Genomic DNA, 72,089 nt, shown 5'->3' with positions numbered 1-72,089 from the left:
TAAAGCTGAAACATATCACTTCCGGTAGGCCTGCAGCAAATGATAAATCCGAACCTGCGGTTGAACTGTTGGTTAGGTTAAATTTCCATACATTCGTTATGTTATCCATGATCATTTCTGGTTGTTGGCACGTGTCGTTTCAAATCTAAAATAATAAAAAAAAGTGTGAGGTAAAATACAGATTGACTTAGACTAGGAAAGGTGTCAAGGTTTTATAGGTTTTGGCATTTTGTTGTATGTCAACATTTTTTTAATGTGTTTCGGTGTAACAGTTGTGCAGATTGTAGTAATGAATAATCCCAGTATTGTACACAAACCGACTAGAGCTCTATTAATATAACCATCATATTCTTTTACCAACAATCAAAGTAAGATCAGGATCAAAGACATGGGTGCACCGAGATACACCAGACATGGGATATGGGATACACGAATTTCATATTATGTCTGGATAGATGATGGGAATTGCGATGGTAAAAATGTTTTGTCGTTTGAATGGGACTATAAACAGGGGCCTTGTGTCTGAAGACCTCTCCAGTTACCATCAAATAAGAGCAAGCTAATGCCGCTGCCTAGGCTAAATTTATCTCATCGCACACTTCATGGAATTGCCCATTCTTCATAACCCATACAGGTTCAGAGAAGAAAAACGTAAAACTCCATTTCATTTCAACATGGTAATTGGTAACGCAAACGCATTGGCATTTAAATCAATTGGTTAATAAATTGAAGTTGTAAATGTTATCAAGACACCAGCTGCAACCTATATAGAATAATGCATAATCTAAACAAATCAACTTGAATGCAATAATATTTCATTTTCGACATCAGAACAGCATTATAAATTTCTTAAACTTTTAACATGCATTGATTTTCAACTCATAATTTAAAATGTCTTATTTCATGTTGACAACTGCTTGTGGCAGACAGGTCATTCTAAAGAAAGCGAGTTTTTGTCACTCTTAGCTCTAATAATCAATTCTATCCCACTCAAGTCGTGTTGAATTAGTAGTGGTATTTTGCATTGCGCTGCCTACAGTATATGGTTTCTATTTCTTTTTTTTTTTCACTTTAACGAAGATTGTAACAGTAGTGCAAAAAGGGAGCAAATATAAATTTTGACTTGAGAAAAAAAACAATTGCATTTCTCGGAGTCTTTGGAATATCTGATTGTATAAAAACCCACAGACTGTTATAATGGTTGTTTTTGGTATATTTTTATACACTTAAATGCTTCTTAAATTGAGAAAATGTTCATGAATGAAGCATGCCTTACCTTAAAAACAGAATGATATCACACAACAATTTGGTTAAAGCCGATATAAAACGTTAATGGTAAAAACGACAGACAGTCAGTGAAATTTCAATTTATGAACACTATAGTATAAACGCTTATAATATGATAAGTTATACTATAGTATATTATCCGATTTATAAAATATATACATCCAAATACAATAGTCCTTGGAATAAAAATGAGATTCAAAAGATAGAAACAAAACAGTAATTTTCCTTCGTAGAGTTCATCAATATATTGAATTTAATGATAATTTTTTAGAACACTGAAGTGGGACCAAAGTAATCAAATGATTTCACAAGTATCACTTAAAATGGAACTTTTCTCACAAAAATACAACATTGTTAAATTATTTTCCAATAATCATTCCTTTTATTGAATATCTACTGTTAGTTACTCTGTATATCGTTTTAACTTAAATATACTCTTGCTTTTATTGTTTGTATAAATCAATGAGATGTGAATTCAGAAAAATAAAACATAAGCATCAAGAGATTCCTATGGTTCTGAGAGTCTATGTATCTACTAATCAGCAGTAAACCTCAGTTCAGATAACTATCACCTATATCTATCAAACAGAAGTGTGCCTCAATTGAGATAACTATCACTTACATCCACTAAGCAGCAGTAAACCTCAATTCAGATAACTATCACCTGTATCTATCAAACAGCAGTATACCTCAGTTGAAATAATTGTTACCTATATCTAAACTGCAATAAACCTCAGTTCAGATAACTATCACCTAAACCTACTAAAAAGAAATATAACACATATCAAATAACCGTCACCTGTATATCTACTGAATAGCAGTTTACCTCAATTTGGATAACCATCACCTATGTATGTATTATCTACAGAATAGCGGTGTACCTCAGCTTTATAAATCTGAACGTTACTGAACATTACCCCTAAAAATAGTATTTCATTACCCTAAGGGCTTTACTAGACAAACTATAAGAAATGGAAACAAATAGGCACAATGCTCCCAGATTAGCATAAGTTATTACTTTTTTTTATTTCAAGTGTATAGTATTACTAAAATATCGTTGAACCAAATGGCACAACTTAACTTACCTGTATTTCATCAACACTAAACACAGAATCTGTGAAATTCGCCAATAGTGTCGACACTACAACACATACAATCATGGTAGGAAATACATAAATCTGAGGTGCTTAACCAAATTTTTCTTATCAAAAAGAGAATCGCAAAATATTGAGGTTTATATGCGTGCAAGAGCAGTATATTAAGAAACTCATTATTATTTCTGGTATGTATTAGAATTTTTAGAAAGAAACCTTACCTTTTGCAAAGTGGTATTCATTTGTAAGTCCACGATGAAATGATAATCAACATTAATAGTTGTGAATATATTTTCTGTTAACCATCAAGATTTTAGGATAAAATTGCCAAGTCTTTAAAAAAGATAACAGCACTTCAAATTAGAGTAAACCCAGTCACAATTTATAAAAGTATTAAAAAAATATAAACTTCCGCCAATTATTAAACAACTTAGTAAGAAATCTATTAAATGAATGATTTCTTCTCGGCTATAACACATACAGAATCGGAATCAAGGATCACAAAAAATAGTATCAAGTCAATATGCTTCTGTCTTAAAATGTCCGACCACATGGCAAGCTGTTAATAAGTCCTAAAGAGTTGCCATCGTAAATCGTTCAGTCCATATTGATTTCGATAGGAAACTGTTGACATAAAGGTTGTGCGTCTATTGTGATAATATGAACATATGATGTCCGAAGTGGTTCACAGTTTACATTGTTAAGAAATCGGTGTGTTCTTAATTGAATGGAAGCATATCGATTTCAAATATTCTTACTCTTATTTTCATCGGCTATTTACTATATTATACAAAGCTGCTGTCTGTATATATTTCTCATGAATCAAATTTTTTGACAAGTTAAGAAAGTAAAATTAAAATTTGCTAGGACACCCACGGAGAAGTAAAATAACTTAGATATGAAATAAAAAGTCCTATGTATTCAATACGGTTTCAGATACCGCGTACAATATTATAAATTTTCAAACTGTTATCACACTGTATGCATTCTCTCCATGGGTCTTTGTATCATTACGAACTAATAAAGTATATGATTCATTTCTGTTACATATAACTGGAATTAAACTTGAAAAGTTCGATGTTATTCCAAAAAGGTTTCTAAATATAAGGGTAGACCACTCCGCTGGCCTTAAACATGCCCTCGTATCTAACTGCCCAGCGTCATATTGTCAATCAGTCGAAGAAGAGAAGAATATTAAATTTTCATTTCATTTCTTTTAATATTCACCCAGTTCTAATTGATCTCTGTGAACTTAATCCGCTTTTGGCGTTGATCAGATAAGTTCAAAGACAATTTAGCATATCATAAATCTTACGCTCCTAAAACGATTAGCACTATCTATTTCGCAATGTTGAAAGATCAAAAAGAAGTCAAACATCTTCTAAATTACCATATAATGAAATCTGATCGACAGCCATTGTCTTCAGCAATGGTGAAACTTTGCCAGAAATGCTTTTTTTTTTCAGTTTCCAACTGTCGATGGATCTTTAACGATCACAATCTGTAAAAACAGGAATTATAATTGATATCATTTTTCCATGTCAGCCCATCCGACCGGCATCACTGACAGGTGAGTATACATGGTTGAAATGTTGAATGTATAAACGACAACAGGCGTATATTACGCCTATTACTGTTTGTAGTTATAACTGTTTGAAACAGTTGTTTCCCTTTATCTGAACACAAAAATTTCACACTGGTGACAAGTAACACTATGGTATCTTTTTTACTGTATATAAATACACCAAATACTAACGATGCGCACAACGAAACCCGAAATCCTAAAATAACATAATGGCGAAACATTGACAGAATCTAATGAATATTTCTCTTGGGAATTAAATCATTCGTTAGTGAGTAAGTATTTCATAATTTAAAAAGTTCAAGGGAGGTAACTGATGAAAATAGTTTGTTCAAGGAAGGAAATGTTTACAAAGGTTATTTAATGTCCAGAAGTTTTTCTCTAATACCTGCAACAGTGAGGAAGCATTTTATAATGAAAAGTGACATAAAGTGTCCACAAGAGTAAGCATTACTACATGGTGCACAATACTACAAGAAAATATGGAGGCAAAACAAAAGACTAGGGTTAACTAAAATTTTAGAAACATCTGATGGCAACTCGACAATATGATAAGTCATAGCCTATGACAATGGTTTAACGCGGTCCTTAAATATTAACTTCTGCGACAATAATAGAAACAGATGTTATAGTTTTCGATTAGGTCATGAATTAGGTTTTATGAATTTTACAGGGATTCAGTTGTAAAGTAATGAAACCAGGTTAGTCCACTGATGAATATACTATATAATATATATAATCTTATGCTCATTCTCGGAGGTGGTATTCCTTTGAGATATACGGAGTCGATCTGAAACGCTTTGTCAAGTTTGCTCTGCGTCATTAAGAATTCCGCCTGGAAAGCCCACCACAACCCGAATCCCTATGATCAAAATAAAAAATGTTGCCCGGTTTATTATTTTTTCTGAAGTGCGGTAAAAAAAAACTGCTAATGCCCTGTAGACTGGTGATCTTAAATCTCACCTGGTTGTTGATGCAGACAGGATTCTTGATCGTTCTTTTTTATTCGGGTCGTGAAATCTTGGATTTCTTTAAACTCTGTAATCCATCAATTGTCCAGGAGCTCTTTCTCCCACTGCGATGAAGGATTCTTGCTACAATTCCATTCCGTTTATTGAACATGTAAGTGTCTTGTACTTTTTAACGATTCCACTAAAAACAATCATTTATTTGAAGGTTATATTATTTGTTTTAGATATCATTGAAATATGATTATCGGTTAATCGAAAACAAAACTGCCAATTTGTATTGACTGAACGTTTGAAAATATGAAATATTTCTCTTCAAAACAATACGCCTGCGAAAAGATAAGATAGCTAACAAACAGAGTAATTTGTCCTGTTATTGATTAACAATTAAACACTCACTATTAATAGACCATAGATCAAGTTATAGTTTTCAATTTTTTTCCTGTATAACTTTGTCAGTTTCTATACCAATATCTCAAAGTTTTAAATCATTCGTTGTTTGTGAGTGTCGAGTCTCTTAAAGGTACGAATTTTTCTCTCAAAAAATGTTGCTATACAAATCTTGTACATTACAATGTATGAAACATTTATAATGTTGTTAATGTTTAGAAGATAAGATTTTAACATCCATTAAATTTAAAAAGGTAGTAAAATAGTCAATAAAATATTCGTTTTTAACGTGTACAATAACAATTTAAGTTCTTAAAGTGATACTACGTCTTAGAATGAACATAAAATTTAATTCTCAAGAATGGACAATGTGAGTATATATTCACCAGTGAACTTACCTGGAGTCATAAAGTTACAATAGAATCCCTATAAAATCTAGAAAATTGGAAAATTCATAAAACTAAGTAATTATTGAAAAACGCTTAATCATAATATTAAGCGTTTTTCAATAGTTAACTGCAATTTTTTGATTTATCGGATTATATAAAGATCCTGTTATGTTATATATGACACCAGGTATATCTACTCATGAATATATGCTCTTATTGGTCAAGTTTAAAAATTTAAAATTTTATGTTTATTCTAAGGAACATTCCGCTTTTTTTGTAGGTCGAAATTGTTTTGCTCAAATTTGTGAAAACTTTACACCACAATCTAGAGAAATGTGTCTTTTAACGTATTTGAAAGTTTTAACTAAAAGAAATTAGATATAAATTTTTAAACGCCAAAATATTTATAATCATTACGTAAGGTTTTTAGGTTTTTAAGTTTGTTCTGCATTTTGGAAGCTGTTAGAAAACTACTGTACGGATTTGAGAAAAATATCCATATAATTGTATTGTGAAATATGTATTCTACAGGTTTTAAATAATAATATCGAGTCATATTAAAGCCAAAAATAGGTCAAATTAATTAACAATTAGTACTTTCCGTTTTTGATTAACCCTTTTAAAATAAATACAGTTTTATCAAGAAGATACATAAATAAATAGCATACTTTAGAATTTCAGGTGTAATTTGGACTAATAGAATTCGTGACAATTCGTTAATGACTGCACTTATATGATCAAAACGTTTTCTAACTTAAGCCACAAAACCCTTAGTAATGGGTCCAAGGTCACTTAAAGCTCCGTTTTTACATTCTACATCAATTCATATATTATGATGATTAAAATCGATGATTCATTCACTACACCAAACTTCAATGTGCTGATTGAGCTTAGACTTCACGACCACACCATTTTGGGAATGGACAGACCCGGGTAGATCGTTATTTTTAAATTCCCTTCAAGAGGTCTTGAGAATTCCAGTCGTTTGACTATTTCCTTCTAATATTATACGCATTTGTGTTTATTAAGAATTCACCTTGTAATGTGTCTATCAGATACTAAATCTGCACCAGGAGTTACTGCCCCCTTTCTCGAGAACGCGTTCAATTTTTAGCTCGTGAACACTTAAGAAGACACAATTCCTGACGAATTTTGTCAAAACTTGGTGTGAGTGTTTGTTATCACCCAAGTATGAACCTTATCGAAAATCAGAAAAAAAAAAAAAAATTTGGTAAGAGTTACGGCCCCTGTTCTTGAGAACGGGTTCAATTTTTAGCTTGTGAACACTCAAGAAGGCACAATTCTTGACGAATTTTGACAAAAACTTGGTGTGAGTGTTTGTTATCACCCAAGTATGAACCTTATCGAAAATAAATAAAAATAAAAATAAAAAAATATTTAGTAGGAGTTACTGCCCGTTCTTGAGAACGCGTTCAGTTTTTAGCTTGTGAACACTCAAGAAGGCACAATTTTTGACGAATTTTGACTAAACTTGGTGTGAGAGTTCGTTATCACCCAAGGATGGACCCTATCGAAAATCAGAAAAATCGAAAAATATTTAGTATCAGTTATTGCCCCTGTTTTAGAGAATGTGTTCAATTTTTAGCTCGTACACATTCTATAGGACTGAATTCTTGACAGATTTTGATGAAACTTGGTGAAAATGTTTATTATCACCCATGGATGAACCTTATCGAAAATCCAAAATATCAAAATATGTTTCATAGGAGTTATTGACCTCGTTTTGTAAAATGCGTTCAAATTTTAGCTTTTAAACACTAAAAGGCATGATTCTTGTCGGATTTTGACAAAGCATGGTTTTATTATACAGTACTGCGCTGAAGGTTAAATATTTGCCTTCTAGAGTTTTTACGAGCTAAAAATTGAACACGTTTTCAAGAACAAGGGCAATAACAGAATCGCCCTATAGAGTTCGAAAGAAGTGTATGACTGAAGGTTGAATTTTTCATACTGGTGATTGTTACTGTACTGCCAAATATTTCAATTCAAAATCAAAGCTGCCAGTGGGCGTATATTACCTTGCCTGACAAGCTAACTTAATCCTAACTTTCTTTTCACGAGTATGATATTTAATTTTGTTTCAAAGGGACTGATACTATTTTGGGGGGATGATTTGAATATATGTAAATAGTCTTCTGAAGTACTAGAAATGTAAGAAAATCGCATACTTCCTTCACAATTATCTCAAACTAGAAATTGTACTCAATTTTTCTACAATGTCGTTTCTATATATCAAATTTTAACATTCAAACGCGGATATTAGACACACATGGATTTGAAGGCTCAAATTTCGACGGTATGCCTTAGCTAAAAACTAAAAAAAAACTAAGGTTAGATTGGCTAAAATAAATGCGCTCTGTCCCTTTATTGTATTATTACTTTTTATCACAGCAACAGCTTACTGTACTGCTAAATAGTTTTATTCAAAATCATATATTATATTACCTTGCCTGGCAAGCTATCTTTGTATTTTTGCGTGTTAGCAATAAAAATGTGCAAGAAATTAAATGACAATGTTATCTTCCAGTGTTGAATGTTGTTTATCAGCAACTCTTCTACAACTAGACTTCGTGATAATTCTTTGATTTATTTTAGTCATACGTGCGTCTATTCACGTCCACCCTCCACAAAAGCTTTCCAATACCCATAGCATAACGGAATATGTCTACCCATTTGTACATATATCCAAATAATCTAGAATAGATCAATGCCGATCAAAGATCAAAGATCACTAAGTCTCAACGGAAATCTAAGTTGTTATGTTGTTTCTTTTTCACGTTAATTGAACTTAAATACCTTCTCTAATCATCACAAAAGTTTTTCTCGTTTATAGTATTTCGCCTATAATCGCATAATCACTATTGATGTGAAATAATAATTCATGAATGTATGCAATTATGATACACGTATCAATAACTTTATTTTATTAAAAGCGAACAAAATTCTACCAACTATGACACTTTGTCTGTCACTAGATTACATATTAAATGATATAAACAGCATAATATTGTATAAAGCGTGTTTTCAGAATATGTATTTGTAACAATGTTAAAGGGATTGTAAAGGAAGGCATTGGACCATTCCAATATTCAATCAGTGGGATGAAAGTATGAACGAGAACGATGAATGTACACATGTAGTTTTAACTGAGAATTACACCAACGAACAAAATTTTGAGTATATGCCAAGTAGGAATCCCAGTTAGTAAGCAAGTGGCGAACTCGCGCTTAGCTACCAAAGCGAGATTTAAATCGTCATAAGAAGTGGAACGCAACCCATATTCTTAATTAAGGTGGTACGAAGGTTAAGAATTTATTAACTAATGGTTGGATACAGGCTTAACATCGTTTAGTACAAAAATTACTATCCTCGATTCTAGTGAAATATCTATTTGATCAATTATGTTGAAGGTGAATTATTATTATTATTTAATATACTTATAAACATTTTGTAGACCATTGACAATAATGTATATATGGGTCATCATTGCTTACAAGCGAAAGATCAGCTTATTTGATACCGATTTTCTTGAAATATGATGACGTTTAGTGAATATACGCAATTTAAAAGTTTCTTTTAATGCTTGATCTTCTCCCTCGTGCTATATTCTGCCATGTGTAACTACACCTTGCCAGAGGACTTAAACATACAGGAATGGACTCTTGAAAGCTGTAGTAATATCTTTAAATGGAGCCAGTCGTCATACGTTTCTCATTTTCTACTTTCAAGTAAATTGTAGACCAAGATAGAAATTGTTCTCGGTCAACGGCATCAACCCTGCTTTCTATGTCCTACTGTCGTGATTTGGGAGTCATTAATGTTTAGTTTTGAGTCCAACAGGTTTACTATTTTCGGGGCTTTCGATCGCTTTTTCATGGGTTTTTATTAAAAAACGAGCATCAATATTTTTTAGATTAGGTTGTTAGGGTTACACAGCTCGGTGCCACCGCGACACCAGTAAATTCTATACCATGCTCTTGTAAATTATTAGAAATTATTTAAAAAGATTATTCTTCTTCAGCGAATACCTGTGATAAACAATCATTAAGTATCTAGACTTGACAAACAAATAGTAAGTGAGTGTGTAGACTGTCTCCGACTGTAATCGACAAGTCTCCGTGGAATATCAGAATTGGCTACGTTTCTTTAGAGGAGTCAATGGAGATTATATCAATATTGTTAATATTATGGTGATTACAGTGTTAGTTCTAATCGATTACCTTCCGACACATTCACTGTTCCAAGTGTCTGATAATATCGTCAGATTGGCACTTGTTAATAGATAACTATCAGTATATAAGTGATAAATTTGACAGAATTTAAGTCAACTGTCCCGTTTTTTGAATTTTATATAAGCTGATTTGTTGACTATAATAATATACCTCGCTTCCTCGTCTTAAGAATGACAATTTTGAAATGTAAACAATTCATAACCTTTCTTAACTAAACTATCTTGTAGGTGTTAAATTCTTCCAGTATTTATCTTTACTATGAAAAAAAATGGTGCAAAATGAAAATTTATGCTTTCTAGATTTTGTTTCGTCCGTTTAGTTTAGAATAAACATCTAATCCAGCCTCTGATAGCTATCTTTGTCGGCTGAAGTACAACTGTCAAATTAATGAGTTTTGAAAGTGTAAAGAGTTTCAAAAACGGTTTACTGACTGACATTTACGTATCAACATTGTAATTCATAAGCACAGGTGAACACAAAATCAATAGGGTAGACATTAACTAATGTAATAGCTGTACTGGAGCATTCAAGATGGAAATGAATGATAAGGTGGGGGCTTGTAACTGAACTCCGATTGCGCGTTCTGAGTCTATACGTTTTGTTATTCAACATAATCTTGATCGAATGATGACTTCTCTTTGCAAATACCAATCATTCCAAAGTAAGTCGAAGAGCTCCTGGTTACAGAAATATGAGACACACATTGACATGAATTGATTCAGTTAGAATTGACTGTTTAACAGAAACGCTTTAGAAACGAAGAGTCGCAGATGTTGTTTCTGCTCTCATTCTTCCAATTATTCCATCAATATTTCCATCAAAACTGATGTAACAATTAACATTAATGTAGACATTTTCTTCTGCAATGTGCTAAATAGAATAAAAATCTCTAAAGGGTTTTATGAAAGAAGGGTGAGTTGATCTATATCCGTGAGAATACATTTAATTATCTCAATATAGACATTTATTTTAACAGTCTTATTTCTGAATATAACTAGGTCGGAATAGCAGAAGTACATTTTCCCATGGATACAGTTGTTAATATATCCATCAATGTCATTCATGATATTTTTAACCCAGTTATAGACTGTTATACTGTCTATCTTCCTAGTGATGCCATGATTAAGTAAATTATCATGTTCAAGATAATGCACATTATGTATCTTTATTAACACTCAAAACCCACTAGTTCAATTTAATTTAGACGTATTGTCACTAGAAATGGATTGGCTATTTTGTTTGATAAAGTGCTAAAAACATTGCAAATACCCTTCCGCTTTTAGTTTGAACCTGAGAAAGTATTCAAAAGAATGAGTCATTAATATTTCAGTTGCATCCGTCTTCTGTAAGGTTGTCATGTAACACTCACAACTCCCTCCTATTGGGCAAGGTCAATGGGTCTCCTGTTCTATAATGCTGTCATCTCAACTTTTCTCTAATCTAAGGAGGTTATCTATTACATGCTGTTTTACGTTATTCAACATGAACTATTTTGTCTGTAAGTTTACTTTGTTTTCGCGACTGTTTTAAAAGTTCTAGACTAATATCTTGAATTATAGACAATCATCTGTTCCGCGAGTCATATGTTAATCGTATCATTTGAATTGAATGATCCATTTGAAAGCGGGGCACTCGGTGAGTTTAACGCTCTAAAGCTCTGAACAGTTGTTCGCGAACATTTTATTGGAGGGGAGGTTCCCGAGATGGTACAGACATCTAGTCGTTCATTCTCTGTGAACTATCAAATAATTAGTTGTTAGCTGATTGTTTCTCAAAGCATGTAACATTGCACTGTCCGTCCTCATTGACCCAGTCCATAGACAAAAGTAGGACGTAAATTACTTAATTCATTTCCTTTCCTACAAATACTATATAATATAATGATTACTGTTTAACAATGGAGAGGTTCTGGAGAGGTTCTGGTTCTGAAGCACCTTTTCTTCTATGAATTGAATATTGTATATAATTATCAATCTGAAATTGTTTTATATTCAATGCCGTGTCTTGTAAATGCTGACATTTCGTTTGTCATTGATTTCTGTTAAGAAATAATGTACATTTATTGTAAGAAATGTAAGATATATAAACAGAATAATTGCCCAATGTTGCCAGTGATATCGTTCGCGTAGAGAAATTCGTTTTGTAACATGAGACATTGATAAGAAACTAAATACATAATAAAATGTTGAAAATGTATATTTTCTTTAAATCGGGAAAATTTGAACAATTATTTATAGTGGCTTAATCCTTTGAATGATCCATTTTTTTGTAATATAATCCTAGGCACAAAGGACTTAAAATCAGACGTATATTCTTCTCGTTTCGGGACACCTTTGCTTATTGCAAAGATTGATGTATCTGGTGAAATAGCAAAATAGGGGTGCAGGAATATTTCAAGGGGTTGAGAGATCGGGCGAAGGCAGAAGTCCGATTATAAAAAAAGAACAAAAAGTGCGTTTTAAATAATCACCAATACTTTATTTAAAAGGATTCGAGTATTTTCGAAAGAAGGGTGACTTTAAAGTTCGGAATGTGCCGTTTGATTAGACCAATTAACAACAGTATCATTCGAGTTGGATATTTTTAATTACCGTAACGAGACCAATGACCAAAGTTCGGGGATAAAGCCACGAAAGGACGAGGCACGGTGTTCGATGCGGGATACAATGAAAATTTGCTTCTACTATTTTCTACTAATAATGAGAGTTCATTTGTCTAAATTACTAATGTCTACAATGGTATTGGACCTGCAAAAAGACTAGTGTTTTTGTAAATCTACTTTGACCAGTTTGAACAGCATCATTAAACACCTGCTAGTTATATTTATTGCGTTTATTATTGTCAGTTAATGTCAAGGTTTTAATAAATCAAAACCGTAAAACCGTTACACAAACATAAGTTTTTCTGGCGAATAAATTTGATGACCACTTAACTTACGATTGGCTGTAATCCATTAACAATGTTTGTTTTCTTATTGCCGTAAAAAATATTTCTCAGGTCATGTCCAATTTTTAGACACAGCAAGCACATTATAAACTATTACATCTCAACTTTAAACATTATGAACGTTGAAAGTCAATTAGGCCAGTATTCCATTAAAAATGCAACATGCAACATTCAGGAACAACTTTTTTGAAATACAAGGATGAAACTTGTTTCTTGCCTCTATGATGAAATGGTATGTTACTTTATACTGCAGTGAAATTTGATTTTTTTTTTTCACAAAAAGAGATCACCTTCGTTTTTTTCTAACGTAAATGAGAATTTTTTTCTCACGATGTCTGCATTTGTCAATTTTATCAAGACTAAGCAAGAATGGCATACTGTACCACATTAGGACTCGAAATATACAAACATAAGTTATTCTGGCTAATAAATTTCATGATAACTTAAGATTGGCTGTTTACGTTACGTTATTTAATTTTGTTCATATTATTATTAAATCCAAGTATGTTGGCAATAGGCCGAGTGCTGAATCAGAAGTGCAGGAGTTTCCAGTTACTACCTCTTAGGGTGGTCAAAAATTGAAATTTTTCACCTGGCTCAAACGAGTCTCTGTTCATTAGTGGACTTACCTGGTGTCCTAAGAATCCCTCTATGATCCAATAAATCATAAAACTAAGTTATAATTCATTAAACTAAGTAATTTTGAAACAAACTTAGAAGCATCTTTCAATATTTTTTTTAGTTACATGGATTATATCGTCCTATATAGAGATTATTTTCTTTAGTCATGGCACCAGACAAATCCAACTGATGAATATATGCACTTGTTGACCGAGTTTCAGATTTTAAATTTTATGTCCATTCTAAGAGGTAGTATTCCTAAAAAATTCAAGGAAAATCATAATATGTATGAATAGATTGGCCCTCAAATTTTAGAAGAATATGTTGTAAGCTGTTGCTGTGATAAACAGTAATAATACAATAAAGGGACAGATGCGCATTATTTTAGCCAATCTAACCTTAGTCTCAGAAACGGGACTTTTTTTTAGCTAAGGCATACCGTCCAAAATTGAGCCTTCAAATCCTTGTGTGTCCAGAATTGTCCTCGTTTGAATGTTAAAATTTGATATATAGAAACGACATTGTAGAAAAATTGAGTACAATTTCTAGTTTGAGATATATGTGAAGGAAGTATGCGATTTTCTTACATTTCTAGTACTTCAGAAAACTATTTGCATATTGTCAAATCATCTCCCAAAAATGGCATCCGTCCATTTGAATCATAATTAAATATTATACTCGTGAAAAGAAAGTTTATCATTAGGATTAAGATAGCTTGTCAGACAAGTTAATATACGCCAAATGGCAGCTTTGATTTTCAATTAAAATATTTGGCAGTATAGTAACAATCACCACTATGAAATAGTCAACCTTCAATCATACACTTCTTTTGAACTTTTTAGGGCGATACTGAATAATAAAACCAAGTTTTGCTAAAATCCGATAAGAACTGTGCCTTCTAGAGTGTTTAAGCTAGAAATTGAACAAGTTTCTAAGAACAAAAAATACTAAATATTTTTCGATTCGTCTGATTTTCAATAAGGTTCATCCTTGGCTGATAACAACCACTCGCACCAAGTTTTGTCTAAATCTGTCAAGAATTGTGCTTTATAAAGTGTTTACGAGCTAAAAATTGAACGTATTTTCAAGAACTAAGGCAATAAATCATACTAAATATTTTTCGATTCTTCTCATTTTCAATAGGATTCATCCTTGGGTGAATACGAACACTCAGACCAAGTTTTGTCAAAATCCGTCAAGAATTGTGTCTTGTAGAGTGTTTACGAGCAATTGTGGACGGACTGACCGACCGACCGACAGACATGAGTTACAGAAATATACCCCTCCATCTCATGTGGGCGTATAAAAATTTATGGGAACTGAAGGACTAAGACATATAGTCATAAAAATTGGTATATACGTCCTGTATAGCTTGATAACAATATCCATATGGAACTTTGCTATAGATGTCTAGCAGGGCCCCTCTCGAGATTGTTTAATGTCCTACATTGTTCATCTATTTACCCGAACGAATGGAAACATGCCAACGTCGTCCCTACCAACAAGAAAGGGCACATCTTCTTATTCTCGAACTACGGGCCTATCTCCTTGCTAAATGCACTTTAAAAAGTATCAACTGGAAAACTTGCAACGTGACGCCCTGCAGACTATTGCCGGACTTGTTTAAGGTAACATACTCGCCAGTTTATTAGTAATATTAATAAGGACTATGATTTATCAATTAATGTACTTGTACTTACATTTGTGTATATCTGAATTTTCGCTCAGTGAGGCAGATTCAAATAAGCATTATGTTTTTGTTCGGTATGGCTTATATATAGTTTTTACATAGTACCATTTATCTAAATTTGATAACAGAAAAAAGGGAAATTAAGAAAAGAAATTACGTATTGTTCTTAAATGTGTTATTTTCCATGTAAAAACCATACGAAGTATAAAATATATCATGATTTTTCACCTTCAGTCCGTTCCAAAAAGATGAAACGAGTATCTTGTGTTCCTGTAAACTAATAAATTTGTATAAGAAGATCTATGGTAATGCTTATGTCTCGGGAGAAATAATTAGTATCAAGTCCACGTTCTAATTTAATGATGAATACGACAGCTGTTAGCTTCTTCCACTCTCAGAAGATCTTTTTATCAAACAAATTATTCCTGTCAACCTTGATTCCCCTTATACCAGAACTAATTGCTGAGTCTACATTCATCTTCGTGGCTGGTACTAAGTACATTAACTAAACTTTTTCCATGAATTATTACTAATTATTTGTCATAAAATGTATTTTTTCATCCCTTTAGTTATAAACCGGATTATGATTGAAATAAATTCAGTACTATGGCAGTTATAGTTAGTGTTCATCGTGTGTTATTTAGTAACTACTATATAAACTCGGTAATCGCCTAGAAGGTGAAAATTTGTCTTTTCAATATTATTGACAACATGTGTATGTATTACAAACACGTCTCCACATTCAGACAGACGGTCAAAGCAATTAGCCTCTGAATGGTAACACATCACATCCGGTTTTGAATGTGACGTTGATCTAATTTAGAAAGTTACTGTAGCTTTAAGACAGACCGATAGTATAGTCATTTGGATTCTAATTTCATTGAAGTTAAACTTAGATAAGGCAAATTGAAGAAGATAATTTTTTAGAGCATTGTATAAATCCTTTAGCTGAATTGATTGGGGTTTTATTGTAAAGGATTTTTATGTCTGAAACACAATATCCGGAGGTTATTTATATCTAGGTCGTTGTATTATTCGTTTCCTCGCGTGGGCATCGAATAACAATGGTAAGAACATTCCTTGATCCAGAAAATTTAAACGTTGTTGGCCAATTCAAAATTAAGTAAGCTGATGGAAGTGCGTTAATTACCCACAATGCAATTAATGCTAGCAATGTCCTTTGGCGGAACGTAACTCTTGCAGACGAAGGAGCAGTAAAATATTTGTGTCTTCTAAAAATTATATTTATTACGGAATTGGCAAACGAGGCCTATAACATCGGTCTCACAACATATCTAATGATACGAATATATCTCAATAAATATCATTATAAATATCATGTTTCATATTGTTCTATGATCGACTTGAAAAGTTTTCTCATTCCTTAGGCGTAGGAGGTCCTTCATACTAAGGATTGGACATTATTGCGACATTATGTTCCGACATAAACAAATGACGTTCGACTAAACGCAATACCAGATTGAGAAAATTAATAGTCGTCTTTCTTTCGCCTTCTATTTTGACTTAGAGCAAAACCTGTTTAAATTATCATTCTTTTGACAATTGATAGTGATAGGTTATCAAAACTCATTCAAGATGTTTAGAACTTGCAAGAACTAGTATATGGTGTTCACCTTTCACATGATGCTTACCCATTTCATTTTATTCCGAAACAGACAAATGGCGACCGATTTCAAAAGGCTAAACTCTCTGACGTCGTGATCACCTATCACATCGTGTTTCCCTATCACATGGTGCTCATCTATTTATTACATCATGTTCGCCTATCACTTCATGTTACCCTAACATATGATGCTCATCAATTCATTATTATTACATTATGTTCTCCTATCCCATCATGTTCCCTAACAAATGATGCTCACCAATTATATCATGTTTCCCTATCACATGGTGCTGATCTATTAATTACATCATGTTATCTTATCACATCATGTTCCGCTAACACATGATGCTCATTCATTACATGTACATCATGTGCTCCTATCACATTGTCTTCCCCTATCAGATGGTGTTCACCCATCACACCCTGTCCCCTCTCACCTGGTTCTCACCCATTACACCGTGTTCCCCCCTCACCTGGTGCTCACCCATCACACCGTGTCCCCCTATCACATGGTGCTCACCACCACACCGTGTTCCCCTATCACATGGTGCTCACCCATCAAACCGTGTCCCCCTATCAGATTGTGCTCATCCATCACACCGTGTCCCCCTATCAGATGCTCATCTATTAATTATGTCTTGTTCTCCAATCACTCCGTGTATCCCTATCACATGGCGCTCTTCTATCACATCGTGTCCCCCCATCACATAGTGCTCACCCATGGCACTGTGTCCCCCTATCAGATGTTGCTCACCCATCACACCGTGTTCCCCTATCACATGCTCATCTATTTATTATATCATGTTCTCCAATCACATCACGTCTGAGCTCATTCTTTATTTTCTGATTGATGATATTCATGGCATTGAACAAACGGACTAGTCTGGATTCGATGATGAATCGTCGTTCTCATATAAGTATAGATAACATTTGATTTCTCTAGGGCTTTTACATAATGCCTTTTAACTTTTTCAATGAACAGATTGATTTCACGGCATTTCATTCAATGTTTCTATAAACGTAACGATCTTATCATCATGGCTATTGAATGGCACATTTTCATTATCTTGTCCATGGGAGTTAGTTGTCTTTTAATAACTTTTTTGTTCGAAATTATTTCCGTATAGTTTTAATCTGTCATGTCGAATTCTTCTAATTGAAGCTATATTAAAAGTGTTATTAAAATCTGCGTCCTTACAAATGACTAGACATCGTTAAGCTTTCTGCTGCCAATGAGAACGAGTTCTATTTCCACTGTATTGCATTGTCATAGGTTTGTTAAAATACGGAACAATTCTCCAACGCTTTCCGGCTTTTAACCTTTAAGCACAAACCAAACAGCCAATTCTCTCCATTCTTGCTGGCTCCCTATTGGGCTAGTGTAGACGGAAAACGCAATGTTATTTAGGAGAAAATATTGCCAGAACAGAAATATTCGAATCTGGTACGGGACCTTTAGCAAACGGATCCTCAGAACCAATCGAAAGACGCTTTATCCATGCTTTTCCCAATGACCTACTTCACTTAAGTGAGTTGAGGGATTTGAAAAATTGAAGTAGACTTCTGTCCCGAATGATTCCCGAACAAGCATCTAAACTGACGAGACACCTCAGTTCCTAAATTATATTTTAAATGAAATAAATTGCTAGATGTGTCGCAACGTTTGATAAAAATGTTCCATCATCATTAAGATTTTAAAAATTTAATACACGGAATTTGAGGCACATAAGGCTTATGACTGGGTACTGTGGGAGTAATTTCCTTTCGTTTATCTATATTACAAACAAATTACACTGCAATTGACTTTAATTTCATAAAATTTAATTCTTGATTCAAACTTTGAGATTGAAGTTATATTGCTCTAATGGGATTAAAATATTTATACACTTTGTGCACTTTGCTAGACTGAAACAGCCTCGATAAAATTTGGATCTTGGTACACAAGGTAAGATGAGCCTTGATCAAACTTAAGGCAAAGCAGAAGATTACAACATAAAACAGTATCAGTATCATACGGACTAAAGTAATTGAAAGGAAATAAACCTTATTCTAAACCCACTGGAATAGTTGTCTTAGAGAATGATCATACTATCCATCTTGCAAATTTAACCTCATTTCCTCAGAGATAACGATCATCAGATACGTATGGTTGCGAATTTGAATAGCGGTCATAAGTCTCTAATGCAGCTCTCATGCAACCGAGTTGTGAGTTGCGTTTGGAACTCATGACCATTTCCATTATTCGCAACCATACACAACTATCGTGTGAAAAGACTTTAAGATCGGTGTCGTTTCCTGAAAATTGAGCAGTGCGAGTAGCTTTTATTGTGAAGGAAAGTAACAACTACGATATGGTCCAAGATATAATTAATCTAAATAACTATAATTCTGATGTTATATGCTGTATTAAGTGTTTTGTAAGGCCATCATCGTCTCTAAGGTTTTACATAATAAAGGAAGATATATTTCCTTGTTGGTTTGACGTATGATGTTTTGAATTTCTTTTTAATGAAGTCTTTATATAATCCTAAAATCTCAGGACTAAAAACATTCAATAAGCATTTTTATAACGGACACCAACACCGTACTGCGATCTGACAGCGACTGAAAATGGAAAAAATACAACTTCTACAACTATAGCTATCAACTTGCGACATATGCGACGATATTGCATTCTCAAGGCGCGTTTCTAATTAGGGCTAGGTACACATCATTTTATTGGGTTTATAGTTACGGCGCTTGTCTAAAGACATTTTTAATTCCATTTCGATTAACATGTTCTGGGCCAATTTTTACGTTTACAAGCAGGAGAATGGCGGCAAGGGTCGTCCGATATACGTGCTAGTATCAAAGTGGAAATATGAAAACGCGTGATTGACTCCTCAGTAATTAAATTACTCTGCTGACTGTACACATTCATTTTACTGTCACCTCGGTTGTCACACATGACACCTCTTAATCGATTAATGGCTAACTAATACACCATGTATATTTATGTCAGTAATTTCACATGTTTCCAATCAAATTAGTATTTGTGGTGAGTCGATGAAATGACCGGGAGTGTTAGGTCTATAATGAAATAAAATAGAGCTATTGAAGACGCACATGTGAAACGTTTTGTCAGAACATGAGCATAAGCTTCCTCTTTTCAATTTTCAACTACATACAATGTATAAAAGACGGGGCTTGTTTCATTGCCCCTTCTGAACGACGCCACCAATGCAATAAAGATGGTCTATTAACGTTAAGAAGAGTCTTGAACGACTAGACTAACGAAATCAGTGAACTTGCGAACTTGTGAATGGTGGAGTATCAAGAAAACACGAGTCGTCATTTTAACTTTCAAACGCGCGTCATTCTGTACACACAACATGGTGTTGACCGTCTCTGTCTTTGTTCTTTATTTTCTTCCGATGGCACATGCATCCTAAACAAATATGTTTGTTAGTGTAAAACTGCAAGCGACAACCCATTTCAGATTTTATTTGGTCACTTGTACATCTATTACTATGTAGACATTTATATCGACTCAACAGTTTTAAATGTAGTCGATTTGTTATCAAATAAAACGGCTGTGGTTATTAGAATCATTCCAGTGGAAGCTATTGAAAGCCTGTCCTGCTGTCTACTATCAAACTTATGTGGTTTATGGCTACTTATGTTCAGTGAAAATACACATTACTATAATACTGTAATCTTGTCTTTCAGAGAAGATGGAATAATGTGAAGGAGTAAATAGATTATTGGATTGGAAGGAGATCACATGATACTAGGAGAATGAGAAAAACTAAACTTGTCATTTACTACAGGATACTGGTGTAAAACTCTCACTTGATATCTGTGTTTGAAGTGTTATGTTATATTTTATTGTTGCGAGTATCATACGACTTTTTAAAATCTTACCATCGTAGTCCTTAATTAATTTCTTCAAGCAGTGAATTCGGTTTTGTGATAATAATTTCATAGAAGTACATATTTTCTTTATAACTCAAGAACGTGACAGATAAGTTTTAATTGGCTAATTGTCTTGAGACTCTTAGCCTCGTCATGGTGGCAGAAAACAATCACGGCCAAGTATTAGCTTCCTATTTAAATTTCAATGTAACAATAGAAACGAATATCACATCTAGTGAAATACCTGGTCCAATGGTCTCCACGGTGTATATCGTTGTTTTCTCAACATTGTTTTGTATCGTGGGTTTTGTAGGAATAATCGGTAATCTAATGGTGATTTATATCATTCTCTCTGATAGAAAAATGCGGAAATCAGTGACGAACATGTTAATTTTGAATTTAGCTCTAGCAGATTCTATTATCATGTTATTCGGTGTTCCAGAGATAGTTTTATTCATGCTAAATAAGGGATGGTTATTAGGTTTGGTCATGTGTAAATTACAGAGAACGCTGCTTGTCTGTGGATTATATTCATCAGTACTAACATTAGTTGCTGTTTGTGTTGAAAGGTAAGAACTTTTTCGCTCTATGAATATAGTGCCATGTAACTCATTATTAGTTTTGGCATGTTTTAATCTTATTATAACATTTTTCTTGACTATATTTTGCGACATCCAAAATGAACCTGAACGTAAAGACTTATATAATTCTGTACCGTTATCAGCATAATTTTTCTTCGAATTATTCGGTGGTAATACATAATAATACATATCTAGCATCGGCCAAATCTATATGGACCTTTTCAGCTAAATTAAAGTCGGACGTTGTTGAAAGTTTAGTCTTGACTTTAATAAGGTTGCAGACAATCTTTGAAATAAATAAACTATTATGAAGCAAATTTCGCCGCTCTGGAAGCTTAAGTAAATTAGCACATTGTGTACATCCTTATACACACAAAATGTAAGTTTCTATTGTGACTATTTCTTTGGAACTATATGAACTAGGAAAACTATTTTGTTCTTAATGATGTGGGCTCAAATAATGTTTACCAAACACTTATCAATAATCATTCAACACGAAAAACATTGACCAAGTACTAAACTTGTGAGTTCTTTTGAAACGGAGTACAGACATGTAAAGACATGTAAACGCTAATTTAATAATAGAGCCTAGAGTTTGACAAAGGTTAACGGATTTTATCCAGGAAATAAATAATTAAGGATACAGGATGTTTATGGTAACCTGTGGAGCCGAGGATCAATTTTTGTACTAAAAAGAAATAAATATTATTTAGTATTTTAAAATGTGTTTATCGTAATAACTAAAATTTTCGAGGTATGCATCTGTTCGTTAAACCCAAGAAGAGCATATTTGTACATTAAACCTTTTCAAAGCTTTAAGTGATTGCCCTTCCTATATTAATAGCCAAACACAAAATAACCAATAAGGACCAATGGCAGCGCCAGTCTGCCGTGACTTGGGTGCAATTATGGGGCAGACTGACTTAATAAGGGACAATTGTCAAGGGGAGATTCAAAATACAAAAGCTTTGTGGAAGCGCCATGCATGCAAGCCTCCCAAGGAGGGTTTAAGAGGGTTTCCAAGAAAATTTTGCAATATCAGAATGAATTCGGTGCGTTACTGAAAATATTTTGGGTTAAAAACGTATAGAAAAAATTTGTAAATTTTGGGGGTTGGGGGTTGGGGGTTGGGGGTACAAACCATTTGGAGTGTCCCGATCATGAAGTATGTATAAAGTATTGTTTTAAAGAAAACGATTAATAATAGATTATGCAGTTATCTTCGTGCAGATTCTGAGACCATTAGCTCAAAATAGACTGTGACCTACCTCTTCAACTTCAAACTTTGATGATGGGAAAGATGATTTTATATTAATTTACTGCAGCTAGTTTGAGTCGCCTGTCAAAATCATTCGTTAATATAAAACTTTCAGCATACTTGACAATCGAAAATTATACAGGTTTTCTAGCTTTCTTCTGTATCAGGAATAATTCAAGGCTTTGCACCATTCAAATTTTCCGTCAGATGTCTGTTGTTCCTGCAATTATAAAAATGTTGAACCGAATATGACGTTACTGTCGCAAAAGCTGCTAAAAATATCGAAAGAACTGTGTGATATTTTCTAAATCGCAGTTTTAGTGGAATAAGATCAAAATATATCTGAAAATTGGAATGATGCAAATCTATACTTTTCGTGTTCCCGATACAGGTAACACGAAAACCTCTTAACAATCCCAATAACCTCGGTCGGAAAGTGGGCAAGCTCTACCCTTCGTCTATTACAAATTTGCAAACTGGTTACGCTAAAGCTAACCCACAAATGTTTTCTATAGTCAGTATTTCAAATCGTTAAATGTACTGTCAAATGGCTAATCGAAAACTAAGATCGCGAAATGAACCATTCGTTTGTTTTCCAACGAGAAATCAATTTGATTTACTAAATTAGTTGAAATAGTTAATGTAAAAACCATGAATATCACTTTTAATCTCATTTAGAACATGTTTATGAGTTTTTCGGCGAAATTTCTAATGGAAATTGAGAAATGAACTGTTGTAGGCCATAGATAACGATTGGACGTATCGATGAAAAAATAGACTATTTTCTCTCATATATATAAACATAAATTATTTCAAGAACAGTAAACAATGTGACTAGGCAAAACTGATTTTATTATTACAGTAGACGGCCTACAGCCCACATTACATAATACATACGTGAAAACATATATAGACATACACATGGTCGAAGTTAGACTTACAAACACAGTAAATAAATAAATAATCTCCTTTCAGCCCTAATAGGTATTCCTTTCCATCTGCCTACTTCAATTGCTAATTTTACCTAAATCTACTTAAAACACGTCTCGGTTTAATGCAAGGCATATTACAAAGATAATCTTCCATGTTTAAGAAATATTTATTCATTCTATAGAAGTAGAGTTTTTCATTAGACATAATATTTTCATACCAGGTTTGTTTCCATATATCACACAACCTTAATTTAACATTACATAAGAAATTAGAAGGGTTATCTACCCCTTGATTAATCCAAGCAAAACTTAAACCCATGTTATCTAAGTTCTTGATTTGTGTTGCCCAGGTTTCCCTACCTGCTAAATGTAGTGTGTACAACATATTATAACATGCTTTGGGATACAATAACTTTGGTTTTAGACATATTGACCTTCATACCATATCCATAACAAAATTCCCCTATAATATCTATCTGCTTTTGGAGTCGACCAACTCTATCGGCTACTGAGGCTTTATCATCTGCGTATAGGAGAGAGGTAATATTACTAACACTTCCATTAACATAAACATACATACTACTTCCATTGGCTAACATTTCCAGTAATTCATTTAAGAACAAAGTGAATAATAGAGGACTTATCATACATCCTTGCTATGATTTTTTCATAAAATATAAGAGAACAGGTTAATTAATGTTGCTCGCACTCGCGCTTTTGTATTTATTTCATCAAGCCACGACCGCCAATGGATAATTTGTAAATAAAAAACGCAAGGAAACTCGACTTCTCGCCCTCGAGAAAGTGAGGAAAAAGGGGAGAAAAAAGGCGAGGAAAACTTCGAGAAAGCGAGATTAAAAACTAACATAGGAAAAAGGCTCGCTTTCTCGCTTTTTCCTGGCTTTTTCCTTTCAACTTCTCGTGAGCGAGAAGTCGAGAGTAATATGGCCGCAGTAGGCCTCCATAGAAACCGCCAAAGAGGCTAGCTTAGAACAGTACTTGAAACGTGACTTATATATGTTTGAAATGTTAACGTCCAATCTCTTTATGATCTGTGTCATACTTCCAAATAGGCCTAATCAACTAGAACACTTCATAAGAAGAGATTTACAAACACAATTGCACGGTACACTAAGATACCGGGCACTCACTAAAGTACTCGTAGCTCTGGCGCCCACACCGAGTGCCACAAATCTCACCCATTCCTCCACCGCCCCCCCCCCCCCCCCCTTTTTCCAAATGGGAACGACAGATATGTACTCTGTGTCTGTGGGAAGCCCATCCAGCCAATGCCCTACAGATTGTTATCGATTTTGTTATTGTAGAATTTCTATAAATCGCTCCATTCAAGGATAAATTCTATTTAAAGTATTAAAAATCACAATATTGTCTAGTAGGCTTCTTTGTCCCAGAAAACACACTAATGCCAATTGATTTTTTTTGTTTTGTTATCTTTTTTGACACATTTACTTATGAACACATACATGATCATCATGCGTTAGGTTTCTTTAATAAACAATCTACCATTGACCATTGTGTGTTAGGTAGGTTTCCTTGTAAACGATACTTTAGAAATTGTTAGTTTTCTATTGAAAACCTTATTCATCCTTGGGACTTAAATAGATTTCTTTTCAAACCCAAATTTGCACATTAGTTAGTTATTCTTCTTTTGAAAACCATACTTGATCATTGTGAATTAGTTATTCTTCTTTTGAAAACCATACTCGATCATTGTGAATTAGTAAGGTTTTGTTTGAAAACTATACTTGATCATTGTGTGTTAGTTATTCTTCTTTTGAAAACTATACTTGATCATTGTGTGTTAGTTAGGTTCCTCTTGGAAACCATACTTGATCATTGTGAATTAGTTAGGATTCTTTTGAAAACCATACTTGATCATTGTGAATTAGTTATGTTTTGTTTGAAAACTATACTTGATCATTGTGAATTAGTTAGGTTTCTTTTGAAAACCATACTTGATCATTGTGAATTAGTTATGTTTTGTTTGAAAACTATACTTGATCATTGTGAATTAGTTATGTTTTGTTTGAAAACTATACTTGATCATTGTGAATTAGTTAGGTTTCTTTTGAAAACCATACTTGATCATTGTGAATTAGTTATGTTTTGTTTGAAAACTATACTTGATCATTGTGTTTAGTTAGGTTCCTCTTGGAAACCATACTTGATCATTGTGAATTAGTTAGGTTTCTTTTGAAAACCATACTTGATCATTGTGAATTAGTTATGTTTTGTTTGAAAACTATACTTGATCATTGTGAATTAGTTAGGTTTCTTTTGAAAACCATACTTGATCATTGTGAATTAGTTATGTTTTGTTTGAAAACTATACTTGATCATTGTGAATTATTTAAGTTTTGTTTGAAAACTATACTTGATCATTGTGTGTTAGTTAGGTTCCTCTTGGAAACCATACTTGATCATTGTGAATTAGTTAGGATTCTTTTGAAAACCATACTTGATCATTGTGAATTAGTTATGTTTTGTTTGAAAACTATACTTGATCATTGTGAATTAGTTAGGATTCTTTTGAAAACCATACTTGATCATTGTGAATTAGTTATGTTTTGTTTGAAAACTATACTTGATCATTGTGAATTAGTTAGGATTCTTTTGAAAACCATACTTGATCATTGTGAATTAGTTATGTTTTGTTTGAAAACTATACTTGATCATTGTGAATTAGTTATGTTTTGTTTGAAAACTATACTTGATCATTGTGAATTAGTTAGGTTTCTTTTGAAAACCATACTTGATCATTGTGAATTAGTTATGTTTTGTTTGAAAACCATACTTGATCATTGTGAATTAGTTAATGTTTTTTGTGTTGATAAGGTTTCTTTTTAAACCATACTTGGTCATTGCGATCATGGGGTATCTTTAAGGCTCTTCCTGATATAACACCCACAGTTAACCCATTGTCCGTTTTTTTACTATAAATAACTTTTCGTTTGTTTCCAACGAGAAATCAATTTACCTTTCTAAATTAGTTGAAATAGCTTCTGTAAAAATCATGACTATCAATTATAAGCTCATTTAAAAAGGTTTATGAGTTTTTCGTCTAAATTTCTAATGGCAATTGAAATGGTCACATAAAAATGTCTGGGAAAAGTTAGTCATATTTGTTGGTAGTAATTTACCATAAAACAATTTCTAAAGTTCCTTTATATCTCAAAGTGATATTGTTCCTTGACGAAAACTTTTAGCTTGGTAAAACTTACAGAGAGAAACGATCGCTGTTAAGTTTTCAAACCCCCGACTAAAATAGTTCAATTCAATTACCCGCATCAAATCTTAGATCTAACAATTAGACTGAAAAATTATTTTCTTTGAAACTGTTTGATTACAGTTTTTTTTTAGCGTGGGGTTATTGGAAATCCGATTGTTAAATATAGCCTTCGTTCCACAATGTTCACAATGGATACACCGAGCAAATTTTGTTATAAATGCATCTAAGTATGACTACAAAAGATGGATTTTTTCTTTATTTATCTCAGTCTTGTTAATTAGTCCTCTGAGTATTAATTAAAGTTAAGTCCGACCATAATTTTTTGTGGTATGATTTACAATTTAAAATTTTGTCTTTCGAAAGAGGGAATAATTGAGGTTTGCCTTTGCTAAAATCAAGATTTCTACGTAAATTGTTTGTTCGACAAATAATTAAGTCAAATATAAATTGAAAATAAAAGTCATATTTCACAGTCGTTTCGATTCTTTCAAAAAGAAACAGAACTATCAATACTGGGCTCAGACTAAGTCAATAGAAAGAAATAATTAATCAGTCTTAAAATCTGAAAATGATCATTAAAAAAGGTCACAAGTTCCAACACAATGAAAACGTATAAATATTTTGAAATCTATGTGGGATTTGATAATGAATATATATTTACATTGTAAACGTATTCACACGTTAAGAAAACTCTCAAGAGAAACATCATTAGACTCTGCATAATTATTGAATCAAGTTCGTGGTACAAATATTGTCCAGAGGTTCACCATCTGTGAACGTTAGGTGTAGGATATTCATGGCTGCCAACATATACAGGTCTGTATCACATCACTGAGGCCTGGAAATTAAAATAAATTCAAGTCGATAAAATGGACTGTTAATAAAATTAATGGCTAGACGTGGTCATTTTGTTTCATTAATGATACATAATGTCTTTTTAATAGCTATGCTGTACTTCATTATATAACGCGTTCCTTAAGCCACCCTGACACTTGCCGAAACAATATTTAAAACATTAGATAACTACAACAACAATGTGCAAACAATACGAAACTTATGAAAAAAAAGTGTCATTGCGTGTCAAAGTGTGCCAACGCGGACATGGTTTGATCGTGCATTGCGTATACATTGCGTTTCTTTTGTGTGTACAGTGCGCAAAAAGGCCACAACCGCTGCAAAGCACCGAAAAGACACGCCTTGCCAATTGTGCAACATCAAATGTCAGGGTGGGAAAATTATTTTCAAATTAGTAAAATATTATACAACTCTTAAATTCCCTTAAAACTAGGCAATATATATTTCACTTTTTTTGAATTACAGGAACCATAGGCATCGGACGAATAATTGGAATGTTCCAAATAGAAGTCAAAGACTAGAAAACCTCTTTACAATCCCTTTAACATTTGTTTTGCTATACTTTGGTAAAACATACCGTTGGATAAAAAATATATAATTGAATAAACATCACACTTAAGGCTAGCGCACACGAGAGCTCCCAGCTGAGCAAAATTTCATTCGTGTCTCCCAGCTCAGCTCTTAGCTTTCGTCGGTTTCCCCCGCACACGCTAAGCTTAGAGCTTTCGTAAACGGGGTGTCGAGTCATAGACGTCTTAAAATAACTAGATCACGTGACATTCTCACGTGAATTAAACAAAATGTCGGACGTCGACAACCCGTCGAATGATTTAGAATATGAAGAAATTTTACTTCTTCTTTTGTTGTTGCGTCGTCGCCGACGAAGAAGCTCTCGTAAGCTACGGATATTCCGGCCATACGTCCACAAACTCGCATTCACCGATGGGCGCAGCCATTTTTGTTTAATCGCGTGCTAGCGCATGCGCCCCAGTTCAAAGTTGAAAGCTAAGAGCTTTCGAGTGCGCACACGGTAAGGTATTTTTCATTCGAGGAAAAAATTACCAAAAGCGACAGATAATTTCCTTAACGCCTCGAATGAAAAAAACCTTACGTAAACTCCGCTCACACGACAGCTACGAGCTGAGCTGAGAGGCACGAATGAAATTTTGCTCAGCTGGGAGCTCTCGTGTGCGCTAGCCTATACTTGGATCTGTACGTGTTAATTCCCGATGCATTCAAAAATATCCAGAATATTAACGCCAAAGTTGTGAATAACTTAATTAAAATTCATAAGATTATTCCAAATAATTACCATTTTATTCTGCCTAACATGGTTATGTTAAAAGTAATTATATTCACCTATTTCCTCTTTCCACCATTTTGCATCTTTACAATTAACATGGGAATTGTATATTATTTTCGCATGGAGAAATATTTCAGAATTTATGAAATATCGTGTTTCAAATCTGACACCTAATGTGTAATTTGGAGACCAGCAAGATCCCGAGGACTATGATTGTCCGGCCACCTTGACCGCCTATACTGACATGCGAAAATTTGTTGCCTACAACAAACATGATTGTACCATTTGTAGGACCATTCTAGGTTTTATCTACTCATTTGACGATTTTAATTTCATAGAACTAGTTTTCTCTACAAAACATCGTAGATTCAAGTGGGATATCCCATTTAGATTAACAAACTTTTGCCATCAACAAGTAAACCCACTTGAACCTACAGATCTGCAAGATTGATGTCCAAGCTCAGAAACGCATTAGTTTTCTGGTGTCTCGTGAAAATAAAAATTATGCCCATGATTATATAGCACTATTCAGCCGATCGTCATTTTTCTAGTAATGTTATTTTTAGGGCTGCATAAAATATTTTCTTGACCTGCATCATAAGAATTCTAATTAATATGGTGACACGTTGATGTTATTTTATTTCTGGTCCCAATTAAAAGTGATGATAAAGAGTCACGTCAATCAAATAGAAAGTAATTGGAAATTTTGCTACATTAAATTTAATAGGTTAGTAGAATGTGTTTACAAAGTTAATCCATAGCTCTTTACTGCTAATTCGGCATCAGAGAGAATTGAAATAAAAAAAAACACAAAAGCGGGTTTATAGCACAAAGTTCATGATTAGTTCACAATTTTGCCTGCATGAAAAAACAAAATACTTCATAATCTGTTTGAGCGCAATTTAAAAAGCATATTAATGAGTCAATTTAAAAAAAGGTTTTGTTTTTTAGGGAAGAATTTGTGCAAAAAGACAAACTCTGAAGAATTAGAATCTGTTCATTTTAAATATTGTTAGTCATGGCTTTACTTATCTTTATTAGCCTTTTTCTGGCAGAAAATTTCATTTCATTTTATGATATTAAAACTTATCAATCATTCCTTGGGACAGATATTTATTTTTACGATGAATATCTTCCTATCACATTCAGGTGAAGAATCAAACAATTGTTGGAGATGATTTAACATTGTGTTTGTTAAGCGAAGGGAGTCAATCGAATATTGACCAGATTGATCGTTCTATGGTGTACTTGTTAATGTCGAAGTATACCTTCTGTCTGCAGTAACAGAACATCGCTAAAAAGTGTGTGGTACAGATGAAGCAAATTGTTTTTCTGTCAGTTCATCGTGATATTTATAAGAGGCTGGTAGACCCATGCTTTCGAGAAAAGGTGCATTAGTTAAACACAATATAAAACAATCGAGTTCACTTTGAATGTTATCTCAGGAGAAGAAATTAGCATCTACTTATATTTATTTGAAGTCTATGTTAGATGAGCAGTAAAGTAGGACGTAATACTTATTTCATCAAACATAAACTTAGCCGACAAGAAATGATAAACACCATCCATTCGGGGCAAAAAAAAGTAAAAAGAAAACGGAAACTTGGTAAACGACGGTATTACTAGAACAGCGAAATATATTTAATACTCTCTCCCCGAAAACATTGTTATTTAATGATTGTCCAATACAGCTGAAACAGTGTCGATAAGCTAGTTTAATTCCGTTTCACATTACATGATGTTTGCTTAAGCTCTAGAAGTCATGTTATGTCGGTCAACGATTTCAGACAAAATGATTTAACGGTTGTCCACAAGGCTCAGTATATTATAAAAAAAAAACCTGCAATGTGTTCGCCAATTTTCTTTCAATTCTCAGATTGACTTGCTATCCGCTGTTTAATAATTTTTTCTTAACCTGTGCTGTAATGAAGGCACCATAGAACAAGGGCAGCTATGATTGCTTAATCATTGCTCTCAGGTCAATTTCAAAATTTGTGCCAAATAGTCCAGTGTCATTAAAAAATTGACCAGCATCGCAATAATAATATATGATTTAATGGAAGGCTAAACCAGTTGAACGGGATCTCATCTACAAGATAAATTAATCCGATTTCATATCAGACAAGGCTGATTCCATGAATATCAGAAATCATCCAAGCCTTTGATCTGTGGAATAGAAAATAAGAAATAGGTAGTCAATTAAAATTGGTATTATATCGTTAGACATTTCAATGAATTTTTGATCTGAGCAATCTGGTAAGTTAGTAGATGATTATTAGATTACTGTCAGAATATTGACAGTATTTTTGTCATATTTAAACTTATCCCGATCAGACTCTGTTTTATCTGTTTTTTTCTTAGATCGAATTTGCTTCCATGGCTCAGGGTGCTGCCTTCAAACTGTCTCCTAATAAACCAATACAACTATCGCTTCTTTTGTCACTTTATAGAATGAAATTATCAATAATTACTGCAGTTAAAGAAGCACGTAAGCGGAAGCGGTTAACTGAACCTGGTTTAATACGTTTTTATACGCCCATATGGACATGTCAAGTTTGAAATTGGTCATAATCGGATGAACTGTGATTGCCCTTGATTTAGTAAAAACTTGTCAAATTCGGCTTGCAGGCACGATAGAGACTACAGTTTTTATCCAATCTTGATGAAACTAGATATGCATGATGAGATCTCGGTCAAGTTAGAAATTGGTAATAATCGGATGAACAGTTTCAGAGTTATTGCCCTTGTGGGTACAAGAATGAGACATTGATCATGTTTTAATTTGATGATAATTTGATGAACTATCTCAGGGTTTTGCCTTGACTTATAGATGATTTTAAGTCATTATTAAGCAACTAAAGATTTTGTTTTCATTTCTGACAGCTGGCAAGCTATCTTATCAATTATTATTACCTTTGTGAGCAAGCAAAAAGCAAGATATCCCTTCCGGATCAGTAGCACGGACCCTTTTTTATGCTTGCATCTGGGACTAATGAACAATGTCATAGCCACCAACTCACCATTTACTTCTACAAACACACGAAATAGCTGAATAACAGATTAGTTTAGGTCAAAATATGTTTTTGTAATGGATTTGCCATAATAAAAATGCAATAGACATGTAGACAATATCATAAAAGTCTAAATGTCTCTCATTATAGCTATTAAGTTCCGTTGTCTTTTACATTTCCTTAGAAATATGTTTTTCATGATCACATTGTATTATTGAGTTAAGGGCAATAATTTACCCTCGTTAATATTTAATGCAAAATACAGGCTAATAAAGGGGCACATTCAGATGGTATGAAAACTAAATAAAACATTCCGTTTTAGCTAACATGTTCCTTGAGCAACGGTGCAATAAATATCCACATCGTCGTACGCCGAGATCGGTGTGACGGGTTGGTATTCTCTAACGATGAAAGGCATCAGTATGTTACCATGCAGATTAAAATATGCGTCTGTCAAAATATGTTTTCAATAAGTAGTGTACTTTCTGTAAGGTGGTGAAATAGCCAAGACAATAAAATGGTACATATTAGTAAGTAACACAATTTAACAACAAGCTTGACTTGACTCTAGTTTGATTTAGTTGTAAATCTGTCTTGTTTTCTGTGTAGCATATCCTAAGGCTCGTATACTCTTAATGTGAGTTCCAATTATTTTGTTATTACACCCGAGGGCTACATGTGAAAGGTTTTGATTGAATTTTAAAATGATCACCAAGATCGCTTATATGCATTATATGTGTATTATCCTATATTAAACAATGTAGAAACGTAAACACAGTAAAATGATCAGAATTATGTAATTCTAACTAATTATAGAGAAATGATTGAGCACTCAAGTGAGTAAGCTATTACCGGTAATCGTTTATTCGTGGGCAAGAAAATATAATGAAACGAAATAATTGTGTATGTATAATAATAACATATTTCATAAAATCTAGTCATATATATATTGTGTAGGTGTTCTTTTAATTTTTTTTTTAAATTTCATTCACTGAAAAAAGTATGGTTTTTCCACATTTAAAATGCGCAATTAGATTTTTCTGTGACATTTAAAGAAATCTTCTTACCATTCTATCAATTTACAAGTACATGTCAATGAATGGCGACGTTATTTTGAACTATATACCTAATTATCGTACATGAAGACAGAAAGGCGAGTTACAAATTGTCATATGACAAAAATGGCTAATTATTACTGCTTGGAATAAGAAAATAGGAAATTGGTGCTGGAGGAATATTGGATTTGATGAAATCCTTGCATTTTCAATCACGAAGTAGATTAGGAATGTAGTAATTTTGTCTTACTGATATTATGGTCTGTTCTCAACGTGTCTACAGACGAAATCAACTACTTTATTGTGAGAAGTCGAACGATAATTAGATTTTAACAATATAACGAATTTACATTTTTACATTATAAGTTATTGCTTCCTTGTCATCACCACTTATTTCCATTTAATGCGATATAGCCTACATGGTATGTCCATCTTTGAAATTACCTATACTGAGTTACTGAAACTTAAATATTAAAAATTAGCTGTGTTAAAGCTTAAGCGATCCCTCCGCACCCATCTGAAGAAAAAATGTCTCACATACTTATATAAATATATATATATTGATTGATATTTTTGTGTTATAATGCACTACATCAATTATTTCACAATTTTTAATTTTTGCAGTTTTGTTTTGCGAAGCAAATTAAATTAAGCCTTACGCTTCTTTCTGTATCGTTTTGTAGCCTATAATTGTTCCTTACTACTGCAATTATATGAAATGAATATATTATTTATAAAAATAAAAAAAGCTAAACGAACAAGGCAAAATCCCTTTTTATGCCCTATTAAGTAAAAAAATCACATACCATCTCTCGATTCACGCTAGTATCCTATTCTGAAGTAATGCAACTTAAGAGCTGATTAAAGGTATGCAGATGACGATGACTTATATTTTGGAAAAAATCTGTGTATAAACTTGTTATGAATTAATTAAGAAAAATATGAAATATTATACCAAAATTTGTCCGTAATGGTTACAGCTATGATATAATATGGAGACATGTTACTTAGTTCTCGAAACAAGTACTCGAGCTAATTGACTTTTGTCAATAAACTTTAATCAACGAAGCAAAATTGATTGATTAAATAGACGTGATACATCATCAATGAGTCAGTTGAGGATCTATGCAGATGAACTTAATATTTTACTTCTTTGTCAATGACATGTGACATTTATGTCATTATATCATATTTATTTATGACAAGACACAAAAAAAGAGTGTTAGATCTAAGTGATTATTACGGAATAGGTTAAAATGTGTAGGAGATCCCCTCGAGTTTTGATAACATCATTACGTCCATATTATAATGGCGCTCTTAAATTAAAGTACGATTAATTGTTTTCTTTCTTTTTTTCTTTTTTTTTTTTTTTTTGGCAAAAAGCCTACGCTACGTCTGAATGGTCAATAATGTAATGAATTAACCTGAATTAACTTTACTCTCCAAAATAGATATAAAGCATGAACAGCAAAGAGACAATTACATATATTATTCTCAACTAAAGGCGTCTTGTAAATGTGGTTGTTGCATGGTGAAAGGTCCAGGTGATTGCTTCAGTATATGAAGGCTAAAAAAGGTTGGAAACAACTGATTTAGAAAATGCGTGACTATTACATATGCGTTTGAATACGACAGAGTGAATGTGTGGGAGGTACAGGGTCGCATTGAATTTTGTTCATCTAGCGGAGGTTCAGCTATTGATATTACTTGACAGAATTCTAATTCAATTTCCGATACTGGCTATTATTGGACTGTTAGCTGGAAAACCCCTTCAAATAATTCCAAAACTGAATGAATGAACTTTCCAGATATAGAATGATTATCTGTCACGTAGACTTTAAGACAGAAAGTTAATGTTAGAAAATAGCAGACGTACACCTACTCTGTTTTAAATATAACGATGATTTGACGCCGATGTAACAAATCACTTTATGTCTGAATACGGCTAAGATGTAAGGTATTGTCTTTGCTTGGTGCCATATCATAAAGATCTATCCTGGAATAGATAAAGCTTTTATCCCGGTAAATAGTCGACTGTCGGAATCTAACTAGGCGTAGGGCCGTATTCAGCAGGCGTACTTTGACTGAAATTGAACTTTGGTAAGAATAAAGTTAGACCTAATCTTAACTTTATTTATGTACGCCTTCTCTTATGGTCGAACTTAACAAAGTATTGGTTTTGTACCAAAAGTAAGGTATACCGTCGTTGGGCATCAGAATCAGAATTAGGGATGAAGGGAGGGGGTATTCAAATAAGATTCCTGGAGCATCAAAATTTTACTATCACTACCTCGAATAATGAAACAATAAATGATTTGGCTTCAATATCAACTGCATCTATATTGACACTCAGATGAACTTTTTTGACTTTTTTCTCTGGGATGCCAGTAAAAGAATGTGCACTATGATATCCGGATAAATGTACACAATGTCCAAAATAATAATCAGTTATATTTCATGGTTTTCCCGATACGCGAACATTCAGTTAAGCCTGGTTCATCGTGATGGGGTTCTTATCAGTTACCTCGCCGATTTTCATTTGCATCTCTGAACTATCTTATGGAGAATAACATTGCAACAATCCTGTGGTGGCATGAGAAATGTTATATTTTCGTTTTGAATTAATTACTCTCTGAATTTGATAACAGTGTTAAATGTTATATGTCTGGCATGGATATCCAGCAGCATCTTAGCTATTCAGTCACCAGCTTGACGTTCGAATTGACACTAATGTCGAATATTCGGTATCTTTTGTTGGCCCAGGCCATTTGCTACGATTTCACCAATCACACAAGTTGTGTTCGCCAATCATTTTAATATTAATAGAGAGGCAACCTTTGAGGTTCCTGAAAATCTATTGCTCATGCGAGCTATTGCCATTCAAATTATTTTGACAGTTATCCTGGTGGATGCTCAATATATCGATTAAAAAGAGTGTAAAGAGGCTTTTCGCAATTTTTGATAAGTATGAGGAGGTACTAATAGCATCAATTTACACCATTCCGAATTTTAATCAGACGTGTAATTCTTTCAATTCCACTAATAAGTGTATGATGTCGTCACTGATCGATAATTACCTTATATATTGCATATTATCATTGCATTATATCAAACACTAAAATATACACATAAAGATGTAGAAAATCTCTTCACAGCCCATTTACAGAAATAACTGAAATGACCCAGATGCATACCAGGTTATTTATAAAAAGCTGTAACACGGATGGAATATGTATCATGATCGGACTTTGAAAATCTATGCCCATCCAAAAATTAATTTAACATCATTTATATCATCTACTGAATTGGATTTTGAACAATTATGTGAGTAACTGCTTGTTGGTGAAAGTCTATTAAACGGTGTGATTTATCTGAATAATTCTCCCATTCGTGTATAAAACCGCTAAAGTTTAGCTTAAGTCACCTACTGAGGTAACTTTACCACAGCTTTCATTTTATACATTTGAAAGTTAATCTTAAGCGTGACTTTCGTAAAATCGAGTGATGCCTACCAAAAGTTCGACTTAAGTCAAACTTAAGTCAAACTTAAGGTTTAGTACGGGTTCTATATATCAGTAACAACTACACTATCCATCTTCCATACGTAAATCATTTAGCTAATTTAGAGTCAGTTTCTTACCTTCTTCCGTAAAGGAATACTACTTAGTAATTATCCAATACAAAACAATTAACTGTTGAAAAAAGCTTCATATTTTATGCTTTTATTGATCATTCTTGAAAACTTAAATTTTATGTTCATATTAAGACATAGTATCACTTTAACATCGAAGGGGGCTTACATTCAATTTATAGACAGTAGGAGTGTTTTAGGTGTCAGAATGTCCGTTAGAAAAAATAAAATCATTCTGTTGAAAGTCTGTAAATTTTGATATAAAAGATAATAGCATCTGAACATATCTAATAAAAATAAATGCCATGTGAACCCATCAAACGGTATGTCAGGTTGGCAAACAAAGTTACAGCGTACCATCAGTTGTTTTGACATTGTATTTTGTTCCTTGTCAGACGACATTGTAAATTAGTAATCGCTGTAATTTGTTGTAAAGTGCTTACGGTAATTTCACGATGGGTCGCCTTAGAGCTATATTGGTTCGAAAAATCTGCAGGGGGTCTTTCAAGAAGAGACACTGCACTCTACACTTTTACAAATAAAGCACATCATACTGATAGAATATTGATGAGTGATATGCGAAACACGACCACTATAAGATTCATCTTGAAAATAAAACATGCTTTTATACTAGGAATACTCAAATTAATATTTCATGGCTGAAGAGATACTGTTATATAAAAATGCTAGACTGCTGATTTGTCAATAATATCAAGAGGATATACCGAAATTGTCAATGCCACTAGGTTAATTAAAGAGCAACTAGACAGGACATGCCCATCCTGGAGTTTTTCAAGGGTTTTTTCTGAAGAATTCAACATTACGAATTTACTTAATATTTTTCACCCTTGCTTTCGTGTTAACCGGAATTTTTTTATTTTGATTCTTGTGGTGCAGTTCGAAATACGAAAATCCAGCCGTTAATTTTTAATTTAAAAACTATTTAAAAAGTTCGTTATTGTTTTGGTAGGTCTAAGGAAACTACCTTACGGATTAGGCAAAATAAGCACCTAATTGCAGAGAAATGTGTCTCCTACTTAGTCTGCAGTTTTAAATAAATGTTATCGATCCAATATAAAACCAAACACCGATACTAGGTCACACTGCTTAACTAAAAATTAGTTTGCTCATTTTTTAATTAACCATTTTAAAACAAATTCAGTAATAGATACATAGATGTAAATAGCAATATCCATATTTTAACAAATAATTACTACCAAATAAATTTTTTACTGAAATCCAACCAACTTGGGTAAGGCATCTGGATGGATGTCAGATTAATAAAACATATTTTAATCTAGAAAAACAGTCCGAACACAGAACAAAACATGTAGACTAGCCCTTTCAGAAAAGTTTTTCTTTGGAATTCTTTGGCTTTTTATTCATTCGAATAATCCTGTCTGAGCTATTGTTCAAGAAGAAAGCCGCAGTGTATTGATTTTCATGCGATTGTTTTGCAAAAAGATAAAATTATGGGAATTGACGGAAACATGTAAAGCAGTGATTACATTGATTCTTTAACTAAATATTTATTCAATGACTTTTATATCTTACACTATATCATCCTCTGTATAACTGGGTCCTAACCTGGGGTACAAGCAACGGGGGTTAGCGAACATAAATTGGTATCTTGAGACCTTCAGCCGACAGTTGACAATACATATCTTTCTGTAGCGTCATTCGAAGGCGTATGTAGATTGCGTAGAAAAAAAACACAATGTAAGATAACACAGCTCTATATAAACTGCTGAATGGCATTTTTCAATTGACCAACTCCGGTAATTCATTTGCCATCTATGTCCATCTTAAATCTCAAAATTCAACCTTCTTTGACATTTTCCAAAAATTTCGTTGAAAACTTTCCAATATGTCACATGACAGCCTGGCCAATGCTTAGTTTCTGGAAAAGAAATTCAATATATTATGAGCATAAAAATCTTGAGCTCGCTAAACTGAAAGTAGACATCTGCTTGAATGTCACTGAACACAAAAGACTACTTTTAGAATCATTCTTCCGCTTGGAAATCTCTTATAATCTCACAAAATCTGAAAGAAAATGCAAAGTCAGACATCAAATTCCAAATCTGGACCAAAACTGAGTCAAAAATAGGCATGCAAAAACTGCAAAGGCAGGGAGAAGGGGAATTTAAAAAAAAAGCTACAATCATAAGCATAAAATGTTTTACTGGAGTTGGTCTGTCTTATTGTTATTCTGTTACCAGGCGATTTCTGTTTGAAAAGTGAAAAAAGCGATATTGGTCTCTCGCTTCTTAATAAACTTATAACCATGACCCATTTTAGTAAATGCGATTTATCGCCAGACCGATATTGCTGGAAAGATCAGTTAGATCTATATGTTCATCATGAAAGGTTTAAATTCAATGTATTGTCGACCGTGGCACCACATATTGAGGGAGAATTAAATTTGTGAACAAAATAAAAACATCATGCACATGTCACCATGCCCTCTAAACCTTCAAAAGTATCCAAACAACAGTCAATGAAAACAAACATTTTAAAACGTTTCCGACTCTTGGTCATGCCTGGCGGTATAAAACATCACTTCAAACAAACATCCTTATTGTATCATACGTCATGCTAAGCAACTTAAAAAATCCTTAAAATAATACATATTGATTAGATCCTTGTCGATTTTTATATATTTCCCTCTTTTAGTCCTCTTCTGACGTACTTGAAAATGTTCATTTTCTCTCGAACCACAAGTGCCTCGGATAAAATCTTTATGACTTTTGAAGTATTGTACACGACCGGTGCTGTTGAGTATCGGCTAAAAAAAAACGTAATACTTATATATGCATCTGATTGAGATTATTCTATGTTTTGATTATGGTTTTATATAGTTTGCAACACTACAGTTCATTCAAGCATAGAACGAAGCGAATACTTCAAAACTAAACGCCTATTTATCCGTTCTGCTACCAGCTTCCGCTATTGACCAAATATCGAATCAGTTAATTGAATTAATGGAATTAGTTAACTCCCGCTGTTACTGAAATTACAATCTTTGAAAGATCAGATATTTTGTGTAAAAAACAGTAGGATATATGGAGAGATTTGATCGAATAACTCTAAAAAGAACTAAAAAGAGCATAATTTGAAGTTCAAATTCGGTCAGAGGTCGAGAAACTTGTCTCTATTGAAAATGAACAGGATCATGAGCAGTTAAAAAGAGGATTTATTATTGAGGTAACAAAAAGTAAATGTTTCCACTTCCCAAAATAAAGTTATTAGAATGAAAGCTTATTTCCACCCAAATAATTCATGCAGAATATTCCGATGTTTCATACCATTGTAAGTACGATATATAGATACAGCTGTACGAACATCCATTAATTATAGTTTTATACATTGTCCTTTACGCTCACAGAGATCACACAGACCGTGTTCACGTGTCCACCAATCCCCTGAAACACAAACTAAAACATAAATATGTGTCTTTTTATGTTACTTTACATCTATTGTCGATTTTTATTCGATTTCCAGTTACATCCGATTTTAATTGTTGGTATTTCTTTTCATAATATTTATTGTACTTTATTGGCATTTTTAAAAATGTACGAGTATATTAAATTTATAACCAATTGATTCCTGCATTTATCATCTACAAATTGTTTTTTCCTTGGAATATGATGTATATTTTTTCGAAAAGTTGTACACAAAGAATAGATTATGATTTTAATCAATAACTATATTTGCTGTATTATCTGTTCTAATAGTTATCTTTTTCACAAGATCGTGTTCTTCTTCAGATAAGTAAATTCCATAATTTAAGAAAATATAAATGATCAGAATTTTTAAGTGTCATTTTTTTGGAAAATAAATTCTATTCTAATTAGGTTGCTATTGCATCAATATAGTGGGTGTAGTTCAGTTTTTTCTGTTGATATCTTCGTAGTCTGACATATTCATATTGGTTTAGATTTACTTGATATAAGCCGCTTCTAAGATCTTACGTAAGAAGAGTTTGCTCTAAAATCGTATTTAAGTTTAATTTTCTAATCTCTTCATTGAAACTAATAGCACCTTAGATCACTTACTTTGATGACAATTATCTTTAAAATTTCAACAAAAGTAGACTCGCTTGCGATGGAATACAGAAAGTTGAAATCTTTTATTTTTTTTTTTTTTGTTTTTGTTTTTGTTTTTTGTTTTTGTTTTTTTTTGTTTTGCAATATAGATCTTCTACGATTATGGGCTATGTTAATTCTACGAGAGTGACGATGACGGATTGATAAATTCAGTCACCATCCACTTTAATTATTTTAGTGATAGTCAAATTTTATCAGGAATTAGTTCATCATGGACGTCTTAATTCGAAACGATAAGAAGAAAACTCATACATAGTTATTACCCTGATTTCCGAAATGGTTATAATATTGTAATGGTACCTCCATTTATTATTGTCTAATATTTTCTCTACTTATCAAAGTCAATAAAAAGTAAGAGTAATGGCAGATACGTGGAACGTGCCATTTGCCTGATTTAGTTGTTTCTGCAATACTGAAACCTAGCGGTTTTGAACTGCTGTGAGTACCCATTGGCTCTAGACTTACCATATTACAGTGTAAATATTCAATATTATCAGAAAAGTGTAAGTTAGTGCAACTTTCCAGGTCATATTTCCCTCCAGTTGTCCTTTTTTTTTTCTAAACAATATTTATTCAAGAATTACAAATATTACAATAAACATATAGATAAACATATGGTTTTGGAAACAAGCTTTAAAGCTTATATAAATCCATTACCATTCAAAAATAGTTACAATACGATACAATACAAATTAGGGAAAAATTTACAAATATTTACACGAATGAGGTTCTCTCAACTGTATCAAGGTTGTAAGACAGAAGATATGGTTCAGTAAATTTAATTGTAAGGATGAAATAAAATATGTTTGTTGGAGGCTTTGCTCATCGAGGTTCGGTAATCGGCATGGCACCTCCAGTTGTCCTCGAGTTGTTTTCATTACTCCAATCCGGTACAAAAAAGTAAGACGCTAAACTCATGTGCTTTGTTCACATTCTACATAACAGTCGATAAAATTAATACATTTCTTTTGTTTTCTTATGATAATATTTAAAGCTTATTTGAAAAAATGTATTTATATTACAGCGTAATTATCTCTTTTAAGCTTTTTCAAGGCCAGAAATAAATGTCATGAAACGCTTGTGATTGATTTTTAAGTCTGTAAATTGCGTGAAAAAAATATTACCTTCAGATTCGAGTTTGTTTTGTTTTATAAAATGTATCCCATGTGATGATGAAGTGATTTATAGTCGTAATAAATATTTAAATTTATTGTTTTTCTTTGAAAGAATAAAGACCTCTGTGTCTATTTAATTCTTAAATATCTTATTATTTTCTCGTCAATATTGCCGTCAATCAAGACGTAATTTTAAAATCCCTTCTTACTAAAAATGATACTATCTCTTAGAATGGACACAAAAACTTTGTCAACAAGCTTCTATTTAAAATCATCCGTTGTGCCATGACGAATAGAATCCCAATAAAAGACGATATATCCATTAAATTAAACAATTAGTAAAACAAGCATGTTTCAAAATTAAGTATTACTTAGTTGTATGGACTTATTGGATTATAGAGAGATTCTGTTGTATAGTTTTGACACCAGGAAAGTCTACTGATGAACAAAGACTCATTTCAACCATTTATAAAATTTCAATTTTTTAGTTATCCTATGAGATAATGTACCTTTAATACCCCTCGAATGTCTTCCACTATCGGATGTCGGCCATCTTTTTTGGATTTCTGTAAGCCAAAATACTTTGAGGGATAGTCCCAAGTTCTGAAAAGTAAGCAATTGTATTAAGCGACATAAGAAATTAAGGGTGTGGGAGAACAGGATACGTTACTCCAGTGGGCCTCCATTCCACGCCCTAAACCTTTGGATGTCCATTGTCTGCACTACCGCAAGATACCAGATACGATGGCGGGTAATTAATGTGGTACAGATGTGAAAGAAATATTACCGTACGTTATCGGGGCTGATTAATTTGCCTTGGCCAACAATGAAACCATTCACCAGAAAGAGAGCAACATAGCGTTAAATACATGTAAATGTACAGAAGTTTTAGAAAATAACCAATAATCATTTGTATGGTTACAATCATTAATAGAAATTGAATGTATAGCTTCAGTTGACGAAGGATATTTCAAGATATCCTGTTTCTTATGTACAAGGTGGAAAACAAATTTGAACAAGACAATACAATACAACAATACAACACACAATACAACAGTTTTCAGTGGTATTTTGTTTATCATCATCCGACTGTTCATTCTCATATCTACAGTGGAATATTGAAATGAGATCAATACTTATGCATGTATCTCTGACGAATTAGAGATTTAGAAAAAACAAGTACTTTATAATGAATACAACTCTAAAAAGGGTATTTTGAGCTGGTTTCGAGTGATATCCGGTATTCCATAAGACTGAGCATGACGTACATACAGTAACGACAGTATCTCTATTGTAAAATAAGACATGGTTATGCAACAGCAAGAATTTCAGTTAACTTCATAAACTTGAAGTTATTACTTTTTTCTATTATCTTGTGTCAGAGTCACACTGAACTTGAAAATGTCAAGGGAACCACAACGATCGACTATTACGAAAAATTACAAAAGCTATGCTATAAATTGACCAAGCAGAACTTAAATGAAAGATTTGTCTTCTTAGAATCTAACCCAATCTTTACATCCAATCAGCATTGGCTAAGTTATCTATTAAGTGGAATATTTATTCATTAAGAATTTCTCAATCACATGAGATTTTAACTGACAGCAAGTGTTAGGTTCAAAGTAAGTTAAATCATATTAAGTGAAAATCTTCGCTTCGCTCCCTCCAACAACTTTTACTTAATATGATCTAACTATAACTTTAAATATATAAATAAAAAAAAGTTGATCAAGGACAAACATTAAAAACCTTGTCCCCGGTTTGTTTTATTGATAAAACTATGAGTGCATGCTTGTTTTAATTTACTTTAATTTTAATTTCAACATATTTCATAATCAATATCGATTATTAATACTAAACTAACTATTTAACATTGATAGAAAGCAGTGGGCGACAGTAAGGTCGTTACGCATAAACACTCATAACTACCTTACTAACTACTAGCTAATCTCCCCCCGCCCCCCCCCCCCCCCCCACTCTCTACATGTTTTCATCCCTTCATTCTCCTAATTTCCTCCCAGTGCCTTTCTCATTAGCTTATGTTTTCTTGGTACCTCCTCAATGACTTCGCAGTGTTTATACCCTTTTATCTATTGTCCCTCTTAATCTCTATATTGTTTCTTGTTGGTATATATTTTAAGTTATGTTTTATTCTCTTCTCCATAAACCGCAGAAAGATAAAAGTCTATGCAGTTCATACAGGCCTATTTCTCTGACCTCGACTCTATGTAAAACATTTGAGACGATGGTCAATAATAGACTTAGATACCACTGTGAACTAAATGGTCTTATCGATCCCAACCAAAGCGGCTACAGAGAGAAACGGTCAACAATGGATCAAATCGTTCGACTTCAACACGACATGGCCGCCCAACTCGGAAAGAAGAACTTCAGTGCAGTATTCCTGGACCTGTCCAAGGCCTTTGACTTAGTCTGGGTTGATGGTTTGCTTTTTAAACTTAATAAACTTGGCATTCGGGGTCGCATGTTCAGGTGGATCCAAGACTTCTTAAGGGATCGCCAGATACAAGTGAACGTCGCCAATTCTCTCAGCGAGAAGCACTCGTTGGAGAATGGCACCCCGCAAGGCTCTGTTATTAGCCCTATCCTCTTCAGCATTATGATCAATGATCTGGCCCTGGATTATGTAAAGCATATAGAGCTCTCGGTTAGCACGGCTCTATATGCAGATGACAGTTCGATATGGACTGGTCACAATGACCTCAATAAAGTTAAATGGCGAATGCAAACTGCTCTGAACCAAGTTGCTAAATGGGCAAACGACTGGGGCTTCATTATTTCGGAAGCTAAAACCAATCATCCAATTTGATCCAATCCAACTACCAACTACTACGACTACCAACAACTAACTAGTTTGCGATATCAGCATCCGCTGGAAGCGAATGTTAACTTGTCATCTACCTACCTACCTACCATTCTCTTCTCCTACCTACCTACCTACCATTCTCTTGCCATTACATCTGATGACGACACATGTATATTTTGTTGAAACGTTATGTGCCCAACCTTATTAAAGAAGTGTTTTATATTCCATAATATTGTCTTGTGTTTTTGTTATATGTGCTCCTCGCTTCTATATGTCGTTCAAATCTTATACCTTACTTGAGCTCCCTTGTCCCCTTTAAGTTGAAAGCATCTTTCGTTAATCAAATTATATCGAATTCTACCGTTTATTTTCATAAGAATTGGAATGGCAACGACTTTGTGTTGATAAAAACATTTTCACCTTTAAACGTTTTTATACAAAGGACAGTTTTGTGTCAAAATTTGGGACATTTGTGGTTGAAATACCTGGGAAACAATGCAAACTTACAAAATTTACATACCTTTCAACACAAAGATATTTAAGTACTGTTTTGAAGCTCATATTTGAATTATGTGTTAGAATAATAAAAAAATGCACAAAATTCGTCATGTCACTGAAATTGCAAAGACAAGTAAAGACGTTAATAATTGATGATTTTTAATTTAAGCGAGGTGACAACAAAAATCATGGTGGTTATTTATTCAGAATTAAATCAACTGCAGATTATTACAAGTGTTCTTACAAGCCTAATGATTATGTTATAGGTGCCTAAATATATAAGTCCTCTACCGATAGAGCTTAAAGTCTAAAGAGTTTAAATATCATTCTTCATTCATTAGGTGCATCATACATCTGCTAGGCAACCCTCCTCCAGTAAGCAACCACTTTTAGGCACTTAATGCAAGTTGTACTGTATATGTATTATTTTTCACAACTAAAATCTGTTAATACAGTCATCACTTCCGGGTCGTTATCAAACTTTTCACAGGCAAGATGTTACTCATTGTAAGTGGCGACATCTAAACATCCACTGTACTATTGTATCCTTTAATATTTATTGGCCGTTTAAGAGAATATAAATGGACAATATTCCTTTCATATATCATTTCCAAATCGGAAAAAATACAAGCAATGTCGTAGTTTGGGAAATCTGGAGAAGGAAATAACGAAGCCTTAATCACGTAATCCGGCAGTCTTTCACATAAACTACTCTTCAGACTTAATTTAACGCTGAACGAACCTCGATATTGAGACGACTATAATATCCGAATCATTCATTTCACATACAAATTGCACGAAGCACTTAAAACAGCTAACAGCCTTATATTTCATTTTCATTATGTTCAAAGACTTATGGTTTCCACTTAAAGAAGTTCAAACATCAAGCGGTAGTGAGACTTATTTAGGACACCCTTAGGATGTTAATAATAGCAAACTTAGACAGTTTTTATTGGAACATATCTTCAAGATTCCATTTATAACATTTTCAAATGACGTGAAAGGAAAACACAAATCTCAGAAAATTCCACATGGAAATAGTATCATTGTTATTGGTAAAATAAAGTTTTTTCTTGAAAATATTAATGTGTCTTCATCGTTTATCTTTGCCGATCGGTTGTTGTAAGTTTTTCAAAATCATTGGTAAATTGCAGATGCAGATGTTGTTTCATATATTTTGTGGGTTACTGCACTAATAAACTTTGATCTGATGACATTCTTCTCTAAATCATGTTCCGTCTAAATTATCTGATACTGTACAATCAAAACACTCTTTGAAGTACAGTAGAAAGATTATTCTAAACAATGTTTATCAATTTGAATATCCCAGAAATGCTCACAAATAGTCGGACATGTTTGATTGAATAAAGTTTTTAGAATATTGTTCCAATATTAAATAATCAAGAGCATGAGATGCGTAGCTAGATCATAGATGGTATTTGAAAGTGAAGGATTGCTAATAATACTAATACATAAAACAGGAAGAACTGGGTAACATCCCCGACTCGATCATTCAAGACGTAGAATCTGTTTATCGTTGTCCATAGAATAAAGTGTTTGATTCTCATTTTGCGGATAATAACTAGTCATCTACCATCCAGTTATACCATTATAGTTATTGTATGAAAGTGATTTATATTTTATAGTTTTTCTGTATCATATAATATCAAAATAAGTCAGTGAACTTTATAGTAACTGTTTACGGTAGTAATTATAGCGATGGGTTGTATCTGTCTGATAGCTTTCGAGAACTTAGGTTATAAATGTCTTCGTTTATCTTTATGTTATATTATACCACGAAGAAACTCAATGCCCCATAATTTTGTACGTCTAGTACGATTGCCTTTAACCATTTAACCTATTTACATTATCGAATTAACTTATAGAATCCAGTTCTAGACATCAAATGTCATAAGGAAATTGTAACCGGAAAAACTGCGCTTTTCAGAATCGTTTTAGCCCGGGCTGCGACATTGCTTCCCTTTTTTTTTAACAAATCGCTCCAATTGTAAAGCGTTCAACAATTCTGAATTCAACTTAATAGATTTTATCTAAGAAAAGGTTTAACTATAATTGAATTATTAGCTGATATTAATTTTAAACTACAGTCCGACAAGTTTAACGCAATATTATAAACAATTATTAGACAGGACAGATGATCTTAAACGTTCCCAATCTATAACACAATGGGTCTCGAGGGTATTTTTTCATGGCTCACTGAGCCACCCTGATTCTCGTAAATTGAGTGGCTATCTGCTCGATACGTGTTAGTAATAATAATAATAATAATAATGATTTATTTAATCAGTGTCACCATCTGTACAAAAATACATTGCACAATTACATAAAAACAAAATTATTAAGATGCCAGCTGGTAACGACTTATGAGACACTATACATAACAATTAAAACATTCAACAGTATAGGTTAAAAAATGATAAATAGCAATAAAAGTGAGACACATAAAATGCAAATAAATATGTAAACGTTTAGGTTAAAAGAGCAGTTTTCCTCTGTTCAAACATTCTATATATACAATATGCAAAATGAGGTAAAATATCAGTAGTATTCATTAAAAAGTACATTTATTTACTAAGGGGAAGTGATCCAGCTCTTAATTTTGACAAAACTCGTCTGTGTGACCTATTCTTAACTACTTGAACATAAGGTTCCGTACCAAACAATGTTTTATATTTACGATATGATCTTAGTTCGTAATGAAAAACTGTGTATTACCAGCTGAGCAAAAAATTGTTATGTATAGTGACCTGGATTTTGATATTGTCATCCGCCATTCTAACTGAAGCCATTTATGAATTATAAATCTGGTGTAACATAAATACGTAGTTTTAAAGATAGCTCTTGTTTCGTGGAAACACATTTTATCGTATTGAAGGACGAGGACAAAAATTGACTAAACCTGGCTGCAATTAAGCAAAGGTGACAAGAAACCAGAGTTAGTTGTTGCCTGCTCCTTTTTCGAATTTCAATCAGCTTCGTATAAATGCTCTAGCTAGAATAATCATTATTTACACTAAAGATTTCATTGAGTTATAATGTAAACAATGTATTGTCGTGTCATTTTGATAAAGTAGTGTCTTTTGTTTGGTTGGCCATGAACAATTTCATATCTCATAACCCAAGAACAAAAAATATTATAATTAACCATCATGTCCTAATATCTAATTAAAACCTGTGGTAGTTTTGGGCGGAGCTCGAAATCAAGTAATAGTAATGAGTATTGATTTGTTTTTAATCAATTAATGTTAGATTAATCAGGGCAGTTGCATATCTTATGTTCAACCTTACCACAATACGTAAGGTAAACTTATATACATCTCTGTATTAAATGAGTCATTTTGAACTTGGCCCGTTCTAACAGAAGTGAAAGCCAAGGAAGATACCCCGAAAAAGCCCCTTCATAATTATCATAAAGCAGTGTAGCCCAACAAATCGACTGTGATATACGGATGTGATATTGGCAGGGTTAAATAGCTTAGGTCCAGATTTGTCGGGCTTCAATGGTGTTTTTCACCACAAGGACACTTTTATTTTTCTAACCAATGACATTATGAAACCTTGTTAAGTTTATTGACACCTTGGACCCACTGAATAATTTCCAGATATGGAGTCATATATTCGCATTTATACTTTAAAGTAAATTTTGTGAAATGATTTGTCACAATATTTAAATATGTATAGATGGTTCTCGAGATGTTTCAGCTAAAGGTCACATCTGAAAACCGGAAAACCATTACGATTTACATTGACTATTTTCTCTTTTTATCTTTTCAGGTATATAGCTATAGTGTTTCCTATCAGAGCCCATTTATTATGTACTAAAAGAAGAATTTTAATGGTAATCGTGCTTATTTGGATTTTATCTGTGTTATGTGGAATACCAACGACTATTTTTAATACTGTGGCATCGTCATTCCCTGGTTCACACGTTAAATTCTGTATGACTATCTTTCCTGGAAACTCTATAGAATATATGAAGATATTTAAATTTACCGAATCAGTGCTTTTCTATTTCGAACCATTACTAGTTCAGTTAGTGTGTTATATAGTAATAGGTAAACGTTTATTCGTCGGCGTTGAAACGTTACATCGAAACGCAACCGTTCGTTGTCGAACCGAACTGAACGGAACCTCCCATAACAATCGCGGTAGAACATCAGAAGCTATAAGAGCTAGAAAGGGTGTAGTGAAAATGTTGATAGCTAGTGTTATAATATATTTTCTGAGTTATTCGCCACATCAAATCTTACTGTTTTATAATACATTTTCATCACAGCCTTTCCACGACTCGTGGTTATTTGTGGTGATAACGACTACTCTTGCCTACATCAATTCAGCAGCCAATCCTATACTCTATTGTGTTTTTAGTGAAAATTTTCGTTTGAAATTCAGGAAATTATTGCATTGTTTATTATGTATTGAATCGGACAATGAACGCGGAAGAGTTATCAGTATGGCATCTTATACTCATACTGAATTCACTACTCTTTTATCACGAAGATCTTTTAGGCGTGTACCACCCAGTGCTGTTTAATTTTCTTTTGGAAATAAAATTGTCTCTCTCACTAATTTGGCCTTTTAGTTACCTTATATTTTCCTATAGTATTTCGATCGATTTCCTAATAAGATTACTTTAAGATTATCATAATCATTAGGCAATCACCATAAAGCTCTTAGATTTTCAAAATTAACTTAAAATACATAAATGACATTGAAAGGTTGAAACCGACCCTTCATCTCTGTTGGAAGTAATATCCTATGTATCAAATAGCAGTATACAGAATACAAGTACATTTCCCTGATACATGTAGTATTAATTTCCGTGAACAGGAACTACAGTTACAGCACAAAGAGGTTGATTATATACATCATTAATACTGACCAGATGTAATAGCATGTTGACCATGTTTTGACCATGTATATAAAGTTAATAAAACATCATTCATCATTATTTGATTATGATCATATCAATTTTTACGTGGGAAGAAGGAAGAAGGACGGTTTATCTGTCCAAGGACGAGAGCCATAACTTAATTGATTTGAAAACCTGTAATATATTAATGGGTGGACAAACATACGAATATTACACCGGGCAATGTTCTAGATGAACCAGTTATATATGATCTCTCATATCAGGAGAGCCACGGCAATTTGAAATAAAAAATATGAGGGTACCATAAAAAGATATCACTTTCATGAACAACTTTCGTCAGGACAGAAAAATACCGAGTATTGTTTTTCTATTTTCATAAAATGCGCTATAATCTTTATATTCATTATATCCGTAGAAATAACCCAAGGATATAAGTGAAGCTTTCATTTAAAGACGTCATAGATTTAACCTATGGTATTACATAGGCCTACAGTCCAGAAATTGCCAATTAATTCTAAACCGCTTCCATCTATCTATTAGACTAATAACGTATATAATATATCATGGCCGACCATTGATCTGGGAAAGAACATCTGATTTCATCTGATTTATTAATCACTAGTATATACGTAATAGATTTTATCTGATCATATTGGTAAAATGGTTCCGGACATCCTAGTGTCTTTAGTATCGTAAGTTTTTGTCGGTTACGACTATTTCAGATAATTATGTTTTCTGTCGTAGTAAAGATAGTAAAGACCAAAGAAGACAGACATTAAACAAGCATAGTTCTCTGTAGTATCGAACATCCACAGCTGCTAAACGGTGTATCCTGAAAGTTACGTTTGTGTTACCGTTGTAGCTAATTTAACGATGCCAGTGTAAAGGTGTTTATGACCAGCCTACTCTCAACAACTAAGGTTTCCAATTATTTTATGTGTTCTCCTGCTTCGAAGACAAATCTTCTGCCATCGTTTAAGTATAGTAACGTTTTTCAAACTAACCAATTATTAACCAAGCTACTGGTATATGACTGGGAATGACTGTTGTTTGGACCACATTGAATTTTATAGGTGCTGTTGTGTATAATAGTACTGTATCAGAAGACCCCTCTTGAACACAGTTTATATCCTTGCAATGGGTTGATACAAGTTTAAGTCAATTAGCACTAATAGATATTGGAAATATCTCAACATATAATTACATGAATCTATATATCGAATGATGCCTGATGAAGAAATCTATATAAGTATATATATTATTATAATTGAGTGAAAACACCAAAAATCAATTAGCTGGTCTGAACTGTCAGATCTTAATATGTACCTTGTGTTTGAAATAATACAAGTTACAAAAATAGCCTTCTCTTTACGATGGTCCTGTCTTTGTTGTCTGTTGTTTAAGGAAATAGAGCTATAAATTATTCAAATATTAAAACCATGATTCCACTGAAAAATAAGACGAAATTTAATGTCTTAATGACTGTTCATGCACCAACTCAACTCTTTACAGACTATTCCAATTTCAAAATTGTATGCGATATGCCTTAATTCATTGAGTTTTCTTAACTTTTATGTGGATTTAAGACATCGATAGAATCGTAAAAGGGGGGGGGGGGGGGGACATTAGTTTAATCATTCGGCAATCCTCGGCAATTTCCGTAAAGCTGAATCTGACTCGGTATGAGGTAATGAAATGATAATTTCGATGTGTCTTTCGGTATTTAGTGGTGATTTGTCAAGTTATAATAAAATTGCGATCTAAATATAGTCGATGGAGTCTTTTGGAGATAAACCTGTCACTTACTTATGCATTTAATGCTATTGGTTGTTAGTTCACAAATTATACATTTTATTGTCAGTTTGAATCCAGATCTTACGAATCTTGCATTGTCTTTGTTTACAATTATTATTAGTCCTGAACATCCAGTCTCTGATATTTAAATTACCAGAATAATGACATAGTTCCGGTAAATAATAGTCGACATTCATAACACCATCACCAGACTTGACCTAACCCAGTGTATTGGATGTCTACCTTATAGTGTAGGCTTTTCCACAATTAAGAGGTTGAATGGATTATTAACGCCGGGCTGATAAGCCATAAAGTGTTTCCTCTTTACGACGAAGACGAAGAAGACTACCTATTAAACTGAATTATATCGGGATACTCGGGCACAAAACTATCCGCCCCTTATATCGAAATTCAAAAAAATTTGGTCAATTATTTTGGTTATTTCGGTAAATAAGTGATTAAAACATCAATAAAGGACAAGTGTCAAGTAGATAGGGTTAATAGGTCAAAAGTTTGATAGATTTATCATGACAAGGCAATAATTCATCCATGATAGAACTAAGTAATTGAAAACAGTACAGAGGAAATTATTCCACTCTGTACTAAATTGGGCTGAAATTTCTATCAAGAAAAATGCAGATATAATCATCCTGCGAAATTAGATGGTGAGGATGCAGGCTTCTACCGAATATCGGAAAACACTGATTTAATTCGAAGATGCGAGAAAGCTGTGTGGGGAAATTGGTGGGTCAAGGGGATTTCGACAGATAACTAAATTGTCTCATTATTTGTAAAATTCTTAGCTGAACAGAATAGAATGAGTACAAGTAGAATATGAAAGTATTTGATTTGATCGTCTCCTCAACACGTCCAAAACTATTAGAAATTTCTACCGAGTTTCACTGCAACATGTGGACCTCTAGATAACGGATAGATGATGATATCGCCACTATGACATATCTATTTTAAAGGTTTGTTTTATAAATACGAGCAATACTTGGATGAAGTGAACCACTGTCCAATTCCATCTCCCGATCCTATCCACAAATTGATTGGCAAATGAAATCAACCGGTAGGGAACGAGAGAAACTGGCGGAAATAACAGACATTTTTCAGTAGTCGGTTGATCAGATTGAAGCACCTGTCATCTATAGCTAGAATATTGTTCCTCACAATCTGATTAAAATTAGACAACAATTTCTATTCTTTTTCCTGATATATTTTTGAGTCTCCAATGTAATTGAGCTAGATATCTACCAGATATATAATTAATTGAGTTTAGTTATCCCACAATTCGACCATGTTATGACGAAAGGACCATATGATACGTTTTGGTCAAAAATCACAATCATTTGCTAGTTTATAATGGAGACCAAAAATATCCATACGAAATTGTACTTTAATTCAGACCATCTCACTGATCAAAGGGTAACAACGTTCTCGGTGCGAGAATGCAACAGAAAGATCTGAATGGAAATAGAACTCGTGGTCAACATTTTCAGAATAGACCATAGTCAAAGGGGGGTAACTATTATCTATGCACTAACAAAGAGCCACATTTGATGTATGCAGTAATGATACGATAGTCATTTCCTTCATCTCCTGATAATGAAAAAAATTTGAAAAAGAAAATTTCCGTAATATTCTATATTTTGATGCACATGTGCAGGATATATTTTGATAAGCGGGCGCATGATAAATTTTGATTGGCCTCCACTTGATATTGTGATAATGCATGCGATTGATATTTTTTGATATACATGCGGATAATATATTTTGATACGCTCATTGTAAAACAAAACCAGGAGATGCATGAAAAAACTTATAAAACAGGGCCATGTTTTTCTGAAACTACTTCAGATCACAACTGTCAGAATAACTATCAGAGGCTGTAATATAGACAGATGTTCGGACCATAGTAAAAAGGCGATTTACTTCGTATCTGGAATTTTTCACCTCATTCATCATTCTCAGCGACCAGTCTTTAGAATCTTTTATATCCCATAAAGATATTACAGTCAAGTAACCTAATTTCGTGCTAACCTATTTTTCGTGCATTTCCGGAAATGATTAATAATTTACATGTGCAACCTTGCGTGACCTCCACATTTGCTTGTTTTGATAAACATGGGTTATCTCTACAATGTCAGCTAGTAGAATGAAACCAGTAGTTTCAAGCAAGGTAAACTGTATTAAAATGTTTACTTCGACCTATTCAAAATCCCAATCGGTAATCGGAATTTCAAGTGTCGTCTGCTAGAATGTAGTCCAACAAATGAAGTCACGTGATCAACTAGCGAATTCCGTGTCAGCAGAGAATGTTTATGGAACACAATAGCGAAATCCGGATCGTATATTTCGAGGAGCCCCCCATTTTTTGTCAATTTTTGTAAGATATTTGTTGTAAGTTGTTATATATTTTTTTTTCTACTTTTTTGTCTTCTCAAATAAAAATTTACCGTTTTAGGTACTTTTTACCCTTTAAGTATTTTTTGTGCTTTTTAAGTACACGACGTCATAATAATGAGAAGGATAAATCCAAATGGTCTATTCCCACACTCACCAAACCATCAGTTATCATTGGATCTTCCAACATCAGCAACATCCCGTTCCTACATCCAGATACCCAAGCCGAATCTTACCCTGGTGCCCGAATTCAGCATATCAATACATTACTCTCCAAGGTCTCTCCAACAACCATTCCGAAAAAGGTGTTATTTCATGTTGGCCTAAATAAAAATAAACAGGAATCAGGAGAATCCATACACAGAAGAATGCTGGAACTCCTCAAATTTGCAAAGTCGAAATTTCCGTCTGCTACCCTTTACGCCACACAGATTCCTTACTCAAAGGAGCTACAATTAGCTGAACCTCATTTAGTCCAGTTCGCGAAAACTTTCTCCCCTTGAAGAAAGAGTTTTAGATAGAGGTCTAACATTTATTCCGACATCTAAAACTCTTTCCCATGAACCAATTTTATCGTCGGTTGAACACGTCAATAGAACTTTTAAGTTAAATTTCTTTTTTCGGAATAGACTCGGCAGAGGCAAGCGAATACCGTTCATTGAAAAGTCTGGTTGGACTCCACCAGACAGCGCGATTGACTCAGATATTTTGGCTACTTGCGATAAATTACATGAAGAAATATCTCATTTATCTTTGGTGAATGAAAAACACAACCTCACCAAGTTTGAGGCTTTGAATAGCCTAAAAAACGATCAGACCATTATAATACGAAAGAGTGACAAAGGCAGTTGCTGTGTCATTCAGAATCGCGAAGACTACATTTTTGAATTAGAGAAACAATTGAACAATGCGAATCATTACCGTGTACTTGATCAACCTATTTTCATGGAAACTGCGCAAAAGATAAACAATATTTTAAAAACTTTAGTAAACAAACAATTTATTTCTGATTCCCAATATGACTGTCTTTCAGCGAAACCCGAAGTCCGTCAACGTCACATTTATATTTTACCGAAGATTCACAAAAACCCGGAAACTGAATGGTCTTTAGGCAATAGGATTCCTAAAGGCAGGCCTATTATCTCAGATTGCGCGAGCGAATCCTACCGAGTTTCTGAATACATTGACCATTTTTTACTTCCATTAGCGTGTAAGCATCCGTCATATCTTAAGGATATCGCCGATTTTGTTGAAAAAATTAAAAGCTTGAATGTTCCTCCAAACGCAAGATTTATTTTTTTTTAATTTTTTTTTAACTTTGACGAAATTCGGTGTTGAATCCTTATATGCACGAAAATGGGTTACACCACTGTAATTATAGGCTTGCATGTATTTGACTATGGACAAACAGAATAATGTTTTAGTGGTCTGAGTCTAATATACAGTAGTGTGTTGTCGTCATAGGATATATAACTCTATGGTTGTCGTTAATATAGGATATAGATTGCTTTGTGATAGTCGTAAACCGGAAATCACGTGCATTTGTTTTTATTTCCATACTTTGTTTTTGCTCCAATAAAGGAAGTTATTGATAGGCTAGAAATTTAAAATAGATTTTCGTTATATTTCCCTTTTCATTGAATGACATTCTAGGGCGATGAATCCAGCAAACTTTCAAACCTTATCACGGCCCCGTGGTGGTTCATTCCGTGAAATAGAAGAGACGATAGATTTTAGTGACAGCGACGACACCGATGTTGACATCAAAGTCAATTCTTTGACGGTTCCAAGTGACAGCCTACTTAAAACTCATAAAAGAAAACCAAGGGCCGGAAGCGGTATAAATGCTGAACATGGTAATTCAGGGAGTTTTATAAATAGTCACAACAGTTTACGTGAAGAAGGTAGGCTAATAGTTTTTGAAACATTACGTTTTCTGATATGATGAAAGCTTCCAAAAATTGTGATGGTGTGTTACTGTTAGGTGTGTATTTATAAGATATTTATGATCTGATAATCTACCTTTTAGGAAAAATTAATGACTCTGTGCTTGGTAGGCCTATTGCCAACATGTAACACGTAGTATCATCGCTACAATATATTATTTTGTAGTAAGGACACACAACTTTTTTTCAATATTTGTGTTTCATATGACTTTTATAATTTAGTACCGGTACCATAAATTGACCACCAGATACTTGATGTCCAACAGAAGCTTGTCATTTTCACACATTTGAGCTACGTTGCAACTCTAGCCAATCATCACTAAAAAATAGAGCTGGATCAACAGCCTTTTTATTGGCAATATTACTCTCAGTTTCTATCAGTTAATTGTCTCAAAGCTCTTGTCATCCATATTAAGTTGAACCAAGCGCACACTCTAGCTAGCCAACATCTAGCCAGAAGTCATTTGTGCACCTTTCCTCAATGCGGTAGTTCTGTGTGCAGGTAAATTATGTAAGATTTGGACATTCATAGGAAAATGTTAAAAATCAAACTTATTTGTTAATTATAGTAACAAATGTTTGTGTTTGCAGGTAACAAAAGCTTTCTCAATGCATGCATGCATATGTGTTCCAAACATTTAGTGTTAAGATCAAGTAGCAATACTTATAACAGTTACTATCAAATAGTGACCTACCTATACCATAATAAAGACAAGGTGTGATATCATATGACTTATCTATCATGTACATAGGTAATCATGTGATTATTTTGTCTCTGGGTTAATTTTTAACAATAGATATAGGCCTACTGTTTGTTTATATAATTAAGCTGTCATAAGTTGATTTTAACTTGACTCTGTAAACGAAAGTAAGTTTTGATATTTTTTATCTGATTTGCCATTGTTCCGACAAGAATTTCTTCCTTTTTCTTAACCCTTTATTTTCATTTTCTCAAAGTTTTGTGACATCTTGGAGAATTGAACAGGGGTGATACTTGTTTCCACCAGTAGATTTTATCATGTGTTTTGAGTAAACTGATATAATATACCTTGGTTTTTTGGCTTTCATTAAGCATATACAATTAATAGATTGCACCATGAGACCTTGGTATTTTTTTTTAATCCACAATATCGATATTGATTGATACCAGCATTTAAAAACTGTTCAGAAGTTGTATTTGCCTCAGACAGGGAAAATTTAACTTTGAGTTTGGTCATGATACATAGATAAGGAAATGTTTTAAAATTTTAGAGTTAGAAAGTGATTTTTATTTCCTGTTTTGGAGAGGAGAAATTTGTTAGTGTCTGTTTTTTCTTTCCTTTTTTTTTTGTTGAATTACGGCTCTGACTAAGCAGGGCATTCTACCACTTCTGAAACTCTTCTGAATGTGAATAATCAGTGACTCACTGTTTTGTGGGGAGTTATTCAATAGCACTTATGAAACTGATTTCAATCCCAGAGAACATGATGATTAACAACTGATGTCTTGATGTAAATTTATCTTTGAATGTCATCAAAAAAATACAAAATCATGTTCAAGGTCAAAGTTAATGATATATAATTTATGATGGATAATGACCTTGATAATGTAAATTAGGACAAAATGATACAGAATTTATGCAAGCTCATGCCATATACTTTATTGTTAGACACAAAACTTTTGTCCCATGAAGTGATTGAAAGCTGTCTATATTATTTGTCTTGTGATTGTTCTTATTGTGTTTTGTTTTAAAAAATCTTACTGTATACAGTGTATAACAAGCTTGGTTCCAAGAATACAGAATAAAACTATCAATTTTTATCTATATAAGCTATTCCTGTGATACTTGTGATAAAGTCATGCTTGGCATTGCTGTTTATTTGATTTGTGAATAATGTTTATAGTTGTAAGCACTTTGTGAGTGGACTATCACTATTTTTGTGATATTGGACTATTTGTGGTCCAGATGAATTTTGAAAGTTTCGTATTTGTGGAGTTTCAATCTTCACCATTAAATCCAAGTAAGTGTTCAAGTTAAGCAGGTCCTGTCTTGCTGGGATTGGACAGTGGGCATAATAATAGTTTTGGAAATGATATGAAATGAATGGAATTTAATGTCCTACTCTTCTGTGTTAGTTTTTGAACTTGTAGCAAAAAGCTTAGAGGTTGAAGAATGACCTTAAGGACAGTTTGGTTCACCATTAAAGTCATCAACAACACCCTGTTATGTAACCAAATAAATATTGAAATCAATGTTTTATCTATTATAGAACTTAATGATATGGCTAATATTGAAACTGTTGTTGAACACAGCATCAACCATATTTCAGATGATAACCATGAAATACCAGAACGAGAGAAACCCATCAAACCAATCAGACGACAATCTTCATACTATACTCCAAATCTGGAGGACAAATTTCGACGTAAATTAAAGTATTTCTTCATGGATCCTTGCAGCAAATGGAAAGCTAAAAGACGGTTTCCATGGAAACTCTGTTTGCAAATTGTGAAGATAATAATAATAACAGCTCAGGTAAGACAATAAGATTATTGCTTGTTGCTTGATTATTGTCACAATCTGGTGAATATGGTATGTGAAAAGTTTGATGCTTTGTTTCTTGTTATTTATTGGGGTAATTCCACTTGTAATCCATAATTTCAGGAATTTTATCTGTATCCAATACTTATTCAACCAGTCAAATTTTCTGATAATTCCCAAAATAAATCTTTGTCTATCACATTCTAGGATATTCATTGTAACAGTGTGATGATTTTGTATTATTATTGCATGATAAAACAAGAATATTCCTTTAAATTTTTCGTCCTTAAATTTCTTTCTTAAAATTGCTTGATATTCATTATCTAAGCGATTTAATTGTTTTTTGTATTATTTGTATTTTTTTGGCACCACAAAAATTCTTATTCCAGGTAGTAATATTTGCAGGCCAGAGATCAGGCACTGTAGATTATTTTGAAAGAAACAAGTTGGCACTAAAACACATATTTCTAAAGAATTGGGAGGCAGCTTATGAAACTATGCCATATCCTCCTGCTGTTGGAAACTATGCTGTTTATACTAAACAAGATTTGATAGATCATATTGATCATATTATGCAGCAGGTATATCTTTGTCTATTTTTATGTTCTTATGCAATGAGTCTCAATAATTTGCATCTTATTAGTGGTCAATGTGTTGGTGGCAAATCAACTTTTATTCTTTTATATTCATGTGAATTGACCTTTCTCGTTGAAATATCTCAGAAGAAAATGTGTTATGATGGGATCTAAAAGTTCAAATTTTGATGCGTGAGCTGTTACAATAGATTAAATAAATTATCTTATCAGGCATTGAATATGTCATTATCATTATCATAATTAAACCTGGTGGTGTTATATAACCAGCTGACACTGATAATATATTATCACCTCTGCTAGAAATAGATAGCTATGTGTCCTTGAAAGTTGGTTTAGAATAAGAATTGTCACTGCCCTTGATATTTAGTTCCTTGAAAACGGGTTTAAAGGGGCATTTCTAGCCATATACTTTAAAGACGCTTCTATATGCACCATTCACAAGTTGATGTCACACAGACTATAATTAATGATACTGACCTAATAATCTTGTCTGGTTAAAAAATCCTCAGTAAATGTGTAGATAGAATATATTGGTTTTACTTATATGCATTCAGTAGAAACATTATGCATCTATATCATGTTTCATCAGCAATCGCCTAACTTCTGATGACTTGGTCAGAGCTTTCATGTAAATCATAAGTCAGTATCAGTTCCCATCTCTTACATATTTCCCTTGAAAAAGGCTCCATGGCAGAGTAAGAAGTAATATTACAGAATTTCATTTGATACAGAATATATCATTTAGTATTACAGGATACCACAAGTTGCTATTGGAACATTTTTCTGGGAGAGGAATGATACAAATGGTACAGAATCAGTTCCACCACCTATACAAATGTGTAAAACAAGTTATAATGAAGTTTCAATATTTGAAAATAAGTCCTTCATTATTGACCCTGATGTTCATACGGGTAAGTTGATGTATTCTAGCTACAATTTTTCTGTTTTAAAGGGGAAGGATTTGTCAGCTCAAAAGATAAGAATTATGTTTATTTAACGTGTATTAATAGCTGTTACCATTGTAAAAACTCTTCAAGTTTATTTCTTTACTGTCAAAAGAGGGAGTAATCTTTGTTTTATGAATACATTTGCTTGTAATTTTTAACAGTCTGAGTTTTAGAAAGTCTATATGATTCTGTTGATGATTACCGATTGCTTTTAGACTGATATTAATATTTGGAAATATGCGATGGAAATCCAGGCACACTGTCACAAAAAATTTAAAAAAAATTATAGTACATGTATATGAATAGTAGGCCTACTAGAATATTTTTTTGACTCAATATTGTTATGGTATATTTTCAGTATGTTTTCCTATAGAACCTATAGTATATAAAAATAAAACAGTTTCCTATGATATATTGGAATATTTAAGAGAGAAAAATCTCACTATTTTATTTACCAGGTAGAATTCCTTCTTTATTTATTTAATTTATGCTAATATGTTTCTCAAATATAATGATTTTTTGTAACCAGACACAATTTATAATGATTCTATAAATAGACAAAAAATATAATGATTCGATAACTAGACACAAAATATAATGATTCTATAACTAGACACAAAATATAATGATTCGATAACTAGACACAAAATATAATGATTCTATAACTAGACACAAAATATAATGATTCTATAACTAGACACAAATTAATGATTCTTTAAATAGACACAAAGTACAATGATTCTATAAACATTCACTAATTATAATGATTCTGTAAAATATAATGATTTTACACCAAGACACAAAATATTAGGATTTTATTACGAATCACAAAATATAATGATTCTATAAAAAGACTCAAACTATAACAATTCTATAAAAAGACTCAAACTATAACAATTCTATAAATAGACACAAATTATAATGATTCTATAATTAGATAAAAATATAATGACTTTAAAACTAGACACAAAATATGATGATTTTATAACTAGACACAAAATATGATGATTATATTATTATATTATTAAAATATAATTTATTTTCTGTTTTAGATTAATAAAGATTGAGTTGAAAATTGCGTTTCGATCATATCATTTAGATTTATTAACAAGACATACTGGACCTGCCTGTTTTAAAACACAAGTTAATGTAAGTATCAAATTTTACATAAAAACATTATCTGCTATGGAAGGGTCTCGTCTTAACCAAACCTCTAGGCATTGATCTATCTCAGTTAACCATGGGCTAGCTAACCATCGTTTTTAATGATCTAACAGCAGGGCTATACAGTATTTCCAAAGTAGATAAATGTCAGTTTTGTCAATTGTTAACACTTCACACTTGTGGCAAATATTTCATGTGATTTTGAGATATTTTTGACTGTTTGCTATATTTTTAGGTACTATTTGATAATAACCAAAGAAATGGTCAGACCCTGATAGATTTAAACACACAAATATTTGAAATAGAGTGTAATGGTAAAATACTCTCAGAGGATGTTGAAGGTAAGCTCCCTTCAACAGGTAAACATCAAGGTAAAGGCTGGTCGTTTTTATTGCTCGATGCATGTAGCATGAAGCATGAAATAAATAAAGTGTTATAGTGGAAAAAAAATTCAGCTTTACTAGCTGAGTTCAATTTCAGATATTTGTACCACTTTATAGAAATGGAATATGATTTTTCAGTTCTCCTGAAATTAAAATTGGTAAAGACCTTTATACTATATCCGAATGTCTGCTTACTTTCATGTAGAAAGTGCTACTATTTTTATACGCCCACATCTCTCTATGTATTTACCATCCGCATGCCATGGTGGGCATATATGGCTGTGGTCAACTATCTTTTTTTATCTAAATTGAATTACCAGATTTCTGCAGATTCCTTGTAAGGTATTTTAGAATCTGAAATGCATTTGACATAATAACGATATACATGCCTTGACATCTTGGGTCATAACTGCTTCTGAAAACAGCTGGAAAATATACCTCCCTAACAGGCAAATATTTAAAGGACTATGTTTTAAACGTATTTTTTCAGCTGAAGAAAGAGATATAAGAGACCGGTTGATAGCCTATGATTCTGTGGTAATGTGTGTAGTAATACTGTCAACTTTTCTGTGTATTAGATCTATCATCAGAGCTCAAAAACTACGAAAGGTATATCTTACTGGTACTATTTTTAATTTGACCTATATGAGTTAGAACGTAGTAGAGAACATATGTTATTGTCACACCTTCTGCCAGATGATTCTTTGGATGAAAAAACAATTTTTGACTGATTTTCAGTGCTGTACTTCGCAAAAATATGAGGTATTGGACAGCTTTTATATGATTGCTTTTTAATGATTGGTTTACGGTAAAGCATGAATTTTGTGTATCGATTTTGTGACGATCAGGCAATTTTTAGTTGATAAGTTCTTTCCTTATGTTATAATGTTGATGTATCTCATTCAAGTAAAAGTGATGCCTTTTAGATAAATGTGTTGCAAAGTAAGCTCGGGATAAGAACATGTGTTGACACATAAGCCTGACTTTCTTTGTAAAAGCTTTATAGTTGGGCTTTTTGGCATTTTTAAATTGGTTAGCTTCACTTAAAGCTATCATGGTTCTGTGAGTATGAAATTTGATAATCAACTGGTTTAAATTGACTTCTCATGAAATACTTAACAGTAGTAACATTGTAGACTTTCTTTTGGTTTTAGCTTTACAGCATGTTTCATTTTCAATCATTTCAGGCAACAGTAATATTTTTTAGTAATCGTTTTGGTAAACAACTATCTTTATCAGAACAACTAGAGTTTTTAAATCTGTGGTATGTTTTGATTATTATCAATGACATATTGACGTTGGCAGGTTCTTGTTTTAAAATAATGTTAGAAAGTAAGGTGAGAGTTCGTTTTAATTATATTTAACTATCATAATTACAATCTTCTGTCAAATCATTCATTTTTTATCACCAAATCTAAGAATTTATATCCCTAAACATGAATAATCCCCTTGAGTTACTAGCTATTATTGTTGTGGTTGTGTGAACTTTCATAAAAATGGAATCAACTCCTCATGAATATGTCTGTTAAGAAAAATCAGTGATATTATTACCCTTTAGGTGAACATGACTGTGAAATTTGTTTTTGTAAAACATGTCCTACTTCATTTCACAGTTTGCAGGATAAGACTGACAATATGAAGATATTCAGTGCACAATGGGATTATTTGTCAGTAGTAATAGCTGTATTTGATATATTGTTCCATCTATACATTATAACTATGAAATATCTTAGTATGATATATCAACCAGGCAGTATCTTAATGTAACTTTATAGTACTCTGAGTTGTCTTGCAGTTGGTTAATAACCTTCTTATAAAATGGATGTTACCTATTCCTTTCCTCTTCAATACACAACACATATCTAGGCACATTTCTCAAGGAGTAAAAAGTTGATTATAATTTAAATTTTAGAAATTTTCCAGTTTATCTGAGAATTATGACCTATGCAGTATATTATTGGGTTCAGGTAGTTTATTAGCTTGGTGTGGAGTTCTGAGATATTTGGGATTTTTTGCCAAATACAATGTGAGTATAGTATTATTATATTTTTTACATTTAGAAACTGAAACATAGTTATCTCCCTTAATCTAAGCAAGATAATTCTGACCTATATTCTATTAAAACATTGTCAATTACCCTCTTGAAGTATGTTTTGAATTTCTGACAAAAATCAAGAAAGTTTTAAATTTTTACAGTTAATCTCCTGCAAAAAACGAACTTAAATTCAGAAAAATGTAAGTTTTCTATCCAATAACCTGTTAAATGTGTTTGACCTATATCTTGTACTTTCATTTTATATATTTTTTCTCTCCTTAAAAACCTCTATTGAAGTGGAAACATTCAACTGTCAATCAAGTATAGTTCTATATGGAACTCAATATAATATTGAGGAGCTAAGCTACTGTGTTAAATATTATTATCACAAAATGGCTGTCAGGAATTGAATGTTTACTTTTCAAAACGATCTTATCTAATGATTTGGGAATTGTTTAGGATGTGTCATTCAGTGAAAATATGACAGAAATATTCTGCAAAATATTTAGGTGATCTTACATTTCAAAATCAATTATGGCAATCTTGAGAAAAACAAAAAAGGTATTTGAAAGGCAAGGGGTAAAATGGGTTCAATTCAAATAATAATTTTAAATGTTGAGCAAATTGCCGAGAAAAACAGGTTCAAAGGACAAGGTGACCCAATATTTTTTCAAAACTTTAAACATTCTTTGATAGCCTGGCAGAGTAATTATAATTAGTAATAAAGTAGAACTGTTAGTTAAATGACACAGTTTGCCTTTCTTTTGCCAAACATCACGACAATACCAGTGGTGTAGAACATGGTATAGTAGACCCTCTCTTACGGCGAAATTGAGATCAAATTTCAAAGGTTATTGAAAAATTTCCGACTGACAAAAAAATAAATAAACAACCCTGATATTTTTCTTGTGAATGTTATTAGCTCTGTGGAGTAATAATTAATTTACCCTACCCAGTGATACAGTTCAGAAGGAATTGACTAAATCATTGGAGCCATACAGCCTGTGAGCTACAGACTGTGTACATTGAAGAACAGTTGGATATCCAAAAGGAGTATGCTTTATGATGCTTTCCTTGCACTATTTTCTTTATATGTACACTGAATTCCATGTTATTTATTTTCAGATTTTAATAGTTACGTTAAAAACAGCATTCCCTAATGTATTAAGGTTTATGGTGTGTGCTTTAATACTTTATCTCGGTTTTATGTTTTGTGGTTGGGTTATATTAGGGCCCTACCATATAAAGGTTGGTTGTTTTTCTTTTCTCTAAGTTTGGAATGATTTTGGTTGGTAAAGCCAGTTGACAGTTATTACTCTTTTTTTTTACCAATCCACCTAGCAGACTTTGTCATTTTGAAATAATGTAATAATTAAACACTTTTTTATATGCCCACATCTCTATATATGTAGACGTATATTGTCGGCAGCCCTGTTGGTTTGTTCGTCAACATTTGCTTATAAACGCTCTAAAAACTAGATTTTTTGATGGAATCAAATGAAATTCGGTATGTGTATACATATTCATAAAACGAAGATCAAGTTCGAACTTGAGCTATTTTCGACCGTTAGAAGCAGAGTAATTGCCCTTGCCCCAAAATCTTGAATATTTACCATCTGCATGCTGTGCTGGGCTGTGGTCCACTATCTTTCAATTCATCTTTTCATTTTTTATTTTTTGTAGTTTCGTCATCTGAGTACTACTTCAGAATGTTTATTTTCACTGGTTAATGGTGATGATATGTTTGTTACCTTCTCAGCTACTGAGACTAATAATAATCTAGTGTGGTATTTTAGTCGAGTTTATCTCTATATATTTATTAGTTTATTTATCTATATAGTCCTCAGTTTATTTATAGCTGTTATTATGGATACATATGAAACACTTAAGGTGAGTTTTTTTTCAAATTTGGAAATAGACAGGCTTTTAGAATTTTCTTAATACATATTGTATACGATTACATCTTCATTAGTCCAATTAAGAGCAATAAGTTGTATTGTAATAAATATATAACATAAATAGAACAATATATAACTGCAGATGAAAAGAAAAGATTTTTTACAATATATTGTGTTTATATATTCAGATGAGATCTGAAATGATATTTCAATGTTTGTTATAAATTGGTGTATGCTATCTTTAATTGTCAGCTCTCTGATTCTCTTTTTTTTCCTTTGTTCTAACAGCATTATTGGGAGAATGGATTTCCTAAGAGTGATTTATTTACGTTTATAGAAGAATGTAGTGACTTACCATCATCAGGTCGATTTGATGATAGAAAGTTTAAAGGCTGTGGTCTTTGTTCTTGCTTTCCTTGTTTTGAAAAGTAAGTTTCAAATAGTTTAGAACTAAATCTGACTCAGGATCATACTGTATTTGTCGACCATGTTAGGTGCGAGGTTTGAATGATGTCAGTGATCTTAATATTTGATCAACCTTCTGACAGAGCTCAAAACATGTCACTTTTCAGAATTAAAAGTAGTCATCTAGTTCTCCTGCAATCCATCAAAAACATATAATGGAGGTTATATTGTCGCATCTTTCTTTACACAAAAAAACCTTACAATCAATTTTTTCATTAATATGGTATTTCTACTGATTTTTATGGCAATAAATTTTGTAAAACGGTGCCCATGTCCTTATTTAGATTGCTGCAGTCACATGAAAATTTCACCAACCACCTTAATAGCTTCCCCTTGAGGAATGAATAACAAAATCAGAGAAATCAGTTGTCCTCAATATTATTGTAACAAATGTTTTTACTGATATTATTTCAGAGAGGAAATTGAGTTTCCTACAGAGAGAACAAGCTTACTAAATGCGAGTATGTGAAAGTGAAGTATTTTAAGATAAAACTCAATGTTGTCAACTAGTCTGTAAGAAACCACCGGCGAACTGTAGCCAGTATGGAAACCATTAGTGTTGACTCAGTCTAGGAACTTTTCCCAAGGAGGCCTTAATTAAATGAAATATTTGTGATCAAACTGTTTCAAGTTCATTTATATAGTTGTGACAACCACTAAAATCAAATATGAAATAAATCAAAAGGTTTGTGTTTTTCATTGCGCAGTACAACCACAAGTGAGATCATGATTTGTTGGTCTGAAATTTGATTTGGTTCCATTCATGTCAGAAAATAAAATGTCATCTTTAAAGATAGATTTCTCTCAAGGCTACAACACCACTTAATTAATTTATTCAACATACCTGTAAAAGGTTTAGTTTTAATGGAATATAAACAAATAGTATGGTGAAGATGACACAACAGGATTATCTGCTCTTGTGGAAAAAGATGAATTTTAAGAAGATTCTCTCCATATGTGTTGCTTGTTATGCTAATGAAGACAAGGGATACTAGGGATGGTTCTTAGATTGTCTTTTATTATAGAAATAACTACAAATGAAAAAATAAATCTTTTAAATTTGGAAATTTCCAGTCAAAAATGAGGTTCATTTTGAGGTGCAATTTCTTCGGCAAAAATGTGTTTATTTTAAAATTTAGATTGAGCGTTTCTATGGACCTGAAGACATACTAAGCCATGTGATATTGAAATGACAGAAAAAAATTAATTCTGATAACAAAGTGGTTGGAAATAGATAAAGCACAATAATTATATCTCATTTTGTTCATTTCTGAAAGCCCTTTGAACAATTATAATCTTCTGTGATAGCTAGGCAAATTTTGATAATTTTTTATGTGAATTTTAGTGCTAAAGAGTTGATGATGATATAAACAATTATTGCCAGTAAGACTAAACCCCTGAATAGAAAAATAGTTTGATTTAAAACCACTTATATCTGTATGACCATTTGGTTAATTTTTAACTGTATTGATAATGAATTGGGCCTGGAATTTGCAATTGTGTGAAATGGTGTAAAATTGACAAACATTTCTCAAGTATGACTATGTTAAAATAGGAAATATTAACTGTAGTCTGTTTCAGGTGTTTCTTGACTGTCATGAAAACACAATCATCTTGAAATATTGATTTAAGTCATATTATAATTTGATTGTCAATTCCATTCTAATACATGTATACCATAATATGTTTTGAGGAAGTTTATAAGATATGTTTTGTCTTCCAAGTATTAAAGTATTTATATAAGCATATACTGGTGACACACAGTGTTATTTTTCACCTTGTTAAATCATACATTCCAATCACAGGTATCTGTTTCTATCAATAGTCAACCATCTCTATATTAGTATATATCTCATATATATACTATTATAGAGAGAGACGACTATTGATAGAAACAGATGCCTGTGATTCCAACTCATTTCAATATAAGAATTCTTTGCGTGATGGCATTTTGGACATTGTCTCCATGTGGTATACACATTTATATAAAGAATACTCCGATTTTTTAAATGTGCTTACCATAACATTCGATTGAAACTTTTATGTAGATATTTAAAATATACCGATTAATCCTGCACATACTCCTACATCAAACACACTATCAGAATAGGTGATGTATGAATAGGGCCAAACAACCATCAATAAACAATTTAAATATTTTATTCTAATACCAAAACGAACTTGTCTTACCAATTATTTATTTAAAATACAATGTCGTTTAGTTATTTGTATATACATGTTATTATTTATTTTTATTAACATATTTAGATTAATACAAAATGTGATTTATGTTGTGTGTTTTGTCCTGATGAGAATTTATCCATTTGTCGCGGCGTGGGTCGTTATTTCCCAAAGTCGGATACAGAAACCCTCACATCACTGACAAAGATCTTTCGCAAACACAAACAACCTAAATTTTGCGAATAGCTTTAAGCTCAGACATTCGTCATTCGGCATCTGTAGCATACATGGAAGAAAATAAGGAATGAAATTAACTATATTTCACGAAGATATGACATGTATCTACAGTAGTCTTTTCCGAGCTATCCGTACCAATCTATATGTATCGACGGTCAAAATGACGTACGTATGTCAGTAGACTTTCATGATATGTAATATTTCAATCAAGCATCAAAGAAATACCGGCTCAAAATTTCAAAAATTGTATCGAATTCGTAGATAATGTTTTGTGAACATCTCAAGAATAAGAAGAATACAACAAAGAATAGAAGAAAGACGTAACGTTATAATTGTAATGACGTTATTTCTACTATCTATTATAACGTCATAATGATTGTTCTATCACATCTTGGAATTTATACCAGAGAAGACGCATTCATCAAATTCTCTTAAATATTTACTAATTTTACTGAGAATTTTATGAATTGAAGTCAAGGTAAGATTTTCGGATTTAAGTCTACTTTGATGTCTCAGTGTTTCCAACACAAGTTTGCTACACCAATACCATTATGAAACTAAACGATACTAAAAAGTTTAGTAAGATCTAGTGATAGTGAATCAGATCTTTTTCTTAAGCTTTCTGATTAGTCGTAAGTTCAATATGATCTACAAAATACTGATTTCATTATGTTTTGATTTTTAGGATGTTACCAATGAAACACATTCAATCGCCCAAGAATCAATCTTCGCCTGTTGCCAATACCGAAGAACACGTAGAGCGACAAATGGAATCAGTTGATCCAAACCAACAAGCTGACAAGAAAGTCGAATCCAACTCATTTGAAGTGACAAACAATCAGCATAAAACAGAGAAAGTTGACGGAAAAACCTTACTAGAGTCAGAACAGAAGGAAGAACAAACACAGGTCCAACATCAACCAACTACATGTGGTGTTCCTGATAAAGAATTGAAAGCCACTGATATAAAGACTGAGACATCTATCGGAGCCTGTAACGATTGCCTTGTAGAAAAGGGTTCTGTAAAGGCGAGAATTTCGACATTTGAGGAACATATAAATAAAGATATCCCAAAGACGAAGAAGGAAGTTCCATTGGTTGTTCCATGGCTTCATCTAGAACCAACAATAGCAGTAATTACAGACGGTAAAATAACTGAAATTATTTACGGACGGAGATCCAAAATGCAGAAAAAAGTCATCCAACCACAATGTAAACGTACAGTAGAAGATAATAAATTAGAAAACGAGATAGAAATTATTGAAGAAGGGATCTGTATTGACCAGATTAACAAAAAAGGTTAGTATCATGTTCATCATTAATATTTTACTCGGAGTTATCTGTTGTACCGGCAGTAATGGCGCTGATAACTTTGTCAGGTCCAAGAACGATGGTAATATACGTTCATATTGTATTCCATGCGACAAACTATTTTTGTCAACAGATTCACTCAGAGTTTACGATTCCAAACCGACAACACTGTTTTTATGAAAGCTCACCAATCTATTGTTTTCATATTTCAGGAAAGAAAAGATCAAGATTTAGGAAATGGATGAGACGATTTGGACAGGCCTGTTCTAATTTATCAGAGAGAATGTTTTACTGTTGTAATAACATCACTGTTGTATAATCTGAAAAGTTGGTGTAATAGTAACACGAAAAAGTGATTTTGGACTGTACAGTGTCTTGTTTCATTTCGAGACAACGTTACAGTAAACTAACACAATAACAATGGACAGGTTGAAAGAATGAGTAGAAAAACTTTATAATAGATTAAGTAATAATCATATATTTTGTAGATTCTGTGAATCTTTTGATTGGGTAGCCTTTAAAAGGTAACATTAAAATATATCATGAAAAAGCATTTTTGTTTAATTTTAAAAATTGAAAAAATAATTATTTTTAAAAGTAATGCATGTTTTATATTACTCTATTTTATAAATTACCCCTTTAAAATAAATAATTTCCGTGGTAAATGCTTCCAAAGACCATACTACGTGATCAATGGTCTAATTCCGATGGGATCGAGAGATGATGCAATGCGGAGGGGAGGACATGGCCTAGTCGTGCCCATGTGCTCCAGATTGTGTGGGTTAAAGATATCTCAATAGATGTAAATGGGAAAAGAGTAAACCGTTATGCAAAATTCCTTACATTGCCCACTACCTGCTCATCAGGAGTAGCCCAATCACAATATAATACTTCACCATTCCATAATACAACAAAAATAAAACATTGTGGATAATTTTTATTAGCTTTTTACATTCCTTCATAGAAACAGGTGGAATTACTACTTTAATGACCAGGATTTCAATGACTAGTTTTAATGCCAATTTTTTGAAGAAGTTTACAGTTGTGACTAAAATTCAAAAATGAGTATCATTAACATTATCCGGTGTTCAGTATTCCACACAGCAATTATCTAAATTTATCACATTCAGTTCAGTTCAGTGATGTGTTGTACAGTATTTTAGTGTTGAGCCATACAATATTTCAGTGATGTGTTGTACAGTATCTCAATATTGAAATATATAATATTTACGCTATTTCTATGGAGGTATAACGTTACCAAAATTGTCAATTGGGTTGCAGCTTTAAACTACCAATGTTGTCATTACAAAATGCATTTGTCAATGCTGCAAAGTACAATTGTCGAATTGCAAAAATGCAAAATGTAAAAGGATTCTTCAAAATGCAATGAAACGCCACACGAATGTCTGCATTCGTGTGGCATTTCATTGGATTTTGGAGAATAATTTGATACATTTTGCATTTTTACAAATCGACAAATGCATTTTGTAATGACGACATTGGTATTTTAAAGCTGAAACACTATTTACAAGTTTGGCAACGTTTCATTTCTAGTAGAGTAATTCAATTCAATGAAAAGTAAAAAAGTATTTCGGTGTTGAGTTGCATCAGTACTTAAACTAATTATTTGGAATTGATGATATTCGGTATTTCAGTATTGAGATGTAGTTTCAGTATTTTTTGTTGTTTTGTACAGTATTTTGTTGTTGGGCTGCAGTAATAGTTCAAAAAGTATTTCGATTCTGATCACAGACAAGATGAACACTCGGGAGTGGTGTTAGGGTGTAATGAGACGAGTTGCAATGAAAGCACTAGCCTAGGTCATAGAGTGAAAATTAAATAATCTAAGCTCGGAAGAAACAAACGTTATTAAGATTTATCTGTTGCTCACATGCGAAGGATGAGGGATTGTACCACGGAAAACCAAGAGTTAAGCAGCTTTCAGACGTGATAATACCCTGAACACAGGTATTGTAGTTACTACAGTTGTTCCAGTCGGGATAAATAAAGAACTGTAGGTCTTGTGGACACTGGAACACTCTCTCACAGCCTACAAAATACCAATAGAAAAATTCGTACTCAATATTCCACATGCAATCAAAAGCTACACAAGATGGGAACTATAGTTTGCTTCGAAAAGTTGTAGA

General features: G+C 32.8%; 5 protein-coding genes across 5 annotated transcripts in view; 3 read left to right on the top strand and 2 right to left on the bottom strand.

Moving 5' to 3' along the window:
• The window catches only part of LOTGIDRAFT_72565 (hypothetical protein), a gene marked incomplete at both ends in the record, with an annotated part of 10,868 nt that extends 10,852 nt beyond the window's left edge, over positions 1-16 (bottom strand). Inside the window, one exon of the mRNA XM_009056461.1 lies at positions 1-16. This exon is cut by the window's left edge and continues 280 nt beyond it. Within this exon, the coding sequence (XP_009054709.1) occupies positions 1-16 (16 nt within the window).
• A 17,244-nt stretch (positions 17-17,260) lies between these two features.
• Positions 17,261-17,552, bottom strand: LOTGIDRAFT_118286 (hypothetical protein; the record flags this gene model as incomplete). Its single annotated transcript, XM_009056560.1, has 2 exons — positions 17,261-17,394; positions 17,498-17,552. Coding segments are annotated over 2 exons (189 nt in total), but the record flags the coding sequence as incomplete, so codon positions are not given.
• A 3,474-nt stretch (positions 17,553-21,026) lies between these two features.
• LOTGIDRAFT_62145 (hypothetical protein) lies at positions 21,027-49,619 on the top strand (the record flags this gene model as incomplete). The annotated part of the gene is made up of 2 exons (XM_009056456.1): positions 21,027-21,307; positions 48,959-49,619. Coding segments are annotated over 2 exons (942 nt in total), but the record flags the coding sequence as incomplete, so codon positions are not given.
• Positions 49,620-58,464: 8,845 nt separating this feature from the next.
• On the top strand, positions 58,465-66,180 carry LOTGIDRAFT_118439 (hypothetical protein; the record flags this gene model as incomplete). The annotated part of the gene is made up of 12 exons (XM_009056559.1): positions 58,465-58,719; positions 59,115-59,306; positions 60,067-60,232; positions 60,627-60,726; positions 61,321-61,417; positions 61,668-61,773; positions 62,318-62,437; positions 63,010-63,152; positions 63,728-63,841; positions 64,976-65,098; positions 65,534-65,740; positions 66,037-66,180. 12 exons carry the CDS (start codon positions 58,465-58,467, stop codon positions 66,178-66,180), a joined length of 1,767 nt encoding a protein of 588 aa, XP_009054807.1.
• Positions 66,181-68,791: 2,611 nt separating this feature from the next.
• LOTGIDRAFT_161225 (hypothetical protein) lies at positions 68,792-70,261 on the top strand (the record flags this gene model as incomplete). Its single annotated transcript, XM_009056558.1, has 3 exons — positions 68,792-68,796; positions 69,317-69,930; positions 70,155-70,261. The coding sequence occupies 3 exons, from the start codon at positions 68,792-68,794 to the stop codon at positions 70,259-70,261; spliced, it is 726 nt and encodes a 241-aa protein (XP_009054806.1).
• Positions 70,262-72,089: the final 1,828 nt, after the last annotated feature.

This window comes from Lottia gigantea (assembly GCF_000327385.1).
Source record: "Lottia gigantea unplaced genomic scaffold LOTGIsca_28, whole genome shotgun sequence".
NCBI lineage: Eukaryota > Metazoa > Mollusca > Gastropoda > Lottiidae > Lottia > Lottia gigantea.
Note: the sequence above shows the minus strand (reverse complement) of the source record. Positions and strands in the feature narration are given on the sequence as shown.